At 40.1% G+C, this 54,263-nt stretch overlaps 2 protein-coding genes across 5 annotated transcripts; one reads left to right on the forward strand and one right to left on the reverse strand.

Annotated features, from left to right (window-relative positions):
* Positions 1-6,977: 6,977 nt before the first annotated feature.
* slc66a2 (solute carrier family 66 member 2) lies at positions 6,978-36,347 on the forward strand. Of its 4 annotated transcripts, none has more exons than XM_079652704.1 (6): positions 6,978-7,061; positions 8,136-8,294; positions 9,299-9,432; positions 12,953-13,003; positions 17,729-17,945; positions 34,228-36,347. In XM_079652704.1, the coding sequence occupies exons 2-6, from the start codon at positions 8,164-8,166 to the stop codon at positions 34,436-34,438; spliced, it is 744 nt and encodes a 247-aa protein (XP_079508830.1). In that variant the 5' UTR covers positions 6,978-7,061; positions 8,136-8,163; the 3' UTR covers positions 34,439-36,347. The 4 variants fall into 4 exon arrangements, with proteins under 4 accessions (XP_079508830.1, XP_079508827.1, XP_079508829.1 ...); XM_079652701.1 differs by lacking the exon at positions 6,978-7,061 and adding an exon at positions 7,174-7,296; XM_079652703.1 differs by lacking the exons at positions 6,978-7,061; positions 12,953-13,003 and adding an exon at positions 7,174-7,296.
* On the reverse strand, positions 35,940-40,622 carry kcng2 (potassium voltage-gated channel, subfamily G, member 2; the record flags this gene model as incomplete). The annotated part of the gene is made up of 1 exon (XM_079654632.1): positions 35,940-40,622. A coding segment is annotated over one exon (891 nt), but the record flags the coding sequence as incomplete, so codon positions are not given.
* Between the last annotated feature and the right edge of the window lie 13,641 nt (positions 40,623-54,263).

Consider the following 54,263-nt stretch of genomic DNA (forward strand, 5'->3'; position numbering starts at 1 on the left):
ATGGTTCAGGATTCAATGCTTTTATTCTCATGTGTTCATAGCTACAGTGTAGTTGGGTCACAGGCTCCTCCAGCAGAGCAACACAATGAAACGGGTACTATAGAGAGGCGAAGTCCCGCCCATCTACTTCCGCCCCATGGGACCTTATTTCAGAAAAAGTATATATTGAAGTCAATGGAGAGAGAAACCGTATCTCTCGATCCCGTTTGAATTGTGCCACGAATTACACATATGATTAGGGCTGCTCGATTATGGCAAAAATCATAATCTCGATTATTTGGGTCAATAATTGTAAATGCGATTATTCATTGACATTGAAAACATCCATTTATTGTACTTTAAAACAAATACAAATAATAATTTGAACTTTTTAACTGTTGAATTATACGTTCAGGGTAATCAACTGAAAAACCGATATAAAATAAATTATACATTCATGTCTACATTTAAATAAATAGAATCAAAATAATAAATATCAACAAATATGTGGCAGTGCACTGTCACAACCTCAAAACTCCTTAACATATAGCTAACATTTGGGTAAAACATATTCAACATATTCCACTCGGTTAAACGTTGAATACTGGCCCACCGTCACGGTCCAGAAGTAACAGGGAATAAATGTTGAACTACAATTTAAGACCAAATAATTTTTTTTTAGTCTGGTCTGGTTTCAGAGATGAGCGCAGGCAGGAGACAATATTGCCACCTGTTCTGAAGACTAGGATCTCGATTATTTGGGTCAATAATTGATATCACGATTATTAAAAACGATTATCCATTTACTTTGAAAACATCAATTTATTGGAGAAACATTTTTTTGAACAGTATGTTCTGATCAGTTGATTACCCTGAACTTTAAGTATAATTCAACTGAAAAAAAAATATTTAAAAAAGTAATAATAATAATAAAAAAATTATCTTTTTATTTCGATTACGTTGTTTTCGTAATTGTGGCAAGCCATAATCGTGGTTAAAATAGGATTAATTGAGCAGCCCTACATATGATGTTTGTCAATCTTAAAAAATCATTTCCATGTCAAAAAAAGTCACAGTTTGTCGTAAAACTATTGAAATATGAGACTATGAAAAATACGCAACTAGAAAGACTACAAATCCCAGAGTCCCGGTCCCGCATGCTGGCTCTCACGGAACCGACTAACTCCCCTTGTGTGTATGTACAGCTCTCAACATGCTCAGACTTGGAGTGATTTTCACCTCTTTTAATACTTTCCGCCTCATTCTGAAAGAAAGAAGTGAAATGTGCCAACGTGACGGCCGTCTGGGTGTGTGGTGCGAGACGGGAGTTGTAGTTCATTGAGCGGTTTCACAAAAAAAAAATGTGTTACTTATTTTTTTTAACTTGCAAAATTATCTTTCAAATTGACAAACACCATATGTGTAATTCGTGGCACAAACGGGATCGAAAGATAAACTTTCTCTCTCCATTGACTTCAATACATACTTTTTCCGAAATAAGGAGTTCCACCGGAAAGGAGGGACTTCGCCTCTCTATAACACAAGCAAATAGAACATAATAGAAATAGTGCAGAATAGTCTATAGACAAGTAATTGGATTAATAATAATACATTGGATTGTTATAGCACTTTTCCTAGTGCTCAAAGACGCTTTACATAAAATCAGTAGTCATAACGGCTCGTCCACACGGCGGCGTGCGTTGAAGCTTCAACGCTTCTGCCCGTTCACTTTGAATGGGGTGACGTCACGCTTTGCCGAACTGCATTGTGGTTCCGTCGCTTCGCTTTGCTCGCTTCAAAAGTTGAGCAATGTTCAACTTTTGAAGCTTCGACGGAAGCGTCAGCCAATCAAATCATATGCCAGTCCAAGCTCTAGCCAATCAAACCGCGTGCTTGTGTGTCCGGGGCGGGAGATTCATGCGATTGGTTGTTGGTCGAGTTTCAGACACGCCCACCGGCAAGCCTCAACGCACGCCGCCGTGTGGACGCTGCGTTAGACAAGTGGGGTTGTTGATCAGAGTTTGAAAGCTAGAGTAAATAGATGAGTTTTGAAAGGGTGATAAGAGAATACCCTCAGAGGGCGGATATGCAAGGCAAGGCAAGTTTATTTATGTAGCATCTTTAGACAAAAGGCAGCCGAAAAAAATTATACAACGGCATTGGCAAGTCAACAAGCTGATATATGAATGAGGATTATGAATTACATTTATCAATGATTAGCGTGTGTTTCCAAATGAGAGATTAGAAACTAATCACACTGTGGTGCAGTGAGGACAGGTTTTTGTAAACTTCATTCAAACTTTAAAATGTTACACATCTTTTATGACATTATTCGTTTGACACAACTTTTAAATCAGATTTCAGCATACAGCATTCACACCGCAATTTCTTCAGGTATTGCATTGTCTATTTTTTAAAGTTTTTCTTTTCTCCCCACAGGTTCTGCGTGAGAACTGCCTGGTGACGCTTGCCAACATCTCGGGCCAGCTGAACCTCTCAGTTTACCCAGAAAGCATCTGTTTGCCTCTGCTGGACGGCCTGCTCCATTGGGCCGTCTGTCCGTCAGCCGAAGCTCTCGATCCCTTCCCGACTTTAGGACCCCTCGGCTCTCTTTCCCCGCAGAGACTCGTCCTGGAAACTCTCAGCAAACTCAGCATCCAGGACAACAACGTGGATCTCATCTTGGCCACGCCTCCTTTCAGCCGCCTGGAGAAACTCTACGGATCGTTGGTTCGCTTAGTCGGCGAGCGAAAAGTACCCGTGTGTCGAGAAATGGCCGTTGTGCTTCTGGCTAACTTGGCGCGGGGAGATAGCTTAGCGGCGCGGGCTATCGCGGTGCAGAAAGCCAGCGTGGGGAATCTTCTGGGTTTCCTGGAGGACAGTCTGGCCGCCACTCAGTACCAGCAGCAGAACCAGAGCTCCATGATGCAAACGGGTCATCAGTACGAGCCCACCAGCGTGGACATGATGCGGCGAGCGGCCCGAGCGCTACACGCCCTCGCGAAGGTGGAGGAAAACCACTCGGAGTTCACTTTATTCGAGTCGAGGCTACTGGACGTCTCCGTTTCCCCCCTCATGAACTCCGCCGTTACCCAGGTGATCTGTGACGTACTTTTCCTGATCGGACAGTCATGACAGCCGTGGGGAGGTTTCCGTTCTGCCTCTCGCTCCCCGACTTCCTCCTCCTCAAACAACAACAACCCCTTTTTGTTCGGTGTGTCTGTTGCGAGTGAAAAAGAGCAAAACTGACTTTTTTTTTTTTTGTTTGTTTTTTTTTATTTATGCAAAATCACCTCGGATTCCACTGTCTGTTTTTTCTGCCTCCTCCTCCTCCCCCCCTTTCACCTCCTCCCCCCCCTCCCTCCCCCTTTTCCTCCTGCTTCTCACTAAAAAGGAAGGAATATCATGAAGTAGCTGTGGATTTTCTGAAAAAGATCAGAAATCAACATCGGGACATATAGGACGCGACGGGGGCGGGGGGAGGGGGGAGGGGAATAAAGGACTTTGTTTTTTAATGAAAAGATATACAAAAAACTCCAGAAAAAAAATAAACTGTAACCAAAGTTGCTGTCTCGTTTACAGTGAATTTGGGGGGGTCGGCAGGGGGGGGGGGGGGGGTGCACGGACTAAACGATATTATGGACTGTGGTGTTGCTGTAAAACTCTGGATGCTATATTTACTCCACAGGAGAGAAACCACACTATTGGCTGCCATGGGGAGGCCTAGATTGTAGGACTTTTTTCTGTACTGTACCTTTAAGAACTGTAAACATACTGTAATAATAATAATACTGTTTCACACTGAGATACGCTGGCTTGGCAGCAAACTGTAGTTTTTAAAAGACAGTTTTAGTTATTATTAAAGAGAGAAAAACAACGGCTTTCCCCCCAAAGTTTGGTGAACCTACAACACCCCGACCTCTTTACTCTTTGTCCCTTGATTGTATGACTTGACCCTTATATTGAAAAAGTCACTTCTTTAGGACTCGATGCTAGATGCAGTCCGAGCTGCGTGTAAATATGATGTTGTACATTACACCTCTCTATCCTTCTTCTTCTGTTGCTCTTCACCGTTTTTAATCTTTGACGAGTTTCCCCCTCCCCTCCTCTTTGCATCAAGTCATGTGATTACTTGACCTCCTCCTCCTCCTCCTCTTCCTCCTCAACAGACTGGGTTTTAGAGAAATATAACAAAAATCGTGATCCATTTGAGGTCCTCCCATAAAATGACAACCTTGATGAAGAAACCATTTTTTGTTTATTTTTTTATTTTTTATTTCTTTCTCCAGTGATGCGGATTCTGCATATTTGTATTTCAGATGATGTAGCTAAAAACTTGATGTAAATTCCTCCCTTTTCCCCCTTTTTTTTGGCTTAATGAATATCATTTATTCAGTATGAAATCTTTATACTATATGTTCCACGTGTTAAGAATAAATGTACATTAAATCTTCGTAAGACGTTTGCTGTGGATTCATTTATTTTTCCACCATCATGCACACAGCAGGGTTAAAACCACCTGGAGTGTGTTCTGTTGATGTCTTTGATATGCACACACACACACACACACACACACACACACACACACACACACACACACACACACATACATCACTTCAGGGGACATTACATTGACTTACATGCATTCCCTGAAGACTTATCCTAACCTTAACCAACACATGCCTAACCCTTACCAAGTCTTCACCCTAAAATTAATTAAATTAAAATGTATGTCCCCATAAGGGAGGCAAGTCCCCACACGTAATAATGTAAATAGATTTAGGTCCCCACAAGGGTAGTAATGCTAGGACCCACACACATATATACACACATATATACACACGCACACACACTGCTCTTATTAAATGCACGGTCATGTTTTCCATCTGTGCATTGAAGGATGCTCATATTTACATATATATTTAACTATCATACATACAGATAACCTTCATGTTGTGCTCTGTTTGAATGTTTTCTGCAGATTTAATGGGATATTGTGACCATGGCTCCAACTTTAAAGTGTTTTTATTATCAATTAATATGCAGATTATTTTTCTAGATTCATTGAATAATAATCTTGGTCTGTAAAATCTCAGAAAAAGTCAAATGAGATGTATTGAAATGCTTTTGTCAGTGTATAGTAATATAAACGGAGAATGCAGGACATATCCATATTGGAGAGGCAGAAAACATCATTTTTGACAATCTTTGCATTATATACATGTTTTGTCAATTTAAACCCACTTTATTATGATATTAAAGGAAGAAAAGCAAGATTTTTTTGTTATTGAAATGCTTAAAACAGCATTGTCTGACATCTTTGCATTTAAATGTCATCAAATGATTAAGTGTTTGTGATCAGTCAAAAAATATTTGCAATTGTTTAGTGTCTTCTGCAGCTCTTATTGTGAAATGACCCTTCTTTCAAGTCCCAGCTGATTTCTTTAAATGTCTTGTCAGCCTACAACACAACAATAATCCGTTTTTAATTATACATTAAATGGAGAAAAGCAAGAAGTCTCCATATTGGAAAGACTGAAAAAATCATTCATTAAAATATTTTGCGTTTAAAAACTACTTAAATTAAATGCTTATCAAAAAATATTGCCAATTATTTTTTGATGCTCTTATTGTGAAAGAACCTTACTTTTAAGAGCGATCAGGGACATACAAAACAAACTCATAATACACCTTAATGTAATACCAAAGCTGCAAGTAAACAATCAAACCTCTGTGGTCTAATCATATAATTACATTACCTTAATTTAACTATTAGCTCAAAGTGAACCAATGTGTCTTTTTCAGCAGACCAAAGTCGAAGGAGGTTTATTTAAACCCCCAAATACTCAGTTTATTATGATATAAAACAGGGAAAAGCAGGAAGTATCCATATTTTAAAGGCAAAACACTTAAATAAATAATCAACAGAATACAGGCTGTGTATTTTCTTCGGCTCTCTCTTTCTACTCTGAAGCAATGGTGCCCTCTTGTGGTCACTACATCACATTACATCAGAAAATGCATTGTAACTACGGCAGACGGCGGTTAAACACTTTCAGAGTCCTTAAACAAACTTGATCAAATGTATATTTATACAAATTTTACTGCATGACGGGGAACTTATTGAATATGTCTGTAGTATCTCTTTTCGGCGTATTATCACTGAAAATCCTATACAATCAAAGAGTGAACTATCTTGACGTAGTCCAATATCTTTGATCTTTGATCAAACGCGTGACGTGTCAGAAAGTGTGGGCTCTAAAACAAATCATGGGTTCAGTCAGTTAGGAAACAATGGCAATAGAGAAGAAAAGTATAATAGAGAAACTTTAATATAATATTAGATTTTCATTACATTTCTGTAAATTTCTGATGAAATGTAATGAAAACGGATTCTGAGGATATGAATTTTCTTTATCGAGTTAATTTTCTTGATCGAGTTAAACATCTTTGTCGTAACGCACAACATATTACGGTACTGGAAGTGTAAGCACCATCTTGATGTAGTCCAATATCTTTGACTAAACGCATCACGTTTAAAAGAAGTGTGGGCCCTGATAAAAACAACGAACTGGGTCAGTCAGTGACACTGAGACACTTTGAAAATCAAATATATATTATATTTCAAGTTTCAAGACACGTGAAACCCAAACAATTTAGTTTGGGGTATTACAACAAAGCGCTAGTGTTAGACTGTGAACTATCTTGGCTGAGTTTGTTGTAACCCTTGATATATTACGTTTTTAGACGTGTTGGGTCTAATAAAAAGAAACACCTTTCAGTGAGAAACAATTGCAATAAAAATAATATATATTTTATCTCAACTTTCATTCCATATTCAATAAACCAACATTTGCTTTACGAGGTTCAACAAAGCGTTTCCGGTAGGATGCTAACTATCTTGATTCAGTCGAACATCTTTGTCGTAAAGCATGACGCGTTACGTTTCCATAAGTGTGGGCTGTAATACAAATAATAATAATACTATGGGCCAGTCAGTGAGAAACAAATAGCAATAAGAACCTTTTGAATAATTTTTTTTGATTTTATTTCAAGTTTTGTGACAGTTTCAGAAACCTGAGGTAATTTAGCGTCAGGCGGTAAAACAAATAGTTTCTGGTAGGATGTTAACTATCTTGATTCAGTCGAACATCTTTGTCGTAAAGCATGACGCGCTACGTTTCCATAGGTGTGGGCTGTAATACAAATAATAATACTGCTCTTGGCCAGTTAGTGAGGAATGAATAGCAAAAAGAGCCAGTTGAAGAAAAACATTTTATTTTATTTCAAGTTTCGTGACAGTTTCAAAAACCTGAGGTAATTTAGCGTCAGGCGGTAAAACACATCGTTTCTGGTAGGATGTGAACTATCTTGGTTGAGTTGAATATCTTTGTTATAACCCGTGACGTTTTCTGAAGTAACAAACGGGGCTAATCCAACTGTCTAAATCATTGGTATCGCAGTTATTTTTCGATAACAAAACAGTTTAGTACAATTTGATGGATCATTTTTTATTAACTTTAAACATAATATTCATTTAAAATTAAAGAAGCCTTTTTGTCACTGCAAACCATGTATGATTAAAGAGAGAACTATCTTGACGTAGTCCAATATCTTTGACTAAACACATTACGTTTCAGGAAGTGTGGGCTCTCATCAAAAGAAACACACTGGGCCAGTCAGTGAGGAAACTATTGCAATAAGGAGCCTTTAATGCAGAACATTATATTTGTTCAGGAACTTGGGAGTCTATTCTTCTGAGTTTAGTGAAGCTGCATCAAAACAACGCAATCTAACTGCACAAAAGTGTTGAATTAGACACATTGGATAGTACCAGCTGCAAAAACCAGCGCTTTTATTTTTTTTGTGTTTTTCTCTTTGCACTGCACTTTAACACATATTTGTGATTTCATCTCTTGATGTTTTAGCTCCAGGCTGCTTTCCAATTATCTGCCTTGCTTATGATGTCGTGGCAGTAAAACATCCTGTTTGTCTGTGCATGTGATTATGAACGATAAACACGGATATCCTCTTCTTGCTCCATTAAATCACAATACTAGTGTCAATTAAGCCGGGTGGCGTCACTGCACACCTTCTGGGAGTCATCTGAAGATGGAGGATGAGATGTTTAATCAGATTGTGGCCATGTTCCACAGCCTGGTAACTTGGGTGGCTGCTGGTGCCATGGTTTTCGGGGGATTGGTGCCCTACATCCCGCAATACAGAGACATCCGCCGGACCCAAAACGCTGAGGGCTTCTCCACATATGTGTGCCTGGTCCTTCTGGTGGCTAACATCCTCAGGATACTATTCAGGTAATGTACAATTCCCCCCTTTCCCCTGTCTGCTATGTGGTCACCAAACTCCATTGGAAAATCTGCATATTTAACACTTTTTTGCTTTTAAGTTCAAAAATATACTTAATATAACACAAGTTGGGATGTTTCAAGAGTCAGTTGGATATGTTCTATAATTCGGCTCCAAATAGATGGTTTTACAAGCTTTGTTTACATTGCACAGCTGCTGTTCAATTGGATGCAAACCTGCATTCAAAAATCTGCATATTTAATACTTTTTTGACGATTAATCTAACTGTATTCTTAATAGATCAACATTTTAGTTTTAGTAAGGGTCACTGGGATAGTTCGTATATTATTCGGCTTGAAAAAGATGGTCCTTAAAGCCTCTTTTCCATTGAGCAGCAGCTGTTGAATTGGATGCAAACATCCTTTTGAAAATCTCCTAAGCTTCCATGTGCTGTAACATACTAAAGAGGCAGGGACACATGACCAACAGATGAACAACTCACAGATGTCATCAGTTATGTAACAGCTGCAAATCTTCATCCAACAATCTGCTATTTTAACACTTTTTGCTTATAAATCCAATTATACGGAACATCTAACAAACGTTGGGATGTTTTAGGAATCAGTGAAATATTCTCTATAGTTCGGCTTAAAAAGCATCACCTCATAAGCTTTCATTGAATTGCAGCAAATTCTGAAATGGACACAATTATGTAAAACAGATTATCCACTAGCCCAAGGCAGTACTAAAATAACCGAATACCAGCAGATGATGCATTGAAAGCATGTCAAATGAAATTATGCTTTCTAATTATTTATAAAATGTCTTAAATTGATTGTATTCACTAAGTTATTGGGATTACTTACAGGTGGGCAAAGACAATATGGCTCTTTTAGGACAGGAAGTTGACAAAAAGTCCAGTGGTAACTTTTTTGGAGGTGTTAAATAACGTTATAAAAGCTGCCACATGTTGCATTGTAAATTAACGTGTGATTTTGTCTTCCTCCATCAGATTTGGCCGTTACTTCGAGACGCTGCTGCTGTGGCAGAGCATCATCATGATCTTCACCATGCTCATCATGCTGAACCTGTGCACAAACGTCCGCACGGCCACTGAACTCAGCACCAAGAGACGCTCCTTCATAGGTCAGAAACCTCTGCACACCAGATAAAACCCAGTTATCTCAGTTCACTGTGTGAGGAAGTGTGTGTGTGCTTTAAAGTGACGCTTTGAATGTTAAAGGCATGAAAGAGTGTGTGTGTGTGAGCGAGGGGTGAAAGAAATAAGGGATCAAATGAAAGAAACCCCAACAGTGCTTATTACATGGCTACTTTCCAAATGAATCAATAATTAGACACACAATATTGATTACAACATTGTGTTATTGCGGTTTTCCATCACTGTCCAACTCTGTTCACCCTTTTAATCAGCAGCGAATATTCGGCGCGCGCTCGTTTCTATCATGTGTAAGGTTACTGTTTGAACGGCGGATAAAGCAGCTGCGTCATGGCAACTGGACAAGAACTAAGCTAAGCTACTACTTACAGCATTCAGGTGGCTTTTCATAGTTGTTGTGCCACCGTGTTAGGCCAGTTTCATAGTGTGTGTGTGTGTGTGTGTGTGTGTGTGTGTGTGTGTGTGTGTGTGTGTGTGTGTGTGTGTGTGTGTGTGTGTGTGTGTGTGTGTGTGTGTGTGTGTGTGTGTGTGTGTGTGTGTGTGTGTGTGTGTGTGTGTGTGTGTGTGTGTGTGTGTGTGTGTGTGTGTGTGTGTGTGTGTGTGTGGAAAGCCACTCCTTAAGAAATTACTGTTTCAACAACCCAGTATATATAACCTGCCTCTGCGACGTCGCTTTATACGTGAAGTGTTTGTCAAGAGAATGAAAACTAACAAATAGGCTTTCTACAGGAAAACGCAGGGGTCATGTACTGTCAAAGTTGACTTCTTGTCTGTCTCCTTCTGCTGTTTCCTTTAGTGTTTACTTCCTGTCTGTCTTCTTCTGCTGTTCCCTTTAGCATTTACTTCCTGTTTGTCTTCTTCTGCTGTTCCCGTTAGTGTTTACTTCCTGCCTGTCTTCTTCTGCTGTTCCCTTTAGTGTTCACTTCCTGTCTGTCTTCTTCTGCTGTTCCCTCAAGTGTTTACTTCCTGTCTGTCTTCTTCTGCTGTTCCCTTTAGTGTTTACTTCCTGTCTGTCTTCATCTGCTGTTCCCTTTAGTGTTTACGTCCTGTCTTCTTCTGCTGTTCCCTTTAGTGTTTACTTCCTTTCTGTCCGTCTTCTTCTGCTGTTCCCTTTAGTGTTTACTTCCTGTCTGTCTGTCTTCTTCTGCTGTTCCCTTTAGTGTTTACTTCCGGTCTGTCTTCTTCTTCTGTTCCTTTTAGTGTTTACTTCCTGTCTGTCTTCTTCTGCTGTTCCCTTTAGTGCTTACTTCCTGTCTGTCTTCTTCTGCTGTTCCCTTTAGTGTTTACTTCCTGTCTGTCTTCTTCTGCTGTTCCCTTTAGCGTTTACTTCCTGTCTGTCTTCTTCTGCTGTTCCCTTTAGCTTTACTTCCAGTCTGTCTTCTTCTGCTGTTCCCATTAGTGTTTACTTCCTGTCTGTCTTCTTCTGCTGTTCCCTTTAGTGTTTACTTCCTATCTGTCTTCTTCTGCTGTTCCCTTTAGTGTTTACTTCCTGTCTGTCTTCTTCTGCTGTTCCCTTTAGTGTTTACTTCCTGTCTGTCTTCTTCTGCTGTTCCCTTTAGTGTTTACTTCCTGTCTGTCTTCTTCTGCTGTTCCCTTTAGTGTTTACTTCCTGTCTGTCTTCTTCTGCTGTTAGTGTTTACTTCCTGTCTGTCTTCTTCTGCTGTTAGTGTTTACTTCCTGTCTGTCTTCATCTGCTGTTCCCTTTATTGTTTACGTCCTGTCTTCTTCTGCTGTTCCCTTTAGTGTTTACTTCCTCTCTGTCCGTCTTCTTCTACTGTTCCCTTTAGTGTTTACTTCCTCTCTGTCCATCTTCTTCTGCTGTTCCCTTTAGTGTTTACTTCCTCTCTGTCCATCTTCTTCTGCTGTTCCCTTTAGTGTTTACTTCCTCTCTGTCCATCTTCTTCTGCTGTTCCCTTTAGTGTTTATTTCCTGTTTGTCCTCTGCTGCTGTTCCCTTTAGTGTTTACTTCCTGTCTGTCTTCTTCTGCTGTTCCCTTTACTGTTTACTTCCTGTCTGTCTTCTTCTGCTGTTCCCGTTAGTGTTTACTTCCTCTCTGTCCATCTTCTTCTACTGTTCCCTTTAGTGTTTACTTCCTCTCTGTCTGTCTTCTTCTGCTGTACCCTTTAGTGTTTACTTCCTGTCTGTCTGTCTTCTTTTGCTGTTCCCTTTAGTGTTTACCTCCTGTCTGTCTTCTTCTGCTGTTCCCTTTAGTGTTTACCTCCTGTCTGTCTTCTTCTGCTGTTCCCTTTAGTGTTTACCTCCTGTCTGTCTTCTTCTGCTGTTCCCTTTAGTGTTTATTTCCTGTTTGTCCTCTACTGCTGTTCCCTTTAGTGTTTACCTCCTGTCTGTCTTCTTCTGCTGTTCCCTTTAGTGTTTACTTCCTCTCTGTCCGTCTTCTTCTGCTGTTCCCTCTAGTGTTTACTTCCTGTCTGTCTGTCTTCTTCTGCTGTTCCCTTTAGTGTTTACTTCCTCTCTGTCTGTCTTCTTCTGCTGTTCCCTTTAGTGTTTACCTCATGTCTGTCTTCTTCTGCTCTTCCCTTTAGTGTTTACTTCCTGTCTGTCTTCTTCTGCTGTTCCCTTTAGTGTTTACTTCCTCTCTGTCTGTCTTCTGCTGTTCCCTTTAGTGTTTACTTCCTGTCTGTCTTCTTCTGCTGTTCCCGTTAGTGTTTACTTCCTGTCTGTCTTCTTCTGCTGTTCCCGTTAGTGTTTACTTCCTGTCTGTCTTCTTCTGCTGTTCCCTTTAGCTTTACTTCCAGTCTGTCTTCTTCTGCTGTTCCCTTTAGTGTTTGCTTCCTGTCTGTCTTCTTCTTCTGTTCCCTTTAGTGTTTACTTCCTGTCTGTCTTCTTCTGCTGTTCCCTTTAGTGTTTACTTCCTGTCTGTCTTCTTCTGCTGTTCCCTTTAGTGTTTACTTCCTGTCTGTCTTTTTCTTCTGTTCACTTTAGTAATTACTTCCTGCCTGTCTTCTTCTGCTGTTCCCTTTAGTGTTTACTTCCTGTCTGTCTTCTTCTGCTGTTCCCTTTAGTGTTTACTTCCTATCCGTCTTCTTCTGCTGTTCCCTTTAGTGTTTACTTCCTCTGTTTTTTTATTAAACTTGATAAATGATACCACCCCCAAAACTGTTACTTAGCTAAAACTTTAAAGAAAAAAGTTAGTTGAACTTACTATAGAGCTTCTTAGTCGTTATTTAAATCTCTGGAAGCTAAACATTTATTAAATATTTGTTAAATATAACTTACAGACTTAGACAAACATTTTTATTTAGTTCAGTTCCTCTTAAAAAATCTCAGCATGATCATTTAAATACATTTGTCAATGCTAATGATCCGTCCTGTATCGTTATCGCAATACTAGACGACAAAATAATCTTTATTTTGTTCCCATCTCGCATCACGGGTCACCTCTGGCTTGTCTGACAAAATGAAGACGGTTCTTCTTTCTCTTTCCCTCTTTTTGCTTTTTGTTTTATTTCCTTTATTTGTTGTCTGTAGCCACAGACAGTAAGGACGAGGAGATCAGAATCCCTAAGAGGCTTTTTGTGGGTACGTACAGATTTGACTGTGTCTGCCATGAAACATCAGCTGTAGTTCATCTCCCTCCATCTGTGTGTCCAACATTATCATGATGAGCATTAGCACAATGAGCATTAGCATGATGAGCATTAGCATGATGAGCTTTAGAATTATGAGCATTAGCATTATGAACATTAGCATGATGAGCTTTAGCATGATGAGCATGATGAGCTTTAGCATGATGAGCATTAGCATGATTAGCACAATGAGCATTAGCATGATGAGCATTAGCATGATAAGCATTAGCATGATGAGCTTTAGCATGATTAGCATGATGAGCATTTAGTATGATGAGCATTAGCATGATGAGCATTAGCATGATGAGCTTTAGCATGATTAGCATGATGAGCATTTAGTATGATGAGCATTAGCATGATGACCCTTAGCATGATGAGCTTTAGCATGATTAGCATGATGAGCATTAGCATGATGACCCTTAGCATGATGAGCTTTAGCATGATTAGCATGATGAGCATTAGCATGATGAGCATTAGCATGATGAGCTTTAGCATGATTAGCATGATGAGCATTAGCATGATGAGCTTTAGCATGTTGACCATTAGCATGATGAGCTTTAGCATGTTGAACATTAGCATGATGAGCTTTAGCATGATTAGCATGATGAGCATTAGCATGATGAGCTTTAGCATGATTAGCATGATGAGCATTAGCATGATGAGCATTAGCATGATGAGCATTAGCATGACGACTAACTCCATTATTTCACACGCATGTAGTCCTGCTGCTTCATCCATGTTTTCTTTCACAGAGAATATTTACTCTCTTCCTTTTATGCTGCGATGATTTCAATGCATGTTACATTTCACACCATCAGTGCAAAAGAACAACAGCATTACAGGGCCATTGTGGGAATGAATGTTTTTACAGATATGTGTAAAATGAAAGTACAAAAACTTGAGAATTTCAAAGATTATCCGATTTTTGTTTTTTATTTCCAGGAAGAAAAAAAATTGGAAAATGTTGAGAGATTTAGAGACTTCATTTATACATTTAAGAGGAATGTAATTCACTCCCAAAATGTAGTTTTCCCCCTCTATATTTGGTCACTTAGTCTTAGATACACGGTGATACATTTGGTAATATTCAGAGATTAAAACCTAATGCAAAGAGAACAACTATTATTTTTATTTGTACAATTTAGAGAACATTTTTTTCCAATCTTTTTGTTAATTTTTCATATAAGTCTATTAAATCTTAGATAAATGGTGAACAATTTGGTAATATTCACAGATAGAAACTTTTAGATGATAAAAGTGGACATTTGAGAGAAAAACGTTCCACATTTTCTAGTCATTTTTGATACTTTAATATCAACGTTTTCTTTGTAATATGTATAATTTTTTTTACCCACAATGGCCAAAATATAGCATGGTGTAACATGAAAGATCAACCTTCATGAAGAAAACATGTGTGGACTTCATATTTGCATGTGTTGCTTGTGCTTGAATCTATAATTTATATGAAATTCCAGCTATGGAACAAATCAGAAGCTCATTATTCTGACTGCATGTCGACACATTTCTAGTTCTCATGGATTTAACTTCAACTAACCTGTTTTTGAAGCATTTTAATGACATCTTCTAACGCTATGCTTTTAGTCTTTGCAGTTTGAAATGATGATTGATATCTCTAGAGCATGGGTGTCAAACTCAAGGCCCGGGGGCCAAATCCGGTCCGCGACTTCATTTAATGCGGCCCTACAAGAGCTCTGAAAGAATATAATACGTTTATTATACGGTTACATGCCGATTTACAGAAGCACATTGCCCATAAACTACATGTCCCACAATGCATCTCAAATATATATTTTTTAAATCAGAATTAGACTTTTTTTTTCAGAATTTGACTTTTTTTCAGAATTTGACTTTTCTTTCTTCAAAATGTCACTTTTTTTTTACATTTTCATTTTTTTTCTCCAGGATTTGGCTTTTTTTTAAAAAAAAAAAAAAAAAAAAAATCATTTTGTGACCTTCCAATGATTTTCCCTAGACTTCTGCTTTCAGACGTATTTAATTATGAAGTTATTACCCTATCCGATAATGATGCAATGTAATGTAATACATACGTTTATATTAAATATTTGCATATGTATATATATATAGTCTTAAAGTTACAACCGGCCCTTTTTGAGTGCAACCAAAATGCTGATGTGGCCCGCGATGAAATTGAGTTTGACACCCCTGCCTTAATGGCTGACTTGTGACAGTTCATGTTGTCTTCTAACCAGCTTTTTAAAATGTGAACTACACTAGGTTTCAACACAATGCCCCTTTATGTAATGGGTATGTCAGTAAATCTGGCTGGGTGTATCATGCGGAAACAGCTGCAGTTTAAACAGGAGAGAGGTTGTTTAATCCACCAATAATCTGATTGTTTTGTAAGAATTATTGAGTTAAACGTATTTAATTCCTTGCATTATTCATATATTTGAAGCTTTCGGGGGATACATTTGAAATGATCTGCACTGTTTTACAAATATTAGACATCACATGACCACAATGATCAAAAAAAGAAACACTTAATTGAAAAATATTTGACGCACAAATGTTGCTAATGGATATATCCCACAATGCAATGCACAAATGTAGGCACAACTGCAAAAACCCTGAAACATAGCATTTTTTTTGTTTACGTTTAAGTGATGTTGGCACTCAAAACAATAGTTTAATTGATGCAGGTGTTTGGATAAAACTGGAAATGATGTAATTTCTTCCCTGACTCTGTAAACAATAAGTATGCACTATGGAAGTAGGACACAGTGTTGGTGAATAAAGGGCTGTAGTTCCTGTTATGGACACTAGATGGCAGTATGACACAGTATTTGTATGATGTGAGGAAGCACAGAGTACACTCAGCAGGTCAAAATGTATTACAAACTCTCCTCTTGGGACTCACTAATGCACTCTCGATTTCCTAGTATTGGATTCCTATTGTGTTCCCTTTTGATGCATAATTTGCAGGAAAGTAGAATTCTGTGACTCACCCTGAGAGGAAAACAGGATATTAGCTTTTCTTTAGAGCACAGTTATGTCTGCTTTGCCTGGATGTAGACGCTGGTTTTGCGGCGCCTCTATGAATGATCGTTGATTATTAAACTCTGTCAAGCATCAGCAGATAAACATTACGCCTTGTTCTGTGATCTCAGCTCTGCAAGGGTGGCACAATTACTCAGAACTTTATTGAAATGGCAATACAGACGAGCGCATTACTCAAATACACTACATACACCTGAACATCAGCAGGAGAGGACTCTTTAAAGTAGAGACACTACATACTGATATACACCTGAACATCAGCAGGAGAGGACTCTTTAAAGTAGAGACACTACATACTGATATACACCTGAACATCAGCAGGAGAGGACTCTTTAAAGTAGAGACACTACATACTGAGATACACCTGAACATCAGCAGGATAGGACTCTTTAAAGTAGAGACACTACATACTGATATACACCTGAACATCAGCAGGAGAGGACTCTTTAAAGTAGAGACACTACATACTGATATACACCTGAACATCAGCAGGAGAGGACTCTTTAAAGTAGAGACACTACATACTGATATACACCTGAACATCAGCAGGAGAGGACTCTTTAAAGTAGAGACACTACATACTGATATACACCTGAACATCAGCAGGAGAGGACTCTTTAAAGTAGAGACACTACATACTGATATACACCTGAACATCAGCAGGAGAGGACTATTTAAAGTAGAGACACTACATACTGATATACACCTGAACATCAGCAGGAGAGGACTCTTTAAAGTAGAGACACTACATACTGAGATACACCTGAACATCAGCAGGAGAGGACTCTTTAAAGTAGAGACACTACATACTGATATACACCTGAACATCAGCAGGAGAGTACTCTTTAAAGTAGAGACACTACATACTGATATACACCTGGACATCAGCAGGAGAGGACTCTTTAAAGTAGAGACACTACATACTGATATACACCTGAACATCAGCAGGAGAGGACTCTTTAAAGTAGAGACACTGCATACTGATATACACCTGAACATCAGCAGGAGAGGACTCTTTAAAGTAGAGACACTACATACTGATATACACCTGAACATCAGCAGGAGAGGACTCTTTAAACTAGATACACTACATACTGATATACACCTGAACATCAGCAGGAGAGGACTCTTTAAAGTAGAGACACTACATACTGATATACACCTGAACATCAGCAGGAGAGGACTGTTTAAAGTAGAGACACTACATACTGATATACACCTGAACATCAGCAGGAGAGGACTCTTTAAAGTAGATACACTACATACTGATATACACCTGATCATCAGCAGGAGAGGACTCTTTAAAGTAGAGACACTACATACTGATATACACCTGAACATCAGCACGAGAGGACTCTTTAAAGTAGAGACACTACATACTGATATACACCTGAACATCAGCAGGGGAGGACTCTTTAAAATAGAGACACTACATACACCTGAAAATGAAGCAAAGATATGTCCTCTTTAAGTTATTTGGAATAAAACTGTGATGTGTCTAAAAAGTACTTTTCCATCTCCAAGAACAACATAACTTCATGTCTTTAATCTTTTTTGTTGCCCTAATTGTCCAGCTGGTTGTACTCCTTTGAGCTGCTATAGTTCTTGTACTTATTTCTGTATGTCGCGCGCCTTTCAGACTTTGACTGGAGCTCCTTCTGGCTATGGAGTCGCTTCCTGGACTACATGCAGTGCGTGCTGTCCTTCACACTGATGGCCGCCTACGCCACTTACCTCTTCCTGGACTCTGTGCTTTTTGTGGAGACCCTCGGTTTCCTGGCTGTCTTCACTGAGGCGATGCTGGGAACCCCGCAGCTCTACTGCAACTACCAGAACAAATCCACAGAGGGCATGAGGTATGTTTAATAATAATAATACTGCAGTATCCACACACTGAAAGTCCTGCATGAAGTGAGAATGAAGAAACAAAAAACAATGTAACAGCATGAACCACTATGTCTTCATTGCTGTAATTTCTTTGTCCTCAGCCTTGAGTATAATTTAAAATCAGTCGGATGACAATCAAAACAAAGCTTTTTGCATCCTCGATTAATTATAGTGTTTTTATCCTGATGAGTGCTGTTTTATTTACGAGAGCCACTTCCATCACAAGCAGCTCTCGCTCGTAAGCAAAGGCTGCAGATTATATTGTCTTACATACGATCATTAACACTGACACATGCTTATTAAGTATTTCTGGCACCTGTCGAACAGGAAATAAAGCCGGGCTCCTGACAACTAATTATTATGCTGACATGACATTTAACCCTCAGAAGTTTCTCTGGAAATCTATATGCTAATGAGGTATTCTGTCTTTTTGTCATTTGGGCTCATTAAGGTTGATATGCATCACGTCTCAGGCTGTAATTAGAGGCATTGACGTAAAGTAGAGTTTTCTATATCCTATACAGGTTGAAAATATTTACCACTAGCCTTTTAAGCTGGAGACGAGTCCGAAGAAAAGCATTTTTAATTAGTCTATGCAGCTTTAAGTGTCAAGGGCACCACGGCAGGGCAGGAGGTGAACTGGGACCTCTCCAAGTAGCAGTCCACAATCCATATTTAGGTCTGGTGGTCAGGGACTTGAACCGGGACCCTACAGCTCCCAGTCCAAGCCCCTACTGACCGAGCACTAAACATGTTTTCGATTATAAGGTGTTATGTGAAACAGTCCGTGATGGACGAGAGTGAAAATGGAACCCGTGCTATTTGTTGTTTGTATATATCACGCAGTCTGTCTTCCGGTTGTTGCCTCTTTTGAATGACGAATACACACTACCGCCACCTGCTGGTAAGGAGAGTTATTTCCACTCACGCATGCGCAGTGCATACGTGCTACTTGGACGTCGGCTGAAGTCTTTGCGGTGTGTTCTAGTGCGATTTTTTTGGGCCAAGACGCAGGAGACTTGAGGTGACACAACAATCGGGTCCGTCAGGACGTGTTCTTTGGTGTCACTTTGGTGTGTCAAGGCCTTTTAAAAGGAATTGAAAAGTCAAAAGACTTGCAATGTAACACACTGATAAGAAACCCCTCAGTTGCTTTCTGCAGCAGAAAGATAACAGAACTCCAGCAGGGCTTCATGTCAACTGAACCGGCCATGACAGCTCCCTCTCTGTCCCATGCCTTGTTTATTGTTTATTTATTTTTGTTTGTGTGTTTGTTTGTGCTTCCTACCCTCTGTCTGCCACCCTCATTGTTCACGGAGCTTGTGACTACCCGATTTGCGAGTTGGTCTGCCGTAAACGTATGTCACATTTGTATATGATAATGTATGATGTCAACAAAAATAATCTTAGTTATCTGCAGAGATGGCAACAGTACACACATCCTTCACTCCAGTAGAAGTACAGATACTCGTGTTTAAAAATACTCTGGTAAAAGTAGAAGTACTGACTAAACTTCTTTACTCAAGTCAAAGTAAAGAGGGCTTTGAAATATACTTCAGTAAAAAGTACCCATAACTAGCAGCTGTTTTAAAGAGTACCTGACCTCCCTTTATATTAATAGAACAATAATGTCATTGTTAGCTAATGAATGTTTCCATGGTGACCAACGGCAACATGACAACGTTTCCATTGGTCCCTCTTCTTTAGAGAAGACCAGGAAATGATGGATACACGGATCGTGTTCAAATCAATAGGCACGCAATGACTCTAAATAATAATGATCACGCCACCAAACACACATTCAGACTAAAGGAACCAGCCTGTTTGGAAATGAGAGAAGTAGAAAGTACAGGTATTTGGGTTCAACATGTAAGAAGTAGAAAGTACAGGTATTTGAGTTCAACATGTAAGAAGTAGAAAGTTCAGGTATTTGGGTTCAACATGTAAGAAGTAGAAAGTACAGGTATTTGTGTTCAACATGTAAGAAGTAGAAAGTACAGGTATTTGAGTTCAACATGTAAGAAGTAGAAAGTTCAGGTATTTGGGTTCAACATGTGAGAAGTAGAAAGTACAGGTATTTGAGTTCAACATGTAAGAAGTAGAAAGTACAGGTATTTGAGTTCAACATGTAAGAAGTAGAAAGTTCAGGTATTTGTGTTCAACATGTGAGAAGTAGAAAGTACAGGTATTTGAGTTCAACATGTAAGAAGTAGAAAGTACAGGTATTTGAGTTCAACATGTAAGAAGTAGAAAGTACAGGTATTTGAGTTCAACATGTAAGAAGTAGAAAGTACAGGTATTTGTGTTCAACATGTGAGAAGTAGAAAGTACAGGTATTTGTGTTCAACATGTAAGAAGTAGAAAGTACAGGTATTTGTGTTCAAAATGTAAGAAGTAGAAAGTACAGGTATTTGGGTTCAACATGTGAGAAGTAGAAAGTACAGGTATTTGGGTTCAACATGTAAGAAGTAGAAAGTACAGGTATTTGAGTTCAACATGTAAGAAGTAGAAAGTACAGGTATTTGGGTTCAACATGTAAGAAGTCAAAGTAAAAAGTGGTCAGAAAAATAAGTAGTGGAGTAAAGTACTGATACCAGAAACATGTACTTGAATACAGTAACAAAGTATTTGTACTCCACTACTTCCCACCTCTGGTTATCTTACGCTAACAGAGAAATTCCAAAGCTGGGAAAGGCCTTTCAGATTGAGCAATAACTGTCATACAAGAAGAATAAGGATCTAATAACAGAGTTTTGTTCTTGAATCAGATTTTTTTTTAATGAAAAATGGTTAATTGTCATTTCCCTTTTCCAGCAATCAACTGAAAATAATTAGATATTAATGCCATAAATGATTGCAAACATTTACAGTTTCTTATTTTTCCACTTTGATAGCTGTCAACCAGAAATTAAATCCATTTCTCACTTCTTCTAAGAATGTACACTAAAAGGATCTCTTCTCAAATAATCGGAAAATTACGTTGTAATAACAATAACTCATCTCTCTCGTTCAGATTAATGTGGTCGGGGTTTGTTCTTCTTCTTTGTGAAACGCCACTGTTTCAAATGTCCTACTTGGGTTCCTGTACGTAAAGAGGCTTTCAGTCAGGGTGGACATGATATTACCCAGACTTAAAATAGGCGTTTTTTCCATTGAAACTTGTTCGAAACTTGTGTCAATGTGTCTGACAAATGGCCGAAATCCAGTTAAATATTATTTCGGTTTATTATTAAGATTTTTAAAAATTGATAGGAAAGGCTGTATGCAATTAATGACATCATGAAGGCATGGCTTTATATTTTATAATAGTATTTCAAATACCCGTCAATTGACTCGTGCATAATAAAAAAAACATTATTTTTTTATTTTATTTAGTTATATATTTAGTTATTGAGGAACCAGGGAGTGCTAACTGCAAAACATACGGCATGGCTGCCCCACTCTATGCGTCAACATGCTTTCAGCCAGGGTGGACATAAAGGTATCCATAGATACAGCCTATAATCAAACACTTAATTTTCCTGAGGTTGCAATGCCTTCTGGTCTTTTTCGCCACTTCCATGATGGATTTCCTCTGATTGTTGGAACCTGTAGAAAAAAACACTTTTATTCTGAAGTCTTGGCACAAAAATCCTCCTGATTGCTATGGATGTTTTTAGAAAGAGCCTTCAAGTTGTCATGCTATCAAACCCAACAGCAGGAAGTATGATTCTGCATACCTATTTTTAGGGTTAAAATGCAATAGCAAACTTCGATGGATGCAGAAATACAAAGCAACATCACAGAATGGCTTCTTTTAGGCATGCACAGTATCTTTTGTGAATGACCTCTGAGGGGTGTGTGTGTGTGTGTGTGTGTGTGTGTGTGTGTGTGTGTGTGTGTGTGTGTGTGTGTGTGTGTGTGTGTGTGTGTGTGTGTGTGTGTGTGTGTGTGTGTGTGTGTGTGTGTGTGTGTGTGTGTGTGTGTGTGTGTGTGTGTGTGTGTGTGTGTGTGTGTGTGTGTGTGTGTGTGTGTGTGTGTGTGTGTGTGTGTGTGTGTGTGTGTGTGTGTGTGTGTGTGTGTGTGTGTGTGTGTTCTGCAGACAAGGCTGCCATAGGAGTCGGATGATATTGTTTGTGTCCTCTTCTCTCCCTTCACAACCTGTTGGGTCTGGCAGGCTGTTGCTAGGTTACTTAGACCTCACCACTCCGTTCAAGGTTTATGTGTGTGTGTATGAAGTGTGTGTGTGTGGAAGGAGAAAAAGCAAGATCCCATGAAGTGAGGATGTTTTTCTTTCAACGTGCTATTTTACTAAAAGCAAAAATAAATTACTTAAATCACGAATAATTTGGTTGTTTTGATGCACGCTGAAGGAAGGGTTAGGGAATTAATGAAAGTCTGAATGAACAAGTGCACACATGCTTTTTGCAGACACAACAACTAACAGACAGGAGAAGTAAAACAAGGTGTCTTTTCCTGTAAGTTGGTGGAAGAAAAAAGAGTGATAGGATCCCAAAAAAACCATCCTCCAAGTTAAAGCCCACGCTCCAACTGGAGACACATTTTTAACAAGTGTCAAACTACTTCCAGAGCTGTAGCCATGATACAAACTGTCATATAGAGTGGTGTAGGAATGAGTAGAAGTGAGAATAGTTGAACCTATTTTTGGTTAGATGGCTGAAATAAGGCCCTATTGTGCTTTTGGTATTTATAGTGTGTTTTAGTTGTTGTGCATGTAAATAGTCTGCAAAGGCTACAATCCCTGTGTTCCCTTCAGAGATAGATTATCTGCAATAATGCCAATAAATCCAATAGAAAGATCCCATTGCTTTTGTTGAGGGAGCCCTTCAAAAATACTTCATATTGTCATTATCAGCACTGTCAGAGAAGCAGCAGCAGAGCAGTTTTTAATAATAAAATATGGACAGAGGAGATGAGTCCCATGAGGAAACAGCTGAAGGTGTTTGGTTTTATTTCTGATGTACATAGAGTGCCACAGTGACGCATCCTAAAACCTGGAAGTAAGCTCCTTCCGGTTCCTTCGACAAAAACGCAATAGGCGCTTTCACACAAAGTACTTTTCCCACAAAGGTTCCTGAGAACTCTTTAGTTCTCATGAACTAAGTACAGATCGCGTTCATACCGGAAATTTGTTATTGGGGGTGGATTGGGCAAATGAAGCCGATGACGTCACTTCTTTTTCTGCTTTGGGTCTACTGGCAGGCCGCAAACAACTTCACGGCGTATACTGCCACCCGAAGTCCCCGGCCGGAAGTCCCCGGAGTTCTACTGAAGCCTTCCGAGTAAATCTCCAGAACGCCGACACTTACTCATCTCCACCGCTCCCATGTTTTATTTTGTGTTGTCATAAGTTAGTCTCTCTGCGTTGGTGCGCTGGGCTAATGCTAACGCTAATAATGCAATGCGAGGATGATAAAATGGTGGCTTCACAAAAGTTTTGGGGAGTTTGACGGGGCGTGGTTTGCAATCCGCCCAGCCAATCCGACACAGGAACCTTTTTCTCCCACGAAAGTCCCTGCTCTCTAGCAGGGACTGAAAAGGGGCTAAAAAAGGTTCTCTAGAACTAATTTAGTTCCTGGGACTTTTTGGTGTGAACGCAACTAAATCGTAGTTCTCAGGAACCTTTGTGGGAAAAGTACTTGGTGTGAACGCGCCTAATGCAATTTCTCCATAGGATTTTGGAAAATAGCTGGAACTAAGGTCTGTGGTTGAAACACATTGAAGAGACGGGTCACGTTTTGTTCAGCCGGATAATCTCCACATGTCTACCCTACTTTTATCCTTTTCGAATCATAAATCTAGTCGCCAGAAGCAAAATTCTAACGTTATGCTATAAAGGAACTACAGCAGGGTCGCTGCTTCAACGTCACGCCAACTTCAGATCCATATTCAAACACACAGATTCAAAATGGTACGAGTTGAATCGTTTGTTTGAACAGTCTGCAGGAGGCAGGGACTTGCTTTCAAGCAGAACAGAAACTAACTCAGAGGAGTGTTTACGTGTTCGGCGTAATGACGTACAACGGCCTGCACGACTTCTGTAGTCCTATTCAGCCACTTGGTAACAACCATCGTTTTTCAGACACGTCAACTCTTCAGAAATCACCAGTGGGGTCACTGCTGATGGATTTAATGTAGAACAAAACGTGATCCATCTCTTCAATATTTCTCAACCACAGACTTTATTTCTAGCTATTTTCCAAAACCCTACGGAGAGATTGCATTGCTTTTTGTCGAAAGAACCGGAAGTGGTAACATGCTAACGTACTTCCGGATTTTAGGACGCGTCACTGTGGCCCTCTATTGACCCCGACGTCCTCTGTTAACCTCACTGATGCTGTTTGACACCATCCATAATGGCCCCTTAGAGATATGCGTTGATGCCCCTCATACATTGTGTGTATGCGGTGTCCCATATCCTCTCCTAATCTTTTCTTTTTTGACCCTCAGTGTTATTTCACTTCCCCTCTTTTTTCCATGTAACGTATGCATTCTGCAACAACAAAAACAACAGGGACACAGTTGACATTTAAACTGGCTGAAATGAGAACTGTTGCCCCAAAAGATATTATGACAATTATGAAGAAAGAAAGATTAAAATTCTCTGTCTGTGCCTTAACATTTAAAGCTGAGAAATCACACTGTTTAATCCATTTTCTGCACTTATACTACTGGGTTTTTCCATTTATAACAGGCTTGAAAAAGACCCCACTGTTAAAGTAGTGAGGTGCCTTTTTAATACAGCCACATGGAAACCACTTTAGCGTTTGGAGAAATCCACAAATAGACAGAATAATTGTGCCGGGGTGAGAGATTTAGAGGACTGTATGCTTTGTTCTGGAAGTATCAGCTGTATTCACTGTTAAACAATAGCATTCTGTGGTAAAAGAAATACCTCTGTGATAGTGTACAGGCAAATGACATCATTGTCAATAGGACCGGTATCCTTTTTCAAACTATTAATATTTAATGAGTTGTAAATGCCTCCTCAGTCTTAGCTTGTTTTTTGTTTCCTCTTTGGCTCATGATAACCATGTTTGTATTTACTGTATCTACTCCTTCCACAAGTTGAAAGTAGCACTATTTCAAGTTCAACTTTGACCTACATCTAGGTTTTATTCCTGGTTTCAGACAGAGGGTGAAAAAAGGTGCTGCAGTATGAGAAAAATAAAGAGGTTTTTGAACATTAAAGCATGGAGACATGTCCCAGTAGAGACACTACATACTGATATACACCTGAACATCAGCAGGAGAGGACTCTTTAAAGTAGAGACACTACATACTGATATACACCTGAACATCAGCAGGAGAGGACTCTTTAAAAGTAGAGACACTACATGCTGATATACACCTAAACATCAGCAGGAAAGGACTCTTTAAAGTAGAGACACTACATACTGATATACACCTGAACATCAGCAGGAGAGGACTCTTTAAAGTAGAGACACTACATACTGATATACACCTGAACATCAGCAGGAGAGGACTCTTTAAAGTAGAGACACTACATACTGATATACACCTGAACATCAGCAGGAGAGGACTCTTTAAAGTAGAGACACTACATGCTGATATACACCTGAACATCAGCAGGAGAGGACTCTTTAAAGTAGAGACACTACATACTGATATACACCTGAACATCAGCAGGAGAGGACTCTTTAAAGTAGAGACATTACATACTGATATACACCTGAACATCAGCAGGAGAGGACTCTTTAAAGTAGAGACACTACATACTGATATACACCTGAACATCAGCAGGAGAGGACTCTTTAAAGTAGAGACACTACATACTGATATACACCTGAACATCAGCAGGAGAGGACTCTTTAAAGTAGAGACACTACATACTGATATACACCTGAACCTCAGCAGGAGAGGACTCTTTAAAGTAGAGACACTACATACTGATATACACCTGAACATCAGCAGGAGAGGACTCTTTAAAGTAGAGACACTACATACTGATATACACCTGAACATCAGCAGGAGAGGACTCTTTAAAGTAGAGACACTACATACTGATATACACCTGAACCTCAGCAGGAGAGGACTCTTTAAAGTAGAGACACTACATACTGATATACACCTGAACATGAGCAGGAGAGGACTCTTTAAAGTAGAGACACTACATACTGATATACACCTGAACCTCAGCAGGAGAGGACTCTTTAAAGTAGAGACACTACATACTGATATACACCTGAACATCAGCAGGAGAGGACTCTTTAAAGTAGAGACACTACATACTGATATACACCTGAACCTCAGCAGGAGAGGACTCTTTAAAGTAGAGACACTACATACTGATATACACCTGAACATCAGCAGGAGAGGACTCTTTAAAGTAGAGACACTACATACTGATATACACCTGAACATCAGCAGGAGAGGACTCTTTAAAGTAGAGACACTACATACTGATATACACCTGAACCTCAGCAGGAGAGGACTCTTTAAAGTAGAGACACTACATACTGATATACACCTGAACATCAGCAGGAGAGGACTCTTTAAAGTAGAGACACTACATACTGATATACACCTGAACATCAGCAGGAGAGGACTCTTTAAAGTAGAGACACTACATACTGATATACACCTGAACCTCAGCAGGAGAGGACTCTTTAAAGTAGAGACACTACATACTGATATACACCTGAACATCAGCAGGAGAGGACTCTTTAAAGTAGAGACACTACATACTGATATACACCTGAACATCAGCAGGAGAGGACTCTTTAAAGTAGAGACACTACATACTGATATACACCTGAACATGAGCAGGAGAGGACTCTTTAAAGTAGAGACACTACATACTGATATACACCTGAACATCAGCAGGAGAGGACTCTTTAAAGTAGAGACACTACATACTGATATACACCTGAACCTCAGCAGGAGAGGACTCTTTAAAGTAGAGACACTACATACTGATATACACCTGAACATCAGCAGGAGAGGACTCTTTAAAGTAGAGACACTACATACTGATATACACCTGAACATCAGCAGGAGAGGACTCTTTAAAGTAGAGACACTACATACTGATATACACCTGAACATCAGCAGAATTTGTCAAAACAAATGTGTAATAAATTATAGAAGTACACAAACATAGTGAAAATAAGTAGTAAGTAATAAATAATATTTGAAACTTTGGCACCGATGGAAACTCTCTCAGCCAGTGCTTCTGTAAATACAAGAAGACAGATGTTTTATGGGTGTGTGTGTGTGTGTGTGTGTGTGTGTGTGTGTGTGTGTGTGTGTGTGTGTGTGTGTGTGTGTGTGTGTGTGTGTGTGTGTGTGTGTGTGTGTGTGTGTGTGTGTGTGTGTGTGTGTGTGTGTGTGTGTGTGTGTGTGTGTGTGTGTGTGTGTGTGTGTGTGTGTGTGTGTGTGTGTGTGTGTGTGTGTGTGTGTGTGTTAATGGTTTTCAGGCTGCAGCTATTATTAGAGATGGTTCCCAGCCTAGAGAGCCAGAGGAATGTTCTGATACTGAGCAGCCTGCCATAAAACAAATACATCACAACACACACAGATTAACACAACATAGAAACAGAGAGATGGGATGTCCAGCTGCTGCCTTATAAGGGAGGCTTGTGGATCTGGGCTGCATCCCAGTGAGCTAGATAAGAAGGCCAGGGCCTTATTTAGCCTGCTGTACATACATACATACACACACACACACACACACACACACACACACACACACACACACACACACACACACACACACACACACACACACACACACACACACACACACACACACACACACACATACGTGCTGGTATGGATCCCTATTGACGTGCTGTTTCGTCGCGCTGTGGCTCTGCTCTGTCAGGAAACATGAAAATCACTCGATATGTTTCTGTTTGTTCAGGGCACAAAATCCTGTTGTTGTTGTGTTGCCAGGAAGTGCATAAACACACATGTGAAGTGTACAGATGCATCAGTGGAGGGGTGTCCGAGCTAAAGGGCTGCTATGGTTTTCAGTACTATCCACTGTTACATGTCCAATATGTGTAGTAATGAATTATTATTATTAGGGTTGGGCGCCAGGGAGCAGTTGGGGGTTTTATTTTTTTGCTCAAGGACACCTCGTGCCCCAGAAGTGAATTGACATCTTTCCAGCTGCCAATCCACACTCTGTATTTTTTATATCGATGATCGAACTCCTCATTTTGGCCTTAGAGTAGCAGATGAAAGACTTTTCCTTGTGCGTATTTTAGGAACACTTGTTGAGAACTTGTAAAACATGGCTCCAGAGAGATCGTCTTTAACAGAAGAGAGATTGAAGGCAGAAAACAGTCTTTATGGAAAATGCTTTCAAAGTTCAATTGAATTTAAACCTGTGGCTTCAGGAGTCTGAGTTACACACATGAAGTGCTTATCTTCAGGCATTACAGCTTCTTAAGTACACAATCCCTTTTTGTGTGCTGTTGCTCAGCAAGCAAGCTGGTGTTGAATCACAGAAAGCACATTTTTGTATTAAAAAAACAATGCAAGCTCTCATTTTGTGATACATGGCTTTGTTCTTCTTATTCCTTCAACACTTTTTCTCAAAAACAATTTCCTTCTGAACTCCGCTGCAACTCTTCCGATTATACTTTCCAGTTTTTAAGTTAATAATTGGTGCTTAGTGATTTAATGCTGACGCTTTGCTTCCACCTCCATCGTGTGCTGTTTGGAAGGCAGCCGAATAAAACCTGAAGAGAGAGGATAAAACATTTAATGGCATTGATTCCAGACTTCACTGAGTCTGTTTAGTAAGATGATTATATATTTTAAATTATGTATTAAAGGGGTGGGGTAGGTACGTTTGAGAAACCGGCTCGAGATACACTTTTTGTTATATTCCATGGAATGCTCTTAACATCCCGATATCAATGAATATCTGAAGTGCTTTGACAAAACATCCATTAAAAAATATCATCTGTTGAAGCCGTGGCGCTGTAAAAAGCTCGACCAATCATCTGAGCCGGCTAAAGTAACTGGATGGCCTACCTGCCTGTCAGCCTTCCATCTGTGCACAAACTTATCTCGTGCCCTCATTGGTCATGTGCACGTTCGTGTGTGTTGGAGGAGGGGCTCTGTCAGGAAGTGGCAGATTTGTTCCGGTTGTGTATTTTCAAATTCTAGCGCACTCGAGCTGGTTTCTCCAAGATTACCTACCCCACCTTTAAGCATTCACATAGGTTTGGCTTTCTCAAATATGGGACCTTTTTGAACATTAAAGCATGGAAACATGTTAACGTATAGCTCTTATGTCTATTTGTACCCAGTAAACAGCGGAGTTGCTGTTGCTGACTGTCGCTAAAGTAACCAAAGGGCAACACTTCTGTTAGCTTGTGACAAATGCTGCTTTTAAATGAGTGGGAGGAAATGTCGTTTGATTGAGAAAAGATCTGTCTACTTGTGATCAGATCAATTAAAAGTTAAACACAACTAAATGCCAGACCAATCGACGATCAACAAAAGCAAGGTTGGCATAATCAGAAATATTTCCCAACTTGATGACTACAGACTCCAAAATAGTTATCCTGTAAACACTGGCAAACAAAATCAAGTAATACCCATATTAACAAAGGATTGACAGTTAAGTTTAATATATTTTGTTTATCTAAAACTTCAATTTTTTCCAATAAAAATCAACACAAACAACAATGATGTTGTGTGAAATGTTTGCTAACAATTACAGTTCCTAGGCACAAAGAGAAATTGCAATCGGCAAGAAAATTGCAATCATTGCTTTTCTTTTCGTAATAGATTGAGCCAGAACAAAGTCATATTCTTACCCTCGAAACATTTCAAAATACCTGCAAATTCCTCCATCTTTGCATAGCCTAAGAAACATTGTGTGCTTTAACCCTTATATAGTATATAGTTACATGTATGTACTCACAGAAACACAAACAAAGCTACTGTTATTCGATGCTTCTGCAAACCAGTGTACAAATTGTAAAGTCCTTCTCCACCATCCTCATATCGGCCCAGTTCTCAGCGTGCCTTCTCTCATCCTGCCTCTATGGATGTGTCGGAGAAGGTGACGGATAAGTAGCAGGACATGTTGCAGCCTGTTCCTCGGCCCTTCCTCGCGTTACCTCTTATTAGGGAACCATCGGAGGAATTGATCAAACTACGACTCCTGCTTCTCTCGTCATTACCTGCAGATTCACATCATCACAACTCATACAGCAGCCACTAAGGGGGGTGAAGCCGGGGGGGGGGAGGGGTGTGAAATGCAAAAAGCTATAGAGGGCGAGGGAAAGGTGGTGGGAAGATGAATGGACAGTGAGGAATAGAAAGTGCTGTGGAGAGCGGGCTTGTAGAAAAGAAGAAGTGTGTGAAAATGGAAGCTTGACATTCAGAGGTTGTGCTGGGAAAGAGCAATGGGGGGGGAGGGGAGCGGGGGGGGGGGTTTGCACACATTGGCTTTACAAATGAGGAGATGCACAGCTTTACCCCAGCGAGGCAGAAAGACAGATATTTGGGGTTACACTTCGCTTTGCAGGGCGCATGTTTACATCTTTGAGAGGCTTATAGAAACACAGGGAATCTGCTAACACAAATACTCCTGTTTTCTTTCTCGTAATACCACCACGTTGTTCCTGCTGCGGGAGTCAAAGCTTTGTTGTGTTTATTTCAGTATGTTCTTAGATCAGGGGGGTCAAACTCAAATACACAGTGGGCCAAAATAAAAAAATGGGTACTAGTGGAGGGCCGGACTGGTTCAATGTTTATTGCAGAACTTATTGAAATGAACTTATTGCACATATTAAACCTGGAACTAACAAAGCTTAAATGATTGCCTATAAAAACAACATTAAACATTAAATAATCAGTTCGTTCATTTCTTATGGCTCTATCTGCAGCTTTTCCAGAGTCAGTTCTTATGATTACATTTTCCCACAGGCCAACAAAAGCTTCAACAAAACTATTTCCCTCAAAGAGAAACCAAACATGCCCTGTTGTCGTGAGAGAGAAAGTGCAGAAGGAAACATCCATTAAACTCAGTGAGCTGCTCTGTGATGCTAGCTCAGATACTTGGCATCTCATCTTGGGTGCAAGGTCATCAATGTTTGGGCTCAGGCTCTGAGCTGAGGAGACCCTCAGGATGGAGTGAAGGTGTGCGTGCAATCTACCGGCGGGCCAGATCTAATAGGAATTAGAAATTATCCTGCGGGCCGAAATTAAATCCACCACGGGCCTGATTTGGCCCCCGGGCCTCGAGTTTGACACATGTGCTTTAGAGCAACCCTAGAGTGGTGCAGACATTTTTATTTGTTTGTGGTTAGATGCCTGACATAATGTATGTGGTTAAAAAGCTTTCGAGTTTTGTCCTACGACATAACATCGTAAGTAAATACCAAAAATACCTCTTTGAATCAAAGGAAACCTCACAATCTGGTATTTTGCATGGCTAACCCTAAACCCTAAACCAACCCTTTGTATTTGAACAGCATTAACTCCGGGAGTAAAACATCTCCCGCAGAGCTTATTCAAATATTACTGACTAACCAAACCCACACGCTCTAAAATATAATAGTGTCCTGCATTCACAACCTATTTTGGCTCTGCTCCGAAATGTAATGGCTTCTTCCTTGGCCAATTGTACGCCTTTCCACCAAGTTTCATGAAGTTCCAACCTGTTCTTTTTTCTGTTATATTTTGACAAACAAAACAAACCTTCTTGTCTTTTCAGCACAGTTGCTTCTAGAGAAATGGCCTTTCCATTGCAGAGTAGAGAACTTCTGCTAATTAAAAAACATTATATTCAGGCAGGAAATCTCACATTCTGGACGAATAAAACCCAAGCTCTGTTGCATGGCTAGCCCTAAACCAACCCTTTGAATTTTAATAGCACCTATTCAGAGACTCTCCTTCGTAGCTTATTCAAATAGTGCTGAATAACCAAAGGGAGACGCTCGAGTGAAAGTACTTCAAATGTCTCCGCATGAGTTTTTGCATGGCTAACCCTAAACCAACCCCTTGAGTTGTTATAGCACTTACTCAGGGAATACAACATCTCCTGCAAAGCTTATTCAAATAGCAACTGACTTGAATCTGCTCCAAAATGTAATGGCTTGTTTCTTTGCTCTTTCCACCAAGTTTCAAGAAAATCTAACCAGTACTTTTTTCTGTAATCTTTTGACAAACAAAACAAACCTTCTTGTTGGAGGTCAAAATGTCTTTTCAGAACAGTTGCTTCGAGAGAAATGGCCTTTCCATTGCAGAGTAGTGAAAGCAATTCTAGAACCCTGAAGGCAAGAGAGACTGAAAAGAGTCAAGGGAAGCTTATAAAAGTTAACAGCATTTAATTACACAAAATATGCGGTGATGTACAAAATGAAATGTGCGAGTGGAGGCGCTCTCCACATCCGACCGGTCAGTTCAGGTCAGGGGGTCGAAGAGATCAATTCTTGGCTTGCTCTTCCTGTTGTCATCTGAGGTCTTCTCCTATTGGCCGGCGTTGTCGGGGGGCGGGTCCAATGCAATTCCTGCCTTTTTCTGTAGCTAAATTGCATCATTCTGGCGTCTGTGGTTATTTAAACATTCCCTGCTACACATTATTCAGCGTCAATAAATGAGTGCTAATCCCAGTGTGCTCAGTGTACAACATCACATGTCAGTTCACCTTGGTTCAAGGTTTGAAATCGTATGATTCCGCCAGATGCTAAATGCTAACCGGAAGTGACGAATTTTCAGAATAAAAGTGTTAAGCTAATAGTGAGAACTTCCGGTTTTTCAGAATAAAACTGATTTAAATCAAATAGTGTATTTAATTCAAATTACGCCATATCAACATTGATTTTAATTTCTAACAGTAGAGAACTTCTGCTAATCAAAATGCATTATATTCAGGCAGGAAATCTCACAATCTGGACGAATAAATCCCAAACTATTTTGCATCTCTTGCCCTAAACCAACCCTTTGAATTTGAATAGCACCTATTCAGAGCCTCTCCTGCGTAGCTCATTCAGATAGTGCTGACTAACCAAAGGGATACGCTCGAGGGAAAGGACTTCAAATGTCTCCGCATGAGTTTTTGCATTGTTGTCGGCAGGTACTTTCAGAAAAGCACATCTGAGGATTCCTGAGTGTGTTTTTGCAGACCGGAGCATTGTACATTTAGAGCTGGCTCAGTCCTTTCTCTGCCAGCAGTGCCCATCTTTATTCCTGCCTCAAGCATGAAGTAGTTGATGAAAAAGAAGACGGACTCTGCAGAAGTGTTGCTGCTGTAGAAAACACCCAGAACCATTAGTGGAGTCTTGCTGTACTTTCAGAGGCCTCATTTGTTCGGTGGATACAGTCTTTGTCTATTCTTGAGTCTGACCTGTAGAGAAAGTCGTTGGCTTGGACCTCAGGGCTTCATCCTGTGTCTCGTCTCCCCTTGTTAGACTTCCCTTTTCGATCTCATTAGTTGAGTTTACAGCTCTTCCAAATGCCAGCGAGAGGCTGAAGCTCAGGCTGTAAAGAACTCTTCACCTTTTTAAAATCACATGACGCTTTTTTTCCAACATTTACTCTTTTGCTTTACTGTAACTCACCCTAAGAGCAGCCAGCTCAGAGTGTACCGGAAACACTTTTATGAAGTTAATCGTTGGAAACAAGGGTTAATGAGAAACATGCGCTCTGAGAACATTCATTATTCAATTTCCCATAATTGAAAATGTGCTGTTCCCTTCTTGATTAAACTGATATTGCATATTTTTGTCCAGCGTTCTGCTGTCATTAACAACAAATTGAATCTAGACACAGAAAAAAAAAGTATGAGAACAGGATGGACATTTATTTACGGTGCATTACAGGTCTTTTTACAAGAGATGTTAATGCCAAGTTGAAATGTACAGAAACACATGAATACATTCTGTAAAATATATAAATAATAAGTGAAATAATTACAATTATTAAGAATGTCTCTACTCCAAAAACTAATTTCATTATTATTGTCATAATTGTATTTTACGAGGTTAATTGTTGGAGCTGAGGTTTATTGTAGGAACGCCAAATGTTATTTTAAAAAATAAGTATGTAATAAATCCCTTGAATAAATAATGTTAAATATATTGATAATGTGTCCACTTTATTTTGATCATCATAACTTTATTTATTTAGTTTTCATAGTCGTAGTAGTATATGAAATAACTTTAAAATGTTGTTATAAAATTAAGTACGATGACATTTATTATTCGTTTGACTTTAATAATAGATGAATCTTCCCTTCTCTTTCCCTTTCCCCCCCAGTATCAAGATGGTGCTGATGTGGACCAGTGGCGACACCTTTAAGACGGGATACTTCCTGCTCACTCAGGCTCCTGTTCAGTTCTGGACCTGTGGCCTTCTGCAGGTCTTTGTGGACTTCACCATCCTCTTCCAGGTGTATTACTACAGCCGCTTCCCTCAGAAACCAGTTTCCCACACCGCCTCCCACACCACCAGTGCCAAAGCCCTCTGAGAACCCCCTCTGAAGACACAACAGTGACTGAGGAAGCACTTTTAAGAGGGGCTGTGAACAAGTTTAAACACACAGGAGTACCAAAGCACCTTGAGATGATGCAGGCTGCTCCCTTAAGTATAAATAAAGACACACACACACACACACACACACACACACACACACACCAATTAGGCATGAAGATACACACACTGTGTTTCCAACGGTACCTGACGGACACTTGTTACAAACGAACGTTCCTTTTTTATTTATCCCACTGACTTGTTTTCAAACTGGACGTGATGGAATGCAGAGTTTATCTTTGTGCATGTGGAGAATATAATGCACACACTCGTGAGAATATACGCGGTAAATAACTAGAGACGTATGCACTGTAATCTGTGCACAACGAAATGTGAACCTTAGCTGGTGATTGTTGCATGGACCCTCGGCCTTAAAACACACATTCAAACATGGCTTGCTGCATTTACGAGCAATCCAAATGTATGAATCAATCAAAAGAATATTCAACATTACTGAATGTAGAAAATGATCTCCCCACACAGTGGAGAAATGCTGGTCAGTGTACCACTTGTTGGACAGCTGGTGATAATGTGCTGTGACAAACTCAATCTTGTGGGATAGTTGGGGAGGAATGGGATCGTAGGAAACTAGAGGCAATCAGACTTTTACCAAATAAAGGAACATCCCAAAAGGGTTAAAGTAAACAATGATAAGAAACATAAGAGGCCTTGATGGTAACAGAGAGCTTTTGTTGAAGACATAAGTCTTTTGTCTGAAGTCGGAACAATCATCCACCCCATGTTCAGGTTGCACCGTTTGTCGTAAAGCCAAACCCAGGATTACTTGTCCTGAAGCCATGAAGGACATTTTTCATTCCACAAAATCATGAAACCCCAAAGTCGTTCAGGTGCGTTGACACTGAAGGCAATTGCGTACAAAGTCATTAACGCAAGTTTGCAAGAACATGCTACTAAATGCGTACTTTTGAGCTAAATCCGGATTATCCCGTAGGTTTCTAAATCCGAATTAAGAGAGATTATAACTTGCCAATTATATACAGCCAAATTATTCTTTTAGAAAACCTTTTTATACCAGGCTACTTCTGAATATGCCCAGAAACCTCACTTCCAATCAGCTTTGGATAACCATATTATTTTTTATTACAAATCCAATCTCATTTGCTGCTTTGGGAAGTTTTTACCTCATCGCCATTTTTATCACAAGACAGACAGACAGAGAAGAGAAAGAGGAAGAGGAAGAAGCTGTCACATAACACGTTGAAGGGTTTTCCTTTTTTATTGTTTCGTAATCTTTCTTTGGGGAGGTGAGGAATGCTAAACTCGGAGGTGTCAGGCCTGTCAGCTCTTCAGTGGACTGTGTACCCGAGCAGACCCAAATCTGTCCTCCTCTGCTAAGCCCTAAGAAATGAAAACTTCCCTTTTTTTTGTTCCAGAGGGGATGAGGCAGCAGAATATTTCTTTGCCCACTCTTAAAATACCCCCCCAAAAAGGTCACTTCTTAGTTGTGGATTCGTACTTCTTTTGTGTTTACACGTTTGTTGTCACCCTATTTATTTGGTTACCATTTTATTAAATATAAATCTAGTGTATGACTGTTGTTCATTTAGACAGTGGTGAGGGTGATTGTAATACATGTGGTGGGTTTCACTTTGTTATTTTTTTGTATTTCTATATTGATTTGTCATTTGAAGGTATTTTTTTCCCACAAACTGCCATGTTGTGCATTTTATTATTTGTGCAACCCACGTATAGTTTTGTTTATGCACCAAAAAAAACAAGTTACCAGCATATATTTTAAGCAATTTTTTTACTATGTTACATTTTAGTTTTTTTCCATCCCAATGAATAATATTGCATTTGCGCCCAATAAAGAGGACACGGAGAGACTCATGCGTCATGTTTTGTTTGGAGATGTTTGTGTCAGTTGTGCAGACATCCATCGTTTCTCCCGTCAGCGATTCAGCTCTGGCAGACATCAGTTGTCAAAGGAAGAATAAGCCGAGGTCCGTCTCTGGGCATATGCAATCTAAATATTAAGCACATTAATTGTAAGCGGGAGACAGATAAAATGTGCCAGCACAGAACGGGCGAAAGGAGGGATTTATAATATTCCCTTTATAGGTCACCAAGTGCCTTTTAACAAAGATGGTCTGTCCCTCATAGATTAGGCTTGAATAAGATATCTGCATTTTTGTTCATGCATATTGTTAAACCATCAATTTGCTAAAGAAAGATGATGGAACAAATACGTTTTGAATTCATACTCAAGGTCATAAAAACACAACACTCAAATTTGAGTGACTGATAAATACTTAAAAACGGCTGCTATGGACTTTTGCAAATATTGGAAGTGATGGTGCACTTTTCTAAGCTTATGTATCTTAGTAATTAGAATATTTAGTTCTATAGTTAATAGAATTTTACTTCAGTAAATGGAAAAAATCCGGAGCTATGTCAACACAGTCTCACGGCATTTCATGTTATAGTCACGAAATTAATGTAATCTATTGATTTGTGTTCACCAACACGATTTCCCTATTTTTTTCGTGTCACACAGAACGATTTTAAAAGCAATGTAAATAATAACAAATTAGAAGGAAAAAGAGATTAAAAAAATACAGATTTCAGTATTCTGACACAGAACGATTTTAGAAGCAATGTATTGGTAGTATGTTTCGTGCCTGCACCAAATAATAACAAGTTAGAAGGAAAAAAATATTTAAAAAATACAGATTTCAGTATTCTGAGGCTCTGAGCCATTTATTTTCCTCATGGACGGAAAAAAAAGGTCTGACATTATACAATTTAAAATAAAAGGGATAGGGTTAGGCTTAGGGTAAGATATTGAGTAAGGACCTGTTTTTATGAACCACACAGCTTCTGGTCTTCCAAGACCCGACCGGACAAAAAGACGTGCTGCAGGCACGAGACATACTACCAATAGAAATACATTGCTTTTGTGTGACACCAAAAAAATGCAAAAATCGTGTTGGTGAGCACGAATCAATAGATTAAATTAATTTCGTGACTATAACACGAATTGCCGTGAGACTGGGTTGCATATATCTTAGTAGTAGATAAACAAAATAACCTTTCTTTAAATGTTTTAGTTGTTTGGAAGGGCTTTCATCTTATTAACTCTACTGTAAAAATACTGTAATGAGTCTTCTTAATACGGCCCCATTGATTTCCTTTCAGTAAATGGAGAAGATCCGAAGCTATGCTAGCTCATTTAGCAGTTATTTAGCTGGTGAACACGTTGCAGCATTTAGCAGCTAAATATCCAGATAATTTTCAGGAGCTGGCAACCACAAACCACGGTGAAAATGGAAGTAAATATTGGACTAACTTTCATAAGGACACTCCAAATAAATGCTAATGATGCTCTGTGTCTGCCTTGATGTGTGCATTAGCAACTGTTAGCTAATACGCTAATGCTAAAGGCCTTTATAGCTCGCACCAGGAGTGTTTTTCCTGTGGTAATAATCAATTCAAACTGTTTGTAAAAACGTTATTTTGCTGATATTTTGGGATGCAAATTGAGGCAGCTCTGTTGTAAATTTGCTGCTGATATGAATTGTTTTGCTTTGTGACGTTAGCATGTATGTCACACGCTAGCTGTGTAAAGGCCTTCATCCTTGGAACCAGAATGGTGTCTTCTATCTTTAAAATCTAAAAATCTATCTCTGATTTAATCACAAGCTTTTTAATAACATACTTTGAAGAAAGAAGAGTAGTCTAAAATAACCTGCTTGAGATCCCGGCCATAAGGTGAATTTAGTTCAGGGTCTTTTATTCCCGTTAGCAACGCGACCAAGAGCTCGAGCTACATCTTCCACAGGCTCATTTTTTCAAAGTGCTGTCAGTATTGATCAGATTTACAGCGCATTGTGCCAACACCACTCCAGGAAACATCATTCTTTCATTATTAATAACGGATGTGGAAAAGAAAACATGACTCAAGCCGCAGACGGACCAATTCCGGATGTCATAATTGCAGAAACACAGCACGCACTCTTGCAAATTTGAGAGCGTCCTTGTTTATAATTTAATTGTAAAATCAAAGCCTCTCCACTCGGAGACTGTTTTCATTATAATCATTATAACATTTTTCAGAAGAGAATACCGATTCATGACGCAAAGCAGAGATCCATTTCACTTTTTTTTTATTCAAATGATGTCTTATTTCACCATCCACTTAATCAAAACAATATTCTCACTTCTTAAAAACTGGCATATAATGGGTATATTTGTTTGAAGTGTTCTGTGTAATATTTCCATGCTTTTGTAATGTTTCAGTGAATTCAGAGTTGTGAGAATAAACATGCCCCTGCTTATCAAAATATCTAATTTGCACTCTCGAGCACTTGATGAGTTCCAATCATTTGCAGAATGTTGTGGGGTTTTTTTCAGTACAAGGCACTCAAGTGAAATGAAATGAAGTGCTGTATGAGCAATTAGAGCAAATCGTGTAAGACTTGGAACATTATAATTAATTATCTGAAATGGTTTTAGTCATTAAAAGGTCCGTGGGTTTTAGTGCCTGAATGATGATGTTTAACCAATCACACAACCCTCTTAATGTTTGTTCTACTGGCTTTTTCCCCACATGGTAAGATAGCTTGATGTTGGTAAGTGTAGAAACATCCTCTTGTCATTCCACAGTGAACAAAATGTCTCACACTGACTGCATAGCCCTTTGAAAGAGAAATGACTCTTGTGTAATCATGCTGGATATTAATTAGCTTTGTATCATTGCAAATAAAAGTGCTGACATCATAATGAACGTGTGTGAAACCTTATCTAACAGAGCCCCCGGTTGAGCAAATACAGAGTAAATGGAGATGATATGGCACATCAAAGATGAAACTACATGTCTGAAGTCTCAGCAAACACCTTTATTCTCATAAGCAGCTACGTGAGGAACATCAATTATTAGTCTTGAGGTCTGAATAACAACGTGTGATGTTTTGGTGTTGGATTTCCCTTTTTTTTGCAGACTTATGTGAATCACAGTCAGCCAGAACTGTCATTTTTTGAGATCTCATTTGACTGGTTGTTTATTCATGAATGTTCTAATGTTTGCAGTCTTTTCAAGTTCAAATGTATGCTCTGCAGCTCCTCAGTAAAACTTAAGAAACTCAGATACACCCTGGAGCACGAGCGCTTCACACGATCAAAGCCGGGGACCTCAATCTCCCGAGAAGGAAAGTCCCACAATCCTTCAGCTTGTCAACTTTGGAGTCCCACGGGAAACACAAACAAAGCAGCTAAGCTTTCATCGCTCTAATGTCAGCAGCCCTTTGTGCAGCTATGAACTTCCTCCTCTGCAGGGATGTAGCCGAGGCCTCAGTGATCCCGTGATAACTGTCCGTCTCTTGAGAATCTTCACTGTTTTGAGACTTGGTGCTATCCTGCGAGCCCGGCTTGTGCCTCGAGGCGCGATTTTGCTCTTCTTTAAGCTCTATGTAGGAGCGTGAGAAGGTGTGAAAGATGGACGTCACGGGGAAAGCCATGAGGAGGATTCCGCTCAAAATGCTGCTGAGTGCCACCACTTGTCCAGGGATGCTTCTTGGCACCATGTCTCCGTATCCTACCGTGGTCATGGAGATCACGGCCCACCAGTAACTCCCGGGGATACTTGTGAACTCCTGCTTGGCGCCCAACTCGCTCTCAGCTAGGAACACAAGTGGGGAGAACAGAGCCATGGCTACGCAAAGGAAAAGCAGCAAAAGTCCGAACTCTCGCGTGCATCTTCTCACTGTTAGCCCGAGTGTCTGCAGGCCTAAAGAGTGTCGAGCCAAACGCATCACGTAAAAGATCCGTAGAGCTCTCAGGACTCGGAGAACTAACCCCACTTTCTCCAGGTAGTTGTTCCCGGAGCCTGTTTGTTTCCCGCCGACAGAAAAAGAGTCCACGATGAGAGTGATGTAGTACGGGAGGATGGCCAACACGTCGATGAGGTTCAGAGGCGTACGAAGGAACGTCCACTTGCTCTGAGTCTGGATGAAACGCAGCAGGAACTCCAGGGAGAACCAGGCGACGCACACCGTCTCCAGAACAAAGATGTTGTAGCACCTCTGGGAGCACTCGCCCTGCAGAAAGGGAAACAGAAGCACACAGAGAGACGTTAAAGGTCGCCTATTATGATGAACTCCTCTTCTTCATGTCTCTTCTTCATCAACATGTGTCCCCTCTTCTTCATGTCTCTTCTTCATCAACATGTGTCCCCTCTTCTTCATGTCTCTTCTACATCAACATGTGTCCCCTCTTCTTCATGTCTCTTCTACATCAACATGTGTCCCCTCTTCTTCATGTCTCTTCTACATCAACATGTGTCCCCTCTTCTTCATGTCTCTTCTACATCAACATGTGTCCCCTCTTCTTCATGTCTCTTCTACATCAACATGTGTCCCCTCTTCTCATGTCTCTTCTACATCAACATGTGTCCCCTCTTCTTCATGTCTCTTCTACATCAACATGTGTCCCCTCTTCTTCATGTCTCTTCTACATCAACATGTGTCCCTTCTTCTTCATGTCTCTTCTACATCAACATGTGTCCCCTCTTCTTCATGTCTCTTCTACATCAACATGTGTCCCCTCTTCTTCATGTCTCTTCTACATCAACATGTGTCCCCTCTTCTCCATGTCTCTTCTTCATCAACATGTGTCCCCTCTTCTTCATGTCTCTTCTACATCAACATGTGTCCCCTCTTCTCCATGTCTCTTCTACATCAACATGTGTCCCCTCTTCTCCATGTCTCTTCTTCATCAACATGTGTCCCCTCTTCTTCATGTCTCTTCTTCATCAACATGTGTCCCCTCTTCTTCATGTCTCTTCTACATCAACATGTGTCCCCTCTGTGGAAAAAGACTCCGAAAGTTTCAGGAACAAAGATTCTCTCTCTTTTTGTCCAGATCCATTTATATAAAAACCTGTCAGATTTTGGCCACTTTATGATGTCATAACAATGTTTTGTCTTGTGTAACCAGTAGCCAATCAGCAACCAAGGTAACCCCCCCCCCCCCCCCTTATCACCTGAATCTCCTCCTAGAGCACCATTGAGTTCTTTGTAACCAAATGTCTCTCAGAGGGGCGTGGGGAGGGGCTCCTTATTTCATCTAAAGTAACAGACAGAGAATCAGCACTTTCGAAACAGGGCTGAAACAGAGGGGATTATGGGTAATGCTGCAATGATCTGTTTGGTGTTTCAGCCAATCAGAGACAGGCTCTGTATATATCTGAGACCTGTAATATATTGATGAAGAACAGTATGATAGGGGACCTTTAATGGTTTCGTTAAATTACACAACAGCAGAAATACCCCATTGAGTGGCGCAGGAATGAGTCCTAGAACCCAGAAATGAGTCAGCATTTTAAAATTTCTGGTTCCCTCGCCTCAAAGTCTGCGTTTTTTGGAATGTATGTTTCTCCTACAAGCTGAGGAGATTATCCTGTTTTGTTCTATGACATAAATACGTCACTAATTGGTGAATGTTCGTAGCTTGTATATGTGTAAACAAAAACTGCAGTTTACTAACAAAAGCTAAATGAAACTGAACTACAATGTCATCAAATACTACATGTACCTTTTAGTTTGTTTGCTCTGAAAGGCTTTGGTGCAAAGGCTAAAATAATCAATTTAATACAAGAGAAACTTAAAAATATACAATCCTTTATTACATTAGTTAGAACTGAATAAAAATACACATTCATTCGGGTCTAAACCAGAACTAATCTCAGTGGAAAAGGGTTCATATGAAGTCAGTAATTAAAAATCAATTTCAAAGCCTGCTGTTTGATTCTTGGCTTCGTCATTGACAGAGGTTGAGCACTTTGATCTCACAACACAAACACAAACGAGAATCTGCTGGAAGATTCATGAAGTGTAAAACAAAAGGCTTTGATTATCTCATTTAGGAAAGACCACATATCAAACCAGAGCGTTCAAGAGGGGAAGTCTGAAGTTACGCCGCAGATGTTACGCAGATAATTAACTGTCAGCGGTGTCGTTCACAGACGAGCCTGCACCATGTGAGCTTTACAAAAAACACATCTGAAATATCCTCTCTTTTAAAGCTAATCTATTCTTCCACGACTGCTGAAATAGCGTTCATAAATATTTTAAATTATAATTATAAGAGATTACTTGGTTATTAAAGCAAAGTCACCCCTGGGGGAAACTTAAAAAAAAAAGTGTGTGCTTTTCATTTTAAGTGTTATTAATTGCATAAAAATATTCTTTGCTTCACTTTTCGTCAGTTAATTATTGGTGGATTAATTAGGATTTGTGGAGCAACGAAGAAAACTTTTTCTGTCACTTATAAAACTTTTAAATCCTTAATACCATGAAATGTGTTCAATTGCATTGGTGGAAATAACGTTTACTCAAGTATTATTTTTAAATATTTGTACTTTAGTTCTTGAGTACTTGAGTATTTCCAAGCTATGCTTCTAATCAACTACAATTTAGAGGAAATGATTGTACTTTGACCACTTTATTCAACCATAGGTAACCTCAAGTGAAGGAGTTCAAGTGTCTCGGGGTCTTGTTCTCGAGTGAGGGAACAATGGAGAGCTGAGCCAGAAGGCAAAGCTCTCTGTCTACCTATGGTCCTGAAGGATGGGTCATGACCCAAAGAACGAGATCGCAGATACAAGCGGCCGAGATGGGTTTTCTCCGCAGGGTGGCTGGTGTCTCCCTGAGGGATAAGGTGAGAAGTTCAGTCATCCTGGAGGGACTCGGAGTTGAACCGCTCCTCCTTCGCGTCGAAAGGAGCCAGTTGAGGTGGTTCGGGCACCTAGTTAGGATGCCACCTGGGCGCCTCCCTAGGGAGGTGTTCCAGGTACGTCCAGCTGGGAAGAGACCGAGGGGTAGACCTAGGACCAGGTGGAGGGATTATATCTCTTCGCTGGCCTGGGAGCGCCTTGGGATCCCCCAGTCAGAGCTGGTTGATGAGGGGAAAGGAACGTTTGGGGCTCTCAGCTGGAACTGATACCTCCGAGACCCGACCACGGATAAGCGGGAGAAGATGGATGGATGATAATTAATAGATGCTTTTACATGTAATGATCTGCAGGCTTTTTGAGTGTCTTACCATTACTCAAACCTGCCTCAGCATGACTTCTTGGTAGGACTGGTCTTGTTATTTACATAACACGATGCAGTACTGTACTCCTAATATACCCTGCATATTAAAACATTTAAATTGGCTCTGCATTGCATCTGCAGCACAGGCAGTACGAGAAAAAATAAAGAGCTTTTTGAACATTAAAGCATGAAACATGTCACAGTAGAGACACTGAATACAAATATCAACCTGAAAGTGAGCATAATAGGGCCCCTTTAAGGCTTTCCCTCCAGGTGTGAATGTGTGCAAGCGTGAATATAAATATAGCCTCTAACCTAAACATTTGCTTTGCTATTTGCTCAGTCGACAGCAAGGATAAGTCATTCCAAGAGGCTGCCCTCTAAATGAAGTCCTCCTCTCACATTGAGCTTCATGCATTTTTCAGAGTGTACACTTATATTGCAAATAGCATTTTTTGCCCTAGAGACCAAACTTTGCTAAATCCATTAAGGAGCGTGTAAATCGCTGATCGGCAGCGCTGGGGTTGCAGTTCTTCACACAGCGGCAGCAGCAAGTCATCATGAGGAAAATGTGATATAGATCTGTAGGTCGATTTATTTGTTATGCTTTTTGTTCTGCGGCGGCAAAATCAAACTTACTTTCAGATGCAGCTGTTCCAAAATCCCTGTGAATGCGCTATGTAGCCTAGTAATAAAAGACCACCATTTTACGATTATTAATTCTCAAACTTGCAGTCTATGATTTATTCTATTGTAATAAAATATTATAAGCACAACTTTGACAATGAAATATTTCCATAGAGTGAATGATGCAGTGTGGATTCAGTATTTGAAAGTGTATTGTTAAGAGTCTAGTCGGGACGGAGTGGCGCAGTGGGCTGTGCGTTGATCATCAGATCAAGGGTGGCGTTGGGGAAATCCAGTTCGAAACCTGCCACCGCGTCAGGCCGTTGTGTCCTTGGGCAAGACACTTCACCCGAATTTGCTCCTGTGGGTACTGTCCACAGTACATGACCGCTACATGTAGGTATTTATGTATGATATGTGTGTAATGTGTACTTGTAAAGCGCCTTGATGATTCCGAGGTGTGAAGATCGGCGGAGTGGCGCAGTGGGCTGTGCGTTAATCATCAGATCAAGGGGGCGTTGGGGAACACCAGTTCAAAACCCGCCGCCGCTGCGTCTGTAAAGCCGTTGTGTCCTTGGGCAAGACACTTCACCTGAATGTGCTCCTGTGGGTATTGTCCACAGTACATGAACGTTACATGTATGATATGTGTATTTGTAAAGCGCTTTGAGCATCTGGAAAAGCGCTATAATAAATGTAAGGAATTATTATTAATAAATTAGTTGTGAGAAAAGTTTTTAGCCATTTTAAGCAATTTTTTATCCTCTATGTCTGCATGTTTTAATGTTCAAAAAGCTCTTTATTGTTCTCATACTGCCTGTGCTGCAGCACCTCTTTTCACCCTCTGTCTGAAACCAGAGCCCAGTCTGCTCTGATTGGTTACCTGGCCGGCTCTGTTGTGATTGGTCCACCGCTGAGAGATGTCCCGCCCCTTTAGCCTATCTCCTATAATGTGATGGAGCGCTAGCCAATAGGAGCACAAGTGTTCAATAGTGATGTCACTATGTTCCGGATCATTTTTCAGTTACGGAAACGGCCTTGGCAGAGATCTTGGCTCTCCAAGTGTTCTTTAAGTTACAAAATGTTTTACGATCAAACTGTGCTGGTCCACTGTGTGTGTGTGTGTGTGTGTGTGTGTGTGTGTGTGTGTGTGTGTGTGTGTGTGTGTGTGTGTGTGTGTGTGTGTGTGTGTGTGTGTGTGTGTGTGTGTGTATGTGTGTGTGTGTGTGTGTGTGTGTGTGTGTGTGTGTGTGTGTGTGTGTGTGTGTGTGTGTGTGTGTGTGTGTGTGTGTGTGTGTGTTTGTGTGAGATGTCCCGCCCCTTAGCCTATCACGTACAACGTGTTGGAGCGCTAGCCAATAGAAGTTTGAGTTTGCCTTTGCACCTACAGTATATAACACACTACAGGAAAGGGAAAACCCCAAAAAGCACAATGGACCCCTTTAAAATAAATAAAAGCAGCTGCAGTGCTTACATACACTTATTTTTGAAATGTGATATAATAAAATATCTTTTAGGAGGTTAGGAGAACAGATTGCCTGCTTCCCTCTGAGGGGACTTTAAGCCAAATTGGAACAAACATTTGAGAGATTCAGAATAAAACACTCTTTACTCCCATCATATCTTTTCAGAATGCCAAAAACATTTGGATAGATTATAGAAGCAACGGCAGTAGTTTCCTATTTCCTGTTTCTCTATAACCCATTAGACGCTTAATGTCTGTGTTATGAATCCCCATTTGACTCTTCATGCAAAGTATTTTTTGACTTCCTATAATGAGGCTACATTAAAGCACTGCAGCAAATCTTGAAGTTAAAGCATTTGAGCTGGAATCCTCCCTCTAACCACATGCTGTCATTTCCCATCCAAAGTAATATGAGCCTGCAGCCAAAACCAATACATGTGCTTCTGTCCAAATCCTTAAGGAGCTCACATGCTAACCAGAATGTTTCACACCTCCTCTTTCATTCTCGCACATGGGAGTGTGTCAGTTTTTCCCTGAATTCGACCAGCGTGTTTGTGATGTTCTCTGTCAGAGGCTTTTCTGGCTGAGTGCATTTCCAGCTCACACTGAGGAATCAAATTAAAAGCACATAATTATCCGTCTCAGCGATCAGGGGACTCTGACCCCGGCACAGCTGAAGAATGGAAACCAAACAACAGGGTTTGGATATATGGTGGCTGTCAGGTGCCAAAACACTTCCATTAAAGGGGACCTATTATGCAAAATCCCCTTCTCCATGTCTCTTCTACATCAACATGTGTCCCCTCTTCTTCATGTCTCTTCTACATCAACATGTGTCCCCTCTTCTCCATGTCTCTTCTACATCAACATGTGTCCCCTCTTCTTCATGTCTGTTCTACATCAACATGTGTCCCCTGTTCTTCATGTCTCTTCTACATCAACATGTGTCCCCTCTTCTGCATGTCTTTTCTACATCAACATGTGTCCCCTCTTCTCCATGTCTCTTCTACATCAACATGTGTCCCCTCTTCTTCATGTCTCTTCTACATCAACATGTGTCCCCTCTTCTCCATGTCTCTTCTACATCAACATGTGTCCCCTCTTCTTCATGTCTCTTCTACATCAACATGTGTCCCCTCTTCTTCATGTCTCTTCTACATCAACATGTGTCCCCTCTTCTCCATGTCTCTTCTACATCAACATGTGTCCCCTCTTCTTCATGTCTCTTCTACATCAACATGTGTCCCCTCTTCTTCATGTCTCTTTTACATCAACATGTGTCCCCTCTTCTCCATGTCTCTTCTACATCAACATGTGTCCCCTCTTCTTCATGTCTCTTTTACATCAACATGTGTCCCCTCTTCTTCATGTCTCTTCTACATCAACATGTGTCCCCTCTTCTTCATGTCTCTTCTACATCAACATGTGTCCCCTCTGGAAAGAGAAACAAAGATTCTCTCTCTTTTTGTCCTGATCCATTTCTATAAAAACCTGTCTGAAGTCTGAAAATGAGCTGATCAGATTTTGGCCACTTTATGATGTCATAACGATTTTTTGGCTTTTGTAACCATTAGCCAATCAGCAACCAAGGTAAATCAATATACTTATGTTATTATATTGTAATTTTAAGTTTGCAAATCTTTATTTATAATTTTTTCAAAATGTACATCTCTTCAGTTCAAACCCTGAACGCATACTGTCCACCTGAGTGGACGTATAAAAATCTCTTTGAAAAAACTAGATAAAAAAAAAAAGTTCAAATCTTGTTTTTCATTCCCCAAGAGCAATAATAACACTTGGTAAAGAAATCCTGACTGAGGCTTTCATAATTCATGCATTAAAGGGTTTTAAAAGGTTTTTCGCCTGCCGACTTGTCAAAGCATTAATTCATGGTTTTTACTAACAGGTATCAGTATGTTGTTATTTCTGCATGATTTTGAAACGCGTATTACAATTAAACCACGGTCAAATATGTTCATTTTTTTTGTAGTTGCCAGTGATTTTCTCACTAGTTTATAGCATTCTCAGCTCGGTTGTCGGAAAGAACCTCGATTTTGGAGAACCAGAAAACTGTGAACGAGTACCCGTTAGCCGGAACTACGTCTAGTGGAAACGCAACAAAAAAACGGGCACGGCACGGCACGATTAAACCGTGCTACGCGCTGCAGTGGAAATGCGCCATTAGTGAGTAAACCCGACTAATCAATTAATTAACACAAGTTGAGGGCCGACCGAAAGACTGGTGTAATAGAAACATATTATACTCACTTACTTACTTTAAAAATACCATTGTGTGATTCTTATTTGCTAATGTTTATCTGTATTTACTACTTCTCACACTTCTTAGCTAAGCTTTGGAAAATTCCTTATTAAGAAGATTTGTTGCAATGTTGTTAGTTACTCTCTCTGTGCACCAACAGTATGACCTTCCTGATACGGCCTCCCTAAACTTCCAGAATGCTCCTTTGTTATCACCAAACTCAACCCCTCCCTTTCTCCTCTCTCTGTGTTTAAATATTAAACTCTATTCTTGGTCTTTCACTCTGCAGACTGTATGCTCTCTGTGTGACTGACTGAACGTTCTTGCAAGAAATAAAATACGACAAAGACAGCTGAACGGTTTGATTCTCTATCCACATTTGATACATACATTCCCACCACACAGGAAGTACATCTTCTGTCGGAAAGTTAGTCTGGGTGTAACTTTCTTTCTTTCGTTTATTCCATCAAAAATCATTATGGTATGCAAGGTGATATTTCAACACAACAGAAGAATAACGAATGAAGATATGGTTGCTCCGTTTGAATCCCTTCACATGCAGAATGGATTTATGTTACTTATGGTCTGGTTGAAGTTTCGGGGAATTGGAAACATAGCCGATGGAAAACACACTGTATGTAAATCAGTCTATTTATAGCACTGTTAAATACTGACGGCGGCCTGCCACTCAAACAGTGCATGCTGGGATATGCTCATGCAACCCACTATATATTCAATAATCATTAGTACTGATGTAACCGGTCACAAATCACTGTCTTCAGAGCGCCTCAGGCCTGTCTGCTGCATCTCAACCCTGTCAGTCAAACTACTTTTTCTATCCTTTTCATAATTATATTTTAAATGATTTCATTCAGAGTGCAGAGTGTGAGATTACTGCAAGTTAACGGAAACCTGCCTGAGGGAGAAATCTGAGCAGATGAGTCATTTTCCACCAATCTTTACAAATTACTTGGATGTTCCCACTGAGTTAATAGCTCAGTGACCTGCTGAGTGTCTAATCATTTCTAAAAAATGACCAAAAAACGTAATATTCTCAGTCGTTCCTCCATGAGTTTCTTTCTGTGATTACGATGCACGATCAAAGTACTCTGAGATTCACTAAGCATGATTACTTTAGAAATGTTAAAGGTCCCATGTCATGGCCATTTCTACTGAGGTCTACTATAATAGATTTAAATTGTGCAAGTTTCCAAACTCACATTGGTTTCTCATACAGCATCTCTGTATAGTATGTGTATTCACTCTGTGCCCGAAACGGCTTGTTGGAGCTCCGCCCCTCCCTGTGAGCCCAGTGTGCTCTGATTGGTCGGGACGTTGCAAGGCTCGTTGCTGCGAGGAGCGGACAGGTTTCCGGGTCGACGATACAGCGAGACACATCGAAACTCATCCTGAGCACACACACACTCACAGCCGAAGTAAAAACAATAAGTGTGGCTTGATATTGAGTTAGAAAAAGGTTTATAACGCTGTGAGAATGGGTCTGAGGAGAGCATTTCTCCACCATCCCAACTCGTCTATTACCAGCATTCAGGGAGCTCTATGCAAGTCAATGGGGACTCCCTGTTAGTTAGCCAAGGGGTCCTGGTGTGTGAGGTGCTCCGCAGATTGGTCCATTTGGGCCAATCCGGTCATTTGTTGTTGATTTGGGTGTTCACACGTCAAAGAACCCAGGAAGCACACACACACACACACACACACACACACACACACACACACACACACACACACACACACACACACACACACACACACACACACACACACACACACACACACACACACACACACACACACACACACACACACACACACACACACACACACACACACACACACACACACACACACACACACACACACACACACACACACACACACACACACACACATCCACATACACACACACACACACACACACACACACACACACAGCCTGGCTGGCTGGGAGTTTGAATGTGTGCTCAAACACCGACTCACAGCCTCGCCGCGGAGCTGCAGCTGAGAAAAGATTGAGTGTGTGTGTGTGAGGAATTTGGACCAATCCACGGAGGGGTCGTCGTTACATCACTCGGTTCCCGGAAGAAAAAAGTTGAAAAAGAGAAATGTCCAAAAAGGCATTCTGGGGCAGCACAGACAGGTCTTCTCTGTGTTAGAGTTTTACTCCCTACAGGGTGTACTTCGAGGGTTTGTGACTCTGCAGACCGTTTACATGCAGAAAAACCTTCATAACACACAAGGGGACGGGTAATAACCAGAAAAGCATGACATGGGACCTTTAAGAAACATCGGCCTTGGCAACAAGATAAAGAGTTCTTATCCACCGTTGAGCTTGATCCAATTTTATAATCATTAAGGTAATTTATTTATTCTTCAATAGCCTGCTGTAACTCAAACACACGGGGGCCTTGGCCTCCACCCAAGTTGTTTTATTGCTTGTCAATAAATATTTATTATACTGGGTATGCAGCATAACTTTACAACAGGAGCTTTCTGAACAAAATAGTATTCCCTTGAACCTGTAACCCCCAAAGCAAATTTGGTGCATTTGCATTGACTTAAAACAAAAATGAAGATTAAGGAATACTGGAACTGATGTCTTACAACACTGAAGGTTTTTTTTAAAGGCTTGGCCAATATGTATAACGTCTAATGTTTAAAAAGTACAATATGTGCTTTTCCTTTGATAATAGCTGACCCTCTACCTCCTGCAACAACAGGACCACTCTGTTTTTACGCTGTTATTCATAGCCTGTTCTCCTCTGTGGACCACCCATACTCCCCATGGGGGTCCTTACATTTCTTCTGAATTAATCTAATGTACTATATATCGATTTGTTCGCTCTCACACACTCTCTCTACCCTCTCTGTGATAAAATACACAACCATAACTGATGAGGAGAACATTTTAAAATGTACAGTTTTTTATTTATTGACTTGGTCTGTCCATATATGTGCTTTGCTCAAAATACAAAACACATTTATTCTTTTTTTACGTGAATAAATAGAGTACACGTATTCTGTACATCCATGTGCGCGCGCACACACACACACACACACACACACACACACACACACACACACACACACACACACACACACACACACACACACACACACACACACACACACACACACACACACACACACACACACACACACACACACACACACACACACACACACACACACACACACACACACACACACACACACACACACACACACACACACACACACACACACACAGTAAACCATTTGGACACATCTTCAAAGCTCCGTCCTCCGGGACTTTAAATGTTTTTATTCGATTTTGGCCCAACTGTTCCCTCATATTCCCAGAGACACATCAGTCATTATCCTTTCCTCTGTGGTCACACTGAGAGAAATGTATTTTAAATGTTGGGTATTACAGGACATTGGGGCTGCATTAGCTTGGGAATGCTTCTATGATAACAGGAAAAGTGTTTTCTTAAACTGAAAGTCAATGGCCTTCTCTCTTCATGTCGAGAGGCTGTTCAGCTCCGCAGGGACGAGAAACTACAGCGAGCATTTCCTGTTAGCAGTAAGTAACCACAAGCTTGGAGAAATAAATACATTATTTAACCTCTTTATTATCAGTTGTTCAAGATTCTCAATAAATCCTGAAACCAAATACTGTTCTTCATTGCATTTTAATTTAATGTGTACCTTTTTGCATTTAGATTTACATTTAAATGTAATTTACTTCTACTTTTAACACTTTTATCAAAGCGTATCCTTTTTTTACAACATTTAAATCTTTAAGACCCTTAATTTGATAATAGAGAGGCTAAGTCCCGCCCATCTACTTCCGACCCGTGGGACCTTATTTCGGAAAAAGTATGTATTGAAGTCAATGGGGAGAGAAAACGTATCTTTCGATCGCGTTTGAATTGTGTCACGAATTACACATATGATGTTTGTCAATCTTAAAAAGTAATTTAAAAAAGTCACAGTTTGTCGTAAAACTGTTGAAATATAAGACTATGAAAAATATGCAACTAGAAAGACTACAAATCCCAGAGTCCCAGTCCCGCATGCTGACTCTTACGGAACCGACTAACTCCCCTTTAGTGTGTGTACAGCTCTCAACATGCCCAGACTTGGAGTGATTTTCACCTCTTTTAATACTTTCCGCCTCATTCTGAAAGAAAGAAGTGAAATGTGCCAACGTGACGGCCGTCTGGGTGTGTGGTGCGAGATGGGAGATGTAGTTCATTGAGCGGTTTCACACAAAAAAATGTGTTACTTCACATTTTTACAACACATTTTCTTTTTTTTCACTTGCAAAATTATCTTTTAAATTGAAAAACATCATGTGTGTAATTCGTGGCACAATTCAAACGGGAAAGATAATCTTTCTCTCTCCATTGACTTCAATACATACTTTTTCAGAAATAAGGTCCCATGGAGCTCCCACGGAAAGGGAGGGACTTCGCCTCTCTATATAATAATAATAATAATAATAATAATAATAATACTACAAATGTAATAGATGATTAACATATGATAAGATGCAGTTGGGCAACTATTATTGACTTTACTATTTGGAAAGTAGTTCAGTCGTTTAACCATTGTTGGTTAGTACATTTACTAAAATACTTAACTTAAGTACAATTGACCTCATCATATCATATCCTTTCTTATCTTACTTTATCTCCCTTTCCCTTCCTTTATCTTGTCTTGTCTTATCTTACCTTACTTTTATCTTAATCTGTCTTACTTTAGAGAAGGTTTACTGAAGTTCCGATATAAATCTGGACCATGTTCCTACGGGGGATTTAACCCTCCTGTTGTCTTCGGGTCAAATCTGACCGATTTACTACTTTCATCAATCATAACTTTTTTGATTTACATTCGATGCATTAAGGCTTTATGATATCCTTCACAGTAGACATTTGAACATACACAATTGCTGATCACCACTTCCATTGAATTTTGGATAATTTAGTCAACTTTGTAACACCCATGGTGTTCCCGGTCAAAAATTACCGCCATAAAGAAAAGGAAATAGTAACCATCCGGATCAGATAAAACACACACACACACACACACACACACACACACACACACACACACACACACACACACACACACACACACACACACACACACACACACACACACACACACACACACACACACACACACACACACACACACACACACACACACACACACACACACACACACACAGTAGATGTGTGCCCCCCCCCTCTTATGTGCCCATCCCCCACATGGATCACACCCGGCACACGCAATACATTTTCAGTGTCTGTTCTTTGTATATTTACTGCAGTTGTTCATGTATACCAGTAGTCTGATACAATATGTACAGTTTGAAAGGGTGTTAAATGAAATGTGGTGATGATTAATGGCGGATGTGGCTCAGTGGATAGAGTGCTGGACTTTGAATCAGGGGGTAGCAAGTTTGAGCCCCACTGCTGTCAGCATGTCGTTGTGTCCCTGAGACACTTCACCCCAAATTGCTCCTGTGGGGATTGCCCACAGTATTCAGTATGTAAGTCACTTTGGATAAAAGCAAATGACATGTAATGTAATCAATGGTTTTTGTGTTAAAACAGGACTGGTCAAATTTGACCGCGAACACCAAAGTAAAGGGGGGAGGGGGAGGGGGAACGAAGGCAATAGGAGGAATTAAGTACTTGGTAAGAAATCTCTCTCCGACTCATCATAAAATGATATGTCGAGCTCTGAACGAGGAACACAAATCATCTCCTCCATGATGGATTACATGAACAGCATTTCGCCCTTCTCACCGTCAGGAGGAATGACTGGTCTCCACCTTTTTTCAGCATTCACTACAACAAAATCTCAATCTTTCACACATTTATTCTCCATCCGTCCACACCCTCTCCCCCTGTGATGATATATTACCGTGGTGAGGGTTTACTTTAAAGTGTCGGGGATTTACATCACAAAGCAGTATATATAGGGCTCGGAGACATGAGTGGAGTCACTGAAAGGTTATATCCACAGCTGGGGAGAAAAACGGGAAGTTTCAAAGATGCTTATGTGAACAGAGTAAGCAATTGTGGGGGAAGAAATCGACAAAACACTTGGGATGTTTAATCCCCTATTCATCCAGAGAGTGCAACGAGCCCATGAAATATGAAATGCAATAAAGCTCCTTTTCTTTGTTGAGAGAGGGCTTGAGAAAACCACAGAATGCTTCTCAAAGAGCCACATGAAATTAGAAAGCCAGCAAAGTGCTTTCTAAAAAAACTATTTTTTCTGCATGAACTCTTTCCTCCGTCTCAAGTGACCGAGTGCATACAGATGGCCGCTTCCGGCAGGG

The sequence above is a fragment of the Notothenia rossii genome (genome assembly GCF_949606895.1).
Source record: "Notothenia rossii genome assembly, chromosome: 10".
Classification (NCBI taxonomy): domain Eukaryota; kingdom Metazoa; phylum Chordata; class Actinopteri; order Perciformes; family Nototheniidae; genus Notothenia; species Notothenia rossii.

What these genes read in the sequence shown, in the direction of transcription:
- slc66a2 (XM_079652701.1), top strand. Translation starts at nt 7,220, where the DNA reads ATGAATAGCAAAAAGAGCCAGTTGAAGAAAAACATTTTATTTTATTTC. An exon ending in GACAGTTTCAAAAACCTGAG is followed by an intron (nt 7,297 to 8,135) that starts GTAATTTAGCGT and finishes CATGTTCCACAG; the next exon opens with CCTGGTAACTTGGGTGGCTG. An exon ending in ATCCTCAGGATACTATTCAG is followed by an intron (nt 8,295 to 9,298) that starts GTAATGTACAAT and finishes TTCCTCCATCAG; the next exon opens with ATTTGGCCGTTACTTCGAGA.